Source organism: Lycorma delicatula, chromosome 1 (genome assembly GCF_047948215.1).
Source record: "Lycorma delicatula isolate Av1 chromosome 1, ASM4794821v1, whole genome shotgun sequence".
NCBI lineage: Eukaryota > Metazoa > Arthropoda > Insecta > Hemiptera > Fulgoridae > Lycorma > Lycorma delicatula.
The window spans coordinates 273,195,375-273,267,463 of record NC_134455.1 but is presented as its reverse complement, the minus strand read 5'-3'; the positions used below and the strand labels follow the sequence as shown (position 1 = coordinate 273,267,463).

Genomic DNA, 72,089 nt, shown 5'->3' with positions numbered 1-72,089 from the left:
TATTTGTTTAAATAAGACGCGATTGTTTGTTGTTTTAGAGACTGAAAACAAGTTCTTTTAATTGAACTTCGTAGTCTGCGTCGCATAACAATATTGGACCGTTAACTATCGTCCTATCATGTACACAATGAACTGTAGTACAACATTGTCATATTCAAAACAAACACACAATCAAGTAGCAAATTAATGAAGGACTTATCAGAGAACGATGAGAAAACTATAAATAAAAAAAGCTTGTTATTGTAAATAAAGTTTTTAAAACTTTATCTTTTCCGAGAGGCATCGCTGTTAAGCCGTAACGCCGCGCTTAAACTGCTCGCGCATATAATCAGGAGTTGATTGGATCCAATCTTGGTGAATCCCAAACATTTTGTTCGACCTCCCTAGTCAAAAGTGACAACTCTGAAACTATTCTCCAGTTTCATATATATATATATATATTAAATCGATTTTAGTCCTTTTTTATCACTTTTGTACCTAAGTTTTTAACTACAATGAATTACTCGTATAACCAGATTTATTTTGATAAATTTTTAAGTTAAATAGTTTTAATATTTAATTTGGTATTTAATATTTCCTGAAGTATTAAATTAACTAATTAATTAATTTTGTTAACTATTAAAAAACTAATTATTAATTTAAAACTTAAGAATATCATGAAGTAAAATTGTATAATTTTATTTTTGTTATAAAACTCATAATCGCATTACGCTACGATGCATGCAATACAAATTAAAATTTGTGAATATTTTTTTCATACCGTGTCATTTGTATTCTGATGTCAAGAACGGGTACAAATAACTTTCTACTTGGAAATATTAGTAGTGTAGAAATAGGAGTTCTGCATCAAAATCTAAGATGGCGGACAGTCCGCCATCTTGGAATGATGCTAGTAGCCCGTCAGTGTTGTAAACCTGGATATATATTTTAATAATTGATGTAATATTTCAAAGGTTGGTAGCACTATTGAACAGCTGTTTTGCTGTTGTGGTCATGACGGGACGCGACTGACTGACGCCTTAAAGCAATCGGCTGCTGTGGCTCCCTGATGTAATGGTAGAAAAATGTTCTACATAAGCTGTGAATTTTAACGTCATATCAGTCTGTACACAGACACACATACACACTCACCTAGATACACCTATAACTAACCCACACCCCCCACCATACCCCAACCATGCCCGCCAACCACAACAACCCACAACCCCCACCCTCTTACACCCACACACATACACAGCTTGTACTGCGTCACTAGTTCTCCTGCTGACCACTAGGAGCGTTAGTGTCACAGCCGCCATCTTGGATTTTCCCTTTTTTCCCCGTGGGAATTTTCCTTTTCCTTTTTTAGTATTGAGTGAAAAATGAAATATATTATATATGTGTGTATGAATAAAAATTTAGACGTACTTCGATGAATATCCTCATCGTCGTGACAGTTGCACCGGGAGGCGTCACCCGCTACTCCTAGCACCCGGACGTAGCTCGTTCACCAGGAGGCGGCTGCGGCTGCGTGTGTGTTCGCGTGCGTGCGTTGACGTAGCGACACCGAATTGTTGACAGTGAGAAGTGTGACGCGCGACTGAAGAACAGCTGACGAACATGACCAAAGGTTGAGCTGGCGGCTGCGACACTAGCGCTCCTAGCGACCACCAGTAGAAATAGTAACACAGTACCAGCTGTACGCGTGTGTGTGTGTGTGTGTGTGTGTGTGTGTGTGTGTCTGTGTGTCTCTCTCTCTGTGTGTGTGTGTGTGTGTGTGTGCGTGTGTGTGTCTTATAGACTTAATTTTAAATCTTCAGTGACACCACCACCGTTGTCGTCTTGGTCATTTTTTACACCGTAATAAGTTAGCTTCATCGAATGACGTCGGACAACAGTCATTTTGTCTTCGGTAAATTTGTTTGTATAGCTCCTTGGTAATGATAGCTGAAAACAATACGATCCGTTGTCAGAATCGGTGTCGTATAAGATGACACAAATGCGAACTTCACCGTATGATGTATATATCTTTATCATGTCCAATAATACATAGTCAATGCCGATATGAAGATCGATCAACCTCTTGAATGGTAGCCGTTTGAGAAAACAGTATTGATCTTTGAAAACGTTAATAAACGATAAAGCATCCATCATCACACTGGCAGAGCTCACGCACGAATGATCGACTGCAGTGTAGATACTTGTGTCATCTACCTTTCCCCCACCACTAGCACCCTTTTCGGTAAATGTTTTAGAAAATAACTGGTAGAGTTCGTTTTCATCGATAACTCGGCAAGCTAACGACGACGATGTTGGGGTTTCCCATAGTAATTCAAATTTATTTTTTCGTAACAGCGCTTTAAATTTCATCATGTGTCCAATAACCAATTCGCAGGAGCACAGGTATTCGGGTAACCCTCGACCGCAATATTCGAATTTATAACACTCGATTGCATGACCGACATATTTGTCATCATCATCACAGTGTTCGACAAGCATCTTAAAACAATGTTTACACATGTATCGTGTAACCGATTTCAATTCGTTAACCAATTTGGTAAACGTCTTCCCGATAATCATTACTATAAATCCGATAACCTTTTGCATAGAATCAATACATCTTTGTAACCGTTCAATGTGCGATTCGTCTTTGCGATTCTATCGTCTAATTTATTTACCTTTTTATCCAAAAACTTACGGATATCACACTCGCTCACAACAATCCAATCGATGATGCCCGGTACCTCGCATTCAATATCCTCCACGATAGTCCTGTATGGTAAACCTAATAGTAATGTATTTGTTAAAGTATCGATCACCATGATTATTGATGTCGGGAACCCTACGTCAAGAATATTCTCTATATGAGTTAGGTCCGCTATCGGTCCGCCTGGTAAGAAAGACACCAACCATGTGGACACTTCCGTCATCTCGTCTTGAATGAAGGGGTCTGTTGCATAACCATCTTTTAACATACCCTATCACCACCACAACCAATACGACGTCTACAGATACCATCAACAGTATTTATCTTCAAACTATCGAGATATTCCTGCAACCGACAGTGTGTGACAAAGTTTTTTTCTTAGAATTATACAATAGTAGTCGTTTCTTAGAATTACAGTTTGTGTAACATGATATGCCGTTTCCGGTTACTTACGCTATTAAAAGTGCTGCGTATGCATGATCGTTTCTTAGAATTACACGATTAACACTGTTCAAGGTTACTCATAAAATGACACGTGGCTTCAACGTCGGTTTGGGTGAGGCAATTTAGACGGTTGTGACGTTTGTGTGTGTGTGCACGTGTGATATCAAGGTCAAACTATAGATAGTCGTTTGTGTATGGAAGTTTTCCTGTTCAAACATGTTCGAAGTCGACCGGATGCGTAGGCATTGTAGGAGGGGTTACGAAGGCCTTGTATCTATGTTGCGCATGCGCGACCGCTTTGAATCCAACGTTGCGATTGGTCGGTAGGGTGTCAGTCTGTACACACACACACACACACACACACACACACAGCTGGTACTGCGTTACTATTTCTACTGGTGGCCGCCAGCTCAACCATAGGTGATGTTCATCAGCTGTTCGTCAGTCGTGCGTCACACTTCGTACTGTCTACAACTCGGTATCGCTACGTCAACGCACGTACGCAAACATACACACAGCCGCAGTCGCCTCCTGGTGAACGAACCACGTCCGGGTGCTGGAGTAGCGTGTGACGCCTCTCGATGCAACGACCACAACAACCAGGATCATCCTCAAGGTACATACATACTTACTTAATGGTGGTGGCTAAATTTAACTGTTCACTCATCATCCTTATTGTTAAACAACGGTCTGATCTCACATGAACCCTCACACGTTAAACATTTTCGTCAGATTTTGAAGCTGAAGGTCTCCCTGAGCGAGGTTGATCTTCAACGTGTTCTTGGCCTTCCAAAAATGATTTGCCAGCGGAAAACTTGTGCTCTTGATAAGCAGTGTTCCACATAGACCTGTTTCAACTTTTCAAAGGTCACACTCGCGGACTTCCCAAGTTTAACACAAAACTTGATTGCACAACGTTGCTCTAAATTCCGATGCTCCATTTTCTTAACATACAACAAAAACACAACTTCACTGATGGCGCTGTCAGAAATAAATCTTTTATTATTCTTTCCTGCCTCCGAATCATCCAAATGCAATAGAAAGGCACAGCTCTTAGCGCGCTCTCTCTCTCTCTCTCATCGCCGTTACTTTCTCACTGTTTTCCAATTCACAGAAAATATGTCACAGAAAAAATATAAGCATTCAAACTAAATAATATATCGTCTCTCGACAACAAACAAAATATCGTATACAGTCATACACTTTCCTTGGCATACCCGGACAATAAAAATTGCTTCGGTAATAATAACGCAACACACCTTTGTACTTGATTAGTGATACCAACTAGAAAATAATATGATAGAGGTTAGTAGGTAGTAAACAAGGTGGAATAGAAACATATGATGTAGCATGATGTTGGACGTCATGTATGGCAATCGGGAAGGAAAGCCTGTTGGCTCGCGACTTACAACATTTATAAATTTCCTGCCACCGGTTAAAAATATTTTGTTTCAGAGAACATTTTTCTGGATGTGAAAACTTTACACAAATGATTTGGGGAGAAACAAGGTTTGTGGGTTGTGCTGGAAGTTCCTGGTCAACAGAAAATGTTAGTAGCAAACTGCTGATCTGTAACTACGGTCCAAAAGGAAATATTGTAGGTAAACAGTTATACGCAATTGGTTTATTATGCAGTGAGTGTCCAAAAAACTTTAGATCATGCACAGAAGATAGGGATATAGATGGATTGTGCTCAGCAGAACGAGGATTGTCAGGTATAGTATTAATCATCTTAATTGAGAACTTATCGTAAAAATACATTTGTTAATGCAACGGAGGATTATAATTGTACAAGACGTAAATAGTACTCAACCCCTCAATTTTCCCTCATGACTTATGTTCATCCTCTTTTATTAAAATTTTAATAAGTTTTATTCAATTTCAAAAGTACAACAACTGGTGAAATAACATTTTAGTTATGGTGAAAATAAAGCATAACATTTTTTTTCCAGGGGTTTGCACAAAATATCTTCTTGCTATGCCAACAAGTATAATGATAAGCGGGCGGAAAATGCAATCAGTCATTTTATTCATGGCATTAGAATTTTTTATTATTTTGGAATTATCAAAAAACTTCTTCTAGCATCGATACAGACATGTTTGATTACTAAGGAGAGTAGGATCACATGTTCACTTCCTTCTCGAGATAATAACCAGCACGGATAAAGATAATCCTTAATCATTTCTGTTAAGGATTACATGCTGATAAAATGTCGACAGACAGCCAGAATATAGCACTTTCAATATGACACACTTATGCAGTTAAAAAATGACAACATTGAAATCGCCCTCTCAATGAACTAATGCTTTTATTGCCAAAAATGATTTCATTGCTTTTTAACTTACTGTATGTTATTGTATGCTAACTTTTAAAGACACGTTAAATGTTTCAAGACAATAATTAAGTTAATAAATTAAACTTAGAAGACGTAGATGGGTCGTTAACGGGAATATTTATTTTTTAAACTGAAAGTAGTTAATAAACTGTGTAATCTAAGATGAACGCTTGAAGAACTGTCTAAAATATAAAATTCCTTATTTGTTATTCATTAATACAATTCTTTCCCCAGCTACTATTTATTGAGCTGCAGAAATCAATGCAAACAACTCTATAAAGCTCATTTCCTTGACACAGTGAAGTTTTTGATATATTTAGGTATGCTTTATTTACATTAAGTGGTTATTTTTACATCTAATTTTCTGTAGCTTGTCATGCTGGATAATTTTTAGAAATGAAATTTTTTTAGTAACTTTCTTTTTTGTTTAGGTATGAGATTTAGTCTATAGATATTGACGTTAGACAAATAGGTAAATATCTACATGGATATTTACCTACATGTCTAACGTCAATAAGTGTATATTATTCTTGAAATAGTTTGGTTGGAAAATAAATCGGTGTAAGTAAAATTAAATTTCTGAGTTGATGGTGACATCATTATATATGTTATCAATACATGAAACAGATAGCACATTTACTTTGTGAATCAAACAAGAAAGGAACAAGAAAGGAAAACAATTTACGGAATTTCTAAACTTCTAAAAAAGTGGAAAACGTTATTTACTTAAAAACTTCTCAGGTTAGATAACTAGACTCAAGTTATACGTCCGGTGGAAGTTATTTGCAAGTATTAGGTTTTTAAGCTAGGAATTGTATTTTAAAGCGTAAAGTTTATGTTCACACATCATTATGTTACTTTTATACGCATCTTGTTTTATACAGTATTATCGTATTTTTTAACAGTTATGATGAATGAAATATTCTGTACCAGGTTAGGAGGAACGTTTTGCCGCAGTTTTTACGGGGGAAATTTTCTTAAAAAGAAAAATTTTTAATTTGCGGATTTTTTTAAAAATAATTTATACAGTTTTATTAATTTATTCTGTTTTCCTATTTTTTATTTTAATATTACTTAAAAATTTTTGAGTAATATAATTAAGTAATTTGTCATAATTAATCGTTTTTAGTACCACCAAAATTTGATACTACTATTATTGAGATAAATATATAATCCTGACGACGTAACGGGGATCGTGCCTTTGGTTTACATCCGAACAATCGTTGCCGGTCAATCAAGGGTGTAGGCCTACTAGTCAGTCAATTGTATCAGCCACAGTTCAATAACAAAAAAGATGCAATTTTTGTGCACCAACCTTTCACATTTATATACATTCCCTCTTTACATTTACATCCCCCTTCTTTACTACAGTGCCGGTAAAGTGTCACTAATTCCTAACCTTTAGTGAAACATCTGTTATATTCCTAAATATTAGTAACAAATAAACTTATTAAAAGAGTTATTATGTTTGTAGAAATATTTCTGGGATTGCATAAACTGACAATTAATTTATACATATAGATTTTGATAACATTTTTAATCTGTTATGCATTTGAAACTTAATTTTATGTTGTTTTTTTTAAAAACAGTCAAAAATATAAATTAAACAACAAAATGTGAAATAACAAATCTATGAAAAATAATATATCTGAAATTAAATAAGCTACATATTGATTACTAGTTGTTCCAATGTAGAAATTATCAAAATTCACATTCTAGGAAAGTTTGAAACAGATTGTAGAATTCACATTCCTAGTTGTTTGCTACTGAAGGGGTAAAAAAAAATCGTTTCCGTTAGTGTTTGGATAGTTGCTTTGTTTTTGCGTTTAATCGTTTCCGTTAGTGTTTCTCTCCTTTATTAACGCAATTTTTTGTTGCATAGCTTCTGAAATATTCTGTAACAAGATCTACTACTTTTATGAAAAACTAAACCGAAAATTCTGGAATAGAATTTCATAAGTTTTATAATATACCGGATAAGCAGTTAACAGAAATTGGAAATGAATGAAATAAGGAGAGTAACATCTTTTAGAATAATTTTCACTTGATATTTAATTATTTTAAAAATAGAATAATAATCTGATTTCTATTTCAGGTCAAACAGTAAAAGGACAATTCAAATTATTCTTTATTGGGCTAGATTTAATTTTAGTCTCAAGTATTCTTTCTCTATAGAAAGAGATGATATCTAAATGAATAAAATACTATTAAAATAAAAATAAATAAAACAATAGTAATGAAAGTATTATTTTATTGAGGACATTATCGCTATAATAAAGTTTACTCTCAATATATTTGATTCATTCCAGTTATTATTTTTTTTCATTTATATACAAACAATTTTGTGAAAACTTAAGTCTGTTTTCTTGTTTTCCATTACCACAAAATATCTACTTCACCATAATAGAGGTTTAATATTGTTGGTATACTCCTAACCAAGGGGATACATTAAATCCGACTAGAGGACTGGATTGGCTTTTGCTAATTCGAATCAGATTTTTAACAAATATTATTATAAAAGTAAAGAGAGTTCTTACTATTCATACATAAGCCTTTTTTTAGATCTTTCACTCTTGGTTGTACGACATTTAAAACCTTTGTTAAGGAAGGTGCTGAATTTGAATTAAAAATAAAATCCAGTTTCATAACTTGGAAGATTACAGCCAGAATGAAAATGTTGTCAAACAACCTGTTCAATAAATTTCCAATTTTTATGCAAGAAAAACTCATTCCCTCATAAATATAAAATAATCCATTTACTTTAACAGCTTGGTATAAATAACCTAAAAAGTTGATATGTCTGTTGGATCGTTTCAACATTCTTGGGAAGTAGCTGATATACAATTAAAGACGAACTGCTGAGTTATACATTCGGTTTACCTTTTATGCCCTGTCTATCTGACTGCAGAATATTTCCAGTAGCCTTAAAATCTTTCCTTTATCACCACTATTTATGCCATTATTCTCAATACAGATACAAAACTGAACAGGAACGATTGAATAGTAATAAGAAAACATAATTTTAGTATCAACAACCGATAGGATTTGCCGGATTTTCGTCACGTGCCACAGGCCCTCCCCCACTGTCATCTTGAATTTCTTTTTATCCTGTGGGAAATTCCCTTTTCCTTTCCAGTATTGCCAATATTAACCTAGCCTAAGTTTCCCCCTCTTTTTTAATAGTTTGTAGTCATCTGCGTGTAGTTCACGTGTTGTTTACGATAATCGGTGGGTGAAATACTAACGGCGTACAAATAACTAACCTCCATCTAAAAACGTTGATAGAGTAAAAATGTGTGCAATCCATCGTTTTATACCTTCCTAAGAAGAGGAAGAGAAAGAGAAATTTCCATGTGCGTATGACACCCGTTGTTGAATATACAATGAATTCTAAAGGATTTCCAGAAATCTGAAGAAGATCGATTTGTGCAGTTTCTTTTCGATATATCACGTATTATACGTGATACATTTTTTTTAGTTAAATTGTGTCTTTATTGATGAGTTTGAAGCTTCATAATGGTATAAAAATTGGGAAATTGTCTTAATAAACCTCAACCAATTTCTAATAATTTATGAAATTTTACTTCACTTTACTTTCATCTTTAAAAAAATATATAGGGAAATAAAAGAGAAGTCTTCTTTTGGATTTAATACATTGTTTAATTTTTTAGTCACATGAAATGGACAAAATTTCTAAAATTATTCTTTATTAATGCTTGCTAATCCATTCTATTTGATTTTGATTAATTCAACTTTTTTGGATTATCAAGTGTTTTTCAACTGTTATAATAATCTAGAATGGCTATTTTAAAAGTTTAAAAATGAGTTCTTTTTTTGAATTTATTAAAAATAGAATCAATTTCTGCAGGTATTCGTCATAAAAATCTGATATGAACAATTACTTCCTTGTACACCTGTTAAATTACATTTACACACATTAACCAATGAAAATAGTACCCCTTATGATATATCGTTAAAAAAACTCTCAATGAGGGCTTATTACTGCAGTTAAGAAGAAGTCCAAAATCCATTTTTTTTTTTTTTTGGATTTTGGGCTTTTTTAGTTCAGTCGATTAGTCAAAAACGGAGGCGTACACAAAAACAAGTTATGAAAGATGCATACGTACGTACAGACGTCACGCCGAAACTAGTCAAAATGGATTCAGGGATTGTCAAAATGTATATTTCCGTTGAAATGTGAAAACCGAAATTTTCTGTGATCACAGTACTTACTTTACTTCATACGAGGAAGTAAAGATTAAGGCCTATTTGATTCAGTTATTAAGCGATTAATTTTTAATTGAGTCAGCTTCCATGTAAACAAATAAACATACCATCATACTAAAAACTCTCCATCATTTACTTGCGTTGTGAAGAGTTTTGTTTAATTTAGATATATTTTGTATAATATAGATTTGGAATATCATGAATTTATTCTGCTAAGTAATTTTCTGTAGCTTATTAAAACATTTAGTCCAATTGATGATAGTGTTTTAGATATTAGACAAAAGAGAAAATTCATTGGTAGGAGAAATGGAAATCCAAAGTATTATGTCAATAAAAAAAGGATTTCATTACCATGGGATTGACATATGTTCACCAAGTTCATAAAAATACCTGAATAACTTACATACAGTATTTACAAATGCTATAATTCTGGCCAATCATATACTTGACCTTGTTTACAACATAAATAATGATTCTTCAGCTGTTTTTGATCAAAATTAAGCTAACCCTAAACTTGAAGTAATATCTTACAACAATTTTTGTAAGAATTGAATGTGTCATGCCATTCTTAAGTAAAATTAATTGAAAAAATTTAGAAAGGCATACTAATGGAAAGAATTGGCTGGCTAAATATTATTTTTTACACATTTGCAACAATTATTTTTGGACACAACCTCTGATTGGTGTATTTCACACTCTGCCAGTAAAGAAACTTTAATTCTGCCTCTGGAAATATCACTATGGTTGATAATTTCATGTTTGCATGCAAGAAATATTTATTCAAAACTAACTCAAGAACGGCTGTTATAATAATATATATTAAACTTTTCCCCTTCACTAAATTTGTAAAAACTTAAAAATCTAAGAAACTGTTCTGTGAATGTCTTTTTTTCCTTTGGTAAATAATAAATGTACACCAATAATCTGTGTATAAAATAAAACAGTACATACAATAATTAGTATATAAAAACTATTGAAAAACTACTTCAAATCATAATCAATACTTCTGAAAAAATAATGCCCATAAAACATGCATAAGGATATGTGCACATATAAAACTTTTATACATGCATATCCTTGCACAAGCGTTTTGATCCTTTAGTATAATTACATTATACCAAATCTAATATTATATAATTGAAATATTAAACATCTAATAATTATTTAAACTTCAATGTAATTTATGAATGGTGGAAGTATCTTTACGATTATTTCAGCAGCGGAGCAATTCGTTAGTGGTAATAACTGTATACACTAAGTATTGCCAGATAAAAGAACAAATGGATATTTTATACTTTCTTTGTTCACATTTACATTATTACACATTTATAAAACATTAAACTTTCTGGCTAGTACATAAACATCTGGGTTGACATTGTAAAATAAAGTAAGTATTCATATGTTAATAGTTCTAACAAAAATTAAGATCAGCTGGTTCATTAACAAATAAGAAAAAAGAAAAAAAATAAGAAAAAAGAAAAAGAAGAAAATGTCAGGAGATGTTTACATTGAGCAAGAGGACAAAGAAAACAGATGAATCTGAACATACTGCCTTCAAAAAAGTTCTTTTTTCTTATAGTAATGAGATAATAAGTTATAAGGTACATAAATGTTATACTAATATAAATATAAATTATATCATTAATATGATTCAGTAATACAAGATAAGTCAAGTATATTTATTTTACATTGTTTTTATCAATATAATATATAAATAGTGATCACAAATCAATGACAATGTATAAAAGTAGTAATACAATAAGAATAATAATAATCATCATGCTTATAGTTTCATTAAACTTGGTGTGATAATCATAAATATGTAACAGTAATAAGAATAATCAAAATGCTCATAATAAATTTAATAATATACATAAATATATATTCTAGGAAACTTGTATCTATAATCTTATAGTGACTAGGATTTCTTTAAATATGTTGTTTGTGATGTGGGAGAAGGTGTCCAATGACTCAAATTTCCATGATGTCATTGGCTAGAAAGTGTAAAAAATGTAGACTTATTGCACACTTAGTGGCTTATTGCATCTAACTTAATACAATAGCTATTACAATGGTTATACAATAGTGAGCTACTATATACAATAGCTATTATAATACTTATACAATAGCTTAATACAATAGTATGTGCACGTTTGTGTGTATGTAATGTAGTGTGATAACTAGTCTGTAGAGTAGAGTGTTAGAAGAGCATATGAGTAAGATATAAATATACAGAATATTACATTAATAACAATATGCAACATTACCATAATATAAATCATAATTTAAAGCACATTAATAAAATACAATAAATAAATTACAATGATAAAATATGGTATCAATTAACAAAATTATTATTTTAACAATATTCTCAATTAGTAACATGTGAAGATTTATTTTATTTTTATTTTAAATAAATAATATTCAATTAATTATCAGATACTGGCAGCAAACACATTTTATGCACAAGTCTTCGGAGTTGACCATTAGCTGACTTTAAATACTAATTGGTCAGGACCTGGATACACTTTAGTGAAATTCTGAATTTCCATGCATTGGTAAACAGTTCTTAGAGATTAATACTAAGTTTCCAATAGACAAATTACATGAAGGGAAATACCATTTATTTTCCTATTGGAGATAATGAAGATAGTCCTTACACCATTGTTTCCAGCTGGATTGGACAAATTTCTGGAGTAAATGCCAATGACTTAGGCAATTAATTTTAATTTCTTTGTGATTGGGTTCAGGTAAAGACATAAGTGAACAACCAATAAGAAAATATCCAGGCGATTGTGGTTCTGGGTCCCTATGATCTCTAGAAACAGTAAAATTGGGATGAGTATATAATTCTTCAAAGTTCAAGATTGTTTGTCCTTCTATATGACATTGATATGCTATGCTTTTAATTGCGTTCTCCCATAAGCCACCAAAATGACAGATTAAATATGAATAAAGAAAGTATAAAATATTCATTTGTTCTTTTATCTGGCAATACTTAGTGTATACAATTATCACAACCAACGATTTGCAACATGGCTGAAATTGTCGTACATTATTTTTGGTCCTCCGGGCCAGATATTTAAAAAATATGGATAAATCTGAATAATTAAAAAATTATATGAGCTATATGTGAAGTTCCAATAATGTTATGTACATACTCTGCAGCTTTGCAAATTCAATTTTCATTAGTGATCTACAATAATAATAATTAAATTTGAATGAATGAAAATATTATTTTGGAGTTTTCTTCACTACATTGAAACTGGGTTTGTAATTTGTGTTAATACCATTATCTATTTAATATTTGTGTAATTTAGTTTTACTTTGTTTTTTGGCCATATTAGACTGTAATAATTATGGATACAGAAAAATAATTAAGACAAAGAACGTCAATTAAAGCCTCTATTACAAGAATTGGAACATTCACGGATAAATTTGAAGCTGTCACTTTGTGACAGCTACACCTTGCAAGTCAGATTACGAAATCTGCCTGATTTGCACCGCAAATATGATTCCATTCAGTTTACAATTAGAAATGGATGTTGATGATAGTTTGGTTTTAAATTGAAAACAAGTCAAAGAAAATTTATACAGCACAGAATGCAAGCTATAACATTTATTAGATAGTCAACATAGAGTAAATAATCAAGAACATTCTCTGTTGTTTAAAGATGACATTCTTGAATGGCCACACTTTTTAATATATTTAATGACTTAATCCACACTCAAAAAGGTTTAAAAAATATTAAAAAATTATGTTATTTACATTTGTTGCTAATAGAAGAAGCCTTAGCCATTGTTAATTATCAAATAAGGGCTGTCCAAATTTTCAGCAGTTCCAAGAATTTCTTGAGACCAGATCTTTTATTACTTTAAATCGTAGTTTAAGTACTACAACCTCACAATTCAGTATTGGAAATGTTGATAACATTACAACAATGCATTTAAATCTCGTATCCTACTTCAAATGTTAACAATCATAAACAACAAAATGTTAGTTATTATTGTAGATCTAACTTTAAACACTGTTTATTTTGTAATTTCAGTCATCAGCTACAAAAATGCTATACATCTTTTAATTTATCCAGTGATGAACGAAAAGACTTTTTAGAACATAAAAATTGTTGTCTCATATGTTTTCCCAGAGGTCATAATAACAATCAATGTTACTCAAATAACTTATGTGATTTATGTCAACTAAGACACAACACACTCTCATTCACACTGATAAGATTAACAATTCTAAATTAAGTAATAATAGTGAATATTAAAAAAAAAATGTAATTCTGTCTATTAATATAGATGATGTTTTAGATCATTCTCATTTGTGTAGTCTTTTTAGATTCAGGTAGTCAATTAACTTTTGGACATATAAATTTGCTCGCAAATTGTGACTTTCAACTCAATAAAGAAGATTTGCCTATTTCAGGCATAAATAATGCATTAGTCAGATTTGATTATAGTGTAGTACTTACATTGCATTCACGATACTAAAACTTTTCATTCAAGATGTTATGTGCTGTTTTACCTTTCATAACTAATAACCTTCCATTACATACATTCTAGCTCACAATTTATTATTTGCAGAATCTAAATTTAAGATATCAAATAATACTGATATTTTAATCAGAGCCCAATTTAATTTAAATCTTATTTTACCTCTTAAATTTATTCGAGATCAAGATATTCTATTATTCAAGAGACTATATTCTTAGCGATTGTCTCTTACTATTACATCCCTTTTTACAAGCAACAACTTAGATCATTCAAATTTGAAAATTTTTGGAAAATTCATGAAACTGATTCTGATGTTTCAGTTAATGAAACTTCTACATGTGAAACACTTATACCACTAGGAACAATCAAGGCAGATTTATCACCTCATTACCATGTAAAGCTGATAAACTCCGGCTAAGTGACTCTTTCATTAACGCTATTAAGTTCTATATATTAAGTTCTTATATCTGGAAAGAAGACTATGCAACAATTCTAATCTTAAAAGGGAATATTCCACCTTTATGCAAGAATACTTAAGATTAGGTCAAATGTCATTACTTAATTCTGACAATAACTAATGAATCAGATGTACGTTACTTACCTCACCAATCAATATTTAATCTAAGCTCACAAGTCTAACTACTAAAATGCGAGTTGTCTTTGATGGCTCTGCTAAAACCTACAATGGTTTTATTTCTTAATGATACACAATTAGCTGGACCTGATGTCCAACAGGACTTATTCTCAATAATACTTAGATTCAGAATTCATAACTGTCATTACATCAGACATAGCAAAAACAAATACTAGGTTAATTAAACCTTATGATACTAATTTACAACACATCTTCTGGTGTGAATCTCCAGATCAACTATAGCATTTTGCACTTCCAACTATTTCTGAAAACACGTTATTCATTTAATAAATCTGTATGGTAAGAATGTTTCCTTTTATTGTTTACGTGAACTCATTAATTGACTAATATATTAATAAAAAGCCATGTTATTCATAATAAAAAAAATTATAATAAAAAGTTTTTATAAAATGGATTTTTTTTAATAAAACTAGTTGTAACATAATACAATATTTAATTGAAACAATATCAATAATGTAGGTTATCAATTGTTCAGAATATGTTTAGAACAGATATTTGATAAATACAGTATAAGTCTGTTAAAACCTAAATACTTTCTTTTAAATTTTAGGAATTTCTGAGAATTAAAGCTGTTAGTAAATCAACAAATGAATTTACAAGTTTGATTGTTTAAAACAAAAAGTAAATTACATGCCATTAATGTCCAAACAAAAAAAAATTTTAATTTCTAAAAACATTGTCTATAAGATGATGGCCATTCGAATGTATGCATTCCTGGAAGTGAATCTGAGATTTTACATGGCGCTTTGAAACACTATCATGGGAATTACAACAATTTCTTCTCATATCCTAGTTTTCAACTCAGTGATTGAAGTTGAAATGGTATACACTTTAATTTTGAGGTAGTCCGACAAGAAAAAATCACACACTGACAAATCTGGTGATCTTGGTGGACAATGAATGTGGTAACCAAGTAATTTCACAGTTTGTTGCCAAACTGTGAAATTACTTGGTTACCAAAGAGCTGTAGAATGGCTACCATTGATGCTCTGGCAGTATGGGCTGTGAATCCATTTTGCTGATATCAAGGATTATGTGAAGGATTGTGAAGGTTTTAAAGTTGTTCTGCTGCAAAAGTTTTGAGCATATCAACATATTGTTCAGATGTTACTATCATTGCATGTCCTCTCTCATCCTCAAAGAAGTAAGGCCCAATCACACCTCGCTTTGATACAACATACCAAATTGCGCTGTATTTCTTTATAGGCGATGGTAACACTTGAGAGTTTTTCCCCCAGGCAAAAACCAAACTGTAACCTTTTGGCTGTGTAATGGTCATTCATGCAATTGACGAGGGTTTACAGCTCCCCAATATCTGCAATTCTGCTTGTTTACATACCCGCTGATATGGAAATGAGCCTCATCAAACATGAAAATAAAATGTTCATGTGATCATTTTATCACATAATTGTTGTTGCACCATGCATTCTGATGGTTTCACTTTCAGTACAACTTGAATTTTGTAAGGATGAAACTGGGGTTTTGTAAGTTTTCTGGGGTTCGTTGACCTACTGGTGGTTTCTTTTTTATAGTTGAACCTGTCTCCTCAAAATTCTCAACCCATTCTTGATGACATGACAAGATGGAATGCGACCATAATATCCTAAACTTTAATTGTGTCAGAATTCCCCATTGAGCAGCACTCACTCTGTCACCATTCTCGTAAAATGTCTTCATGGCAAATGCATGTTGTGTATCAACCCACAGATCCATGATTACTAAATGGAAGGTAGTTGTGAACAGAAGGATGAAAATTTTCTTTACATTTTGAGATGAGTATGAAAATACCATTCCAGTGAAAATTAGATATACACTGCACTAGTGTTTGAAAATTTGATGAAGATTGAGTTGTTCTTGAATTACACTCAATTTAAAGTCAACAACAGACAACATCACTTCAATTTTAGGTACTTCAGTCACATGGCGGGATTGGGGAGCAAAAATGAATTTTCTTAACAATAAGGATTGCAAAAGTACCATTTATGTATAGAAGTTTGTGGCTCAAAAATGTCTATTTGAAGATATGCATGTGAAAATTTTATGGGTTGAGTTGTTCTTCAATTTTAAGCAAGTATTAAAAATACACAAAGTCATAACTTAATTTGAGGTTACATTGACTGTTGTCGATCTTAAATTGAGCCTAACTGAAAAACAACTCAACCAATCCTCATAACAACAAATAACATAACCTCAAATTGTGGTTATGACTTTGTGTATTTTTAATACTTGCTTATACAGTGAGCCACAGTAGTGCATGAATTTTATTTTAATATTAAATAAATAAAAACTTACATCTTTTAATTTTCTCACTTAATCTACGTTTTATATATTTCTTGCACAAAAATTTTACAAAATAAATTACACCAAAAGTATTTTAAATAACAAAAAGTCTTCTTGTATATAACTGTACAAGAATGTTTTTTTTTTATTGTACGTAGGTATGTAGATTGCGTATAAATTATACATAATATACTTGAAACTAAATAAAAATGGTTTGGTATTCAATTAAATAAAATTTGAGAATATCAAAATAAAATTTAATTTCAAAGATTTACACATTTACCCATTACTGTTTACTCATTTATTGTTTTTTAATTAATAGCAGAAGGTATTACTTCTTCTTAGCACCATTGCATTACTTTTTCAGAATTATCAGAATTAATTTCAACAAAATAAAGTCAATCTAAAAAAAACAAAGATTGAGTTACTTAGTTTTTCTTTTAAATCTTTCAACCAAATAATGGCTGAAACTCTAAAATTTTCATTATATATAATTATTTTTCATGCAAGTTTATACCTTGTTTGCAGATGAGACACGATTCTGTGGTTAAAAACACAGTTGTTATGATAAACATACGCACGTTACCAAGAAAACTTGATTTTTATTTTCTTTAATTACTGAGGAAAAATTATTTTTTCAGATGCTATTTATGTATAATAAATAATATCCAATTTACAAAAAAATTATTCAGACATTTATATGATTATCTTTTGCCCATCGTTTCATTGTTCTGATAATTTGTTCTACTTGAGAGTTTGCTGAATTTCTTAATAACTGTATAACATCAGACAGCTGACTCCTAAAAACAAAAACAAAAAATACTCACAAGCAAATCTTTTAACCTATTTGTTCTTTGGATAGGTACATATTTGCAATTATTAAAGTTCCATGGTTTACCAGAGGATTCTGCTAAGTTAAGAACTTTATTTAGCAGCTATTTCACAAAATAAATAAAATTTTACATAATTGTGAATGTGGTTCGGTTCACTAAGTGCAAGAAATTAAGATAATAGGCCTAATGAACAATAATCATTCAATAGCACATACAATTTTAAAAAGTTTCATAATCAAAAAATAAAAAATAATTTAACTCAAAATTAGTGAACATCTGAAACATTCCAAGGTAAATTATTATATCACCAAGAATCATTTGAACAAAAAAACATTGAAAAATACTATATACACAAAGTTTGTTATTGATTAATTAATAGGCAAATAAAATATTAAAAAAATCTAAAATAAAAAACTTAAGAATTAAAACACTTTACCAAAATAATCATAACATACAGTATACTCAAGTTACATAAAAACTACTTTTCAGTGTTATCTTTATCCAAGGAGTCCACTTTCTGTTGATTGTGTTTGAGAATTTTAATTTTTACTTTTGAAATTTTTCATTATTAGTGACTGCACTAATAGATGACAAATTTCGTTCAAGCACTGCTGGAGCACCTTAATTATTTTGCAAAATAAAATCAGAATGAAGTTCAGACTTAAGAGTAATTAAAAAATCTGATTCTTTTTTGGGCCATTATCTGCTCCTTTACAACTAGAAATATCTATTTCATCAAAGAACATTCCTGAATCTATATTTAAAAATGCCAACTTGTGATCAAGTAAAAATCATCTGTATAGAACAGAATCGGGAAATGAATGGTGTAAACTGCAACACTGTGGTTCGTCAGAAATGTCACTCTTCGCTACGATGCGGGACTACACACCGTATCCAAAGTGGGAGTGACCCAGGCAAGCAGACTGTTCGGGAGAGCAGATCAAAATATCAATTCTGATATGAAAATCTTACAAAACATAAAAAACTGATAGAAGAGAAGCTAAACTTCAAAATCTATGTTACATGTTTATTTCCTATGTTGATATGAGAAACAGATTTTGAAACAATGAATGACCTTTGATAAACAAGTTTATTCACTGCTAGTATGAAATAATATAAATAATAACAAACTTACTTGGGTTGTTTCCCAGCAATAATAAGCTGAAATACACCAGCACATGCACCACGTTTGCCCTCCCAATATTCTGGATTTGGATCAAGACGTTCTAACATATCGAAAGCTTTAGCTGCATGCCAGAAGTGTCCCATGCGATAGCAATCATTTGCAATCAACTGCAGCAATGAGAATGATTCTGAACATGTTTCCATTTTTAAATACAATTCCCATGCTGACTGTGGTTTGCTGTTCATTATATCTGAAATCATTCAGTGCATCATGTATGAATATATTTTTTAAAACTATTTTTACAATACAGCTATTTAATATATGGAAATATTCACATAATAGTGTCACCAAACACTTATGTGAATCATAAGGTAGAAAGCTGAATCACCATTTGCTTGTAATATTGCTAGAAACCTTTGTTTACATCAGCTGCTTTGTTTTAAATATAGTTTTATTCATTATGGTATATGGATTGTCTTTATCACATTCTCAAATCTTACTAACTGTTACTCATTTTTAAATCCTCAAATTAGTAAATATTTTGTATTATTTTCTCTCTTCACCTTTACTAATTTTCCAATGTCATCTCTGCAATTCTGATCATAGTAAACATTGTTTAATTTCAATAACATAGACTAATTAAAAGTTGTTTTTTTGTACTTTTATTACTGTGATTGTTCATGTTCTTGTAACTTGAACAGTTAAGGTATCTATCTAAGGCTTTTGTGAAACCGTACCATACCATAGAAGGATTAGACACCACACCTTAGATAAAGCAGATAACTAAAGTATTGCAATTCTTGCTCCCTACCTGAATTAATGTTAATAAGAAAGAAGTAATGTGCAAGAATTATTAATATAATGTATACAAATTGCAATTTTTAACAGTTTTTATGTGTTAATGAATAAATCAGTAATAAAAATTACAAAATTTGGTGTTCTCCAAATTAAAGTTATTAAAAATTATCAAGGTTATAAGTGCTATTATAATGTTGTTTGCAAGTTAATAACTATTAATTGTAAAATTAATGTATTTGATATGCATGATTGTTATGGTGTACTGTTCATTCCCAGTATTCTGAGTCTGCTAATTTAAGTGATAAAATAGTTATACTGAAATTTAAAAAATAAATTAGAAGTCTCAATAATACACTAATTAAATTAAAAGACACAAGCTCCAAAATGCAAATTTTTCACTATCATAATATTTCAGACAACAAATTGTAAAGGATATTTACAGAGTAAACTTTATTCAGTAATTTTAAAAAATTACTGAATCATTGCAGAATTAATAGATTTAAATTTTTTTAGAAAAGGTATACTTCTCATTCTGGTAGTGGATAAATTAAGTAGAATACTTTATGATATTTTTTACTAACTAAATAATTAATTCTCCATTTTCATTTTTATTTTCTCAGTACTTCCACTTCCACTCCCACTGAAGAACTTGTTCTGCATATACTTGGGGATACCCAACAAAACTAGAACTACTATTTAATTTTTTGTTTGTTTAAGATAATATCTTGAAAATATCAATCCCCTTCAAAATACTGTCCAAAAACTGGTTGATTTTCAACACTGTGTGGGTATGTGCATTGTCAGCCAGTCCCCCGATCACCATAATTCAGGCTGTTTTTTCTCACACCCTCATGGAATCGCTTTAGTACTTACAAATAGTAATGATGGTTCATTGTGGTCAGAGGAACAAATTCAACACGAACAACTCCTTTGATGTCAAAAAAATAAACCATCAGACTTCACATTTAATTTCACTTGCCATGCTTTTTTTGATCTGGGCGATGAACCTGTCTCCACTGGCTGGACTGTGCTGTTTTGTTTCAGGGTCACAACTGTAACAAGATTAATCCCATGCTATGACTTTTGGCAAAAAAAAAACAGGTCAGTTTGTGCCTGTTCTATCAATTCCTGGCCCAATCTCATTGGTTCTCTATCTCATCATAGGAAAGCAGTTGTGAAACAAATTTGACATGGCACGTCTAATGTATTTTCAGTTATAGTTCTTTAGTATGAACTCCAGGATATTCCATTTATTTCCTCCAATTTTTAGATTGTTCTGCAATGATCAAATGCCTAGTAATACGTGTCTAATAATCATCTCATCTAAACAGATAAAAAAACTTTGAAGGAAAGAGTTTTACACCTGAAAACAATATGCTGTTAGTACAGCTACTGATAGGAATCCAAGGACAAACTGCTACAATCCTTGCAATAGCAGTGAATATATCTAGCAAATAACTAGCAAATAGTTTTGCATAAAGATTCAAGTTTACACCCATATAAAATTCAAATTGTTGAAAAGTTAAAATAATGACATTCAAAATCAAGTAAAAATTACTCAAGAGTTTCTATCAGTTATGATAAAGATGAAGTCTACAATAACTTATGGATGTCTGATGAAGCACATTTTCAATTATGTGATTTTGTATCTAAACAAAACTATTGACCCTGGTTGAATGAAAATCCTCAACAGCTGCATGAATAACTGCTTCATAATGAAAGAGTGACTCTATGGTGCACTGTGTTTTCAGCTGAAATAACATGCCTTACTGTTCCAGAACAAACATTATAAACACATGATTTAAACATTTCTTCCAAATCAGATAACTTAATCCTCATGTGAATTGGTTTCAACAAGATTGTGCAAACTTCTAGAGAATCAATGAAAACCTACAGTTACGTTTCCCAACACACTCATTTCTTGTGGTGTAACACACTATGGGTAAGAAGTCTTCCATCTGTCTGTTGTGATTTTTTTCTATGTGGGGTATTTGAAAAATAAAACATCATTCAAGTTGTCAGTTAACCATCACTTCTGTAATTTCCCAGTTCCTGTGGGAACTGGAAAATTACTTTTTCGATTCTTTCGGTCAGTTTCGTGTCTTGGATAGGGGTCTGGAATGACAACTTAAAACAAAAAAAAAAAAATTAAGGAAGAAATCTTGAAAACACTATAATATATTTAGAAAATAAATATATTTTACTTATTACAGGCTCTTTCCCTGTTAACTATTTGCATAAAATTACTGAGAAGATCTGTGGAGATTTCTTTTATATTCCTAAAAGAGAAGTACACAAGCATAGAAAATGAGTTTCTTATTGAAATTTTAAAACTATCATGATTTTGAGAAAAAAGTCAATAAGACATACTTAAAAGCTAATTTTTTATAATAAAACTGCTGAAGTAACACTAACTGAGAGTGGAAAAATAATGAATATTTCTGATGTACTTACGACAACGTGCCAGGTGGGTAATATAAACAAAGTCACTATGTATTTTTTCATTCTGTATCAGTAAAAATGTCTCCTCAGCTTCACCATAACTTCCTAAAGCTGTCTTAGCCTACAATAAATGAAATATATATATATATTTATTTACAGTTCATGTACTCATGTATTCCACATATATAAATTGTTTTATTTAAAGTGCCCTACTACTATAAATAACAGTTTACAGTAGTTGTCTATTATAAGTAATTTAAATAAGACCACCAACATTAATTCCAAAAGGATGAAAAAGCTGTAGCAAAAGGAATATTCAAAACACAAGTTATTCAATTCAATTTTATAAGAAAGCTACCTATTGTAATGGGTACCATGGTTTGACTTCCAGAAAAATTTTGATATATCTTTGCGTTTCACATCCCCAGATCCCAAAACCACTGTCAGTTCAAAAGTTTATGTATACATTTATATATATTTCACTTTCTTGTGGACACGATAACTGCCATAATTTTGCACCTATCACTTTCAAATTGATACATAAAATATAACGACCCAAAATCTCGGTCGAGTTTGTTAATGGGCAAAATTGAACCATGTGGATGGAAATGGGGGGGGCCTTTTTTGAAAAACAAAATATCACTATGATTTCTTATTAAGTAAAATATCAAATTCATTTAAAGTTCCTACTATTCTTTGGATAAGAGTATAAAACTTATCTAAGTAAGTTGAATCAGTTTAAAGTGGTCATTAGTAATCCTCTAAACATTACCTAAAACTTTGGTCTGAAACAATTTTCGATATGACCAACTCTTACGGCAAGGGATGACCAAAATATTAAATATTGCTGCAATTGTAAGAAGATGGGGCTTGTCAGATGCTAAACATGTGAAACTTTTTTCATATGCAACCATTGTCGTATTGAGTAAATTTGAAGTTTTTCTTAACTTTAAGGTGGAAATCTTTTTTATTCCCTACTTAATACCAATGAAATCTACCTCTGCCTTCCAGCGTGCCAAAAAGGGTTTTTTAAATTTAAAAAAAAAAAATTTAATTAAAGTTCTTTCTTGTTCATATTTAAAATAAAAATAAAAATGTTTAATTAAATTAAATGTAAAATGCAGATACTGAAATTGGCTAAAAAAGAAAAAAAAATTCAGATTTTTAGAACCAACTAGTGAAAATAGTCTCCGACTATTTTACAGATTTTTTGTCCTGTTAATGAATTTAATAAATATTCAAGTACAAGAATAGATTATTAAATTCATCTAATAATTAAAGTAAGATTACATCTTACTGTACAATTACTGAACCAGCAATTTTGAATACTATTATAAAAAAATTTAGAAAGCTATCCAAGCAATTCTTGAAGAACAAAAAATTATTTTATCTTTGTACCTCACCTTTAAGCCAGGCTATATAATCAACAATTTTATTAAAATGGAATTATTTTCTAGAAGAATAAAACTTGCTAAGATAACTTCTTTATTTAAAAAAAGAGTGAGGAAGGGGAATTGTAGCTTAACACCTTTCACGGGCTTTTAGCAGTACTTTCAAAATATTATTGGTGATTTTATTTAACCTTTACTATCATTTTTTGTCTATCTGTCATTTCAAAATGAATCATATTACTTATCATTGATTTAATTTGTAGACTATCAGTCATTTAACTGGTTTGATGCTACTTGATTCTGTGCTATGCTTGATATTAACTGAATATTTCACGTGTGATATATTCATTTTGACATCCTCAGTAATTTGTTTCAAAACTTAACTAACAAATTTGTCGGTCTTAACTAACAAATGCAAACACCCTTTACAAAAATAATAAAAGACGATATAAATGTGTGATACCAGGAGATTGGTTCTTTTCACAAAAAACCAATTCAACAACAAATCTTAACATCTTTATTTTTTCTCCTTGTTTCTAGCAGTAATTGAAATATGAAGTTTTTAAAGATAATTTTATTACTTTCTTATAAAAAAAAATAAATAATAGGTTATAATAAGCAATAATTAATAGGTTTATTGTGAATTCTGGATTCTCAATCAACTGGTTTTGGGTTTCATTTCCAGCAAGGACAACATATTTTCTCCACTATCTATTTAGCATATCCAAGATCAAAATACTACAAAAAATAAGAAAATAAACAACCGCATAAAATACAGTTCATATTTCCGTTTGTTTCTTTTCTTTTTATCTTAGAATGGATTCATTCAAAGAATTTTTCATTTTTAATACTACAGCTATCTTCTTCTTTAAACTTATGTCAGTTTATCACACTTCATATATTCTTTTGTATTCCTTCATTTTTTCCTTATATCTTTGTATTTCTTGGTGCAAATATGCATAGCAGTATAATATTTGTAGTATTAGTGTACTAAAGCAAGATATTAGAAAGCCCTAAAATTTAAGTAAAGGTAGTCTTTATTCAAGTTAGTTTATTATCACTCTCAAGACTCATCAAAAAAGATGAGTTCTGATAATACAAGACTCGTCATGTAATATAAAACTTTATTATATATAACTATATAGAGAAAGACATTTATATTACCTGAGCATAATTGAAGTTGAAGCTATCATCATTAAAATAATAACTTTTTATGGAACTCAAATACAACTGTACATCCTCAAACTGGCGTTGTAAGAAAAAAGATGAAGCCATACACTGTCTACCAGGGATTGTATCACATTCACTGGCACTGCTACCAACTAAATGGAAAAATTGTTGAGCTACTTTTACATGTTCTCTCTAAAAAATGAAGAGCAAAGATTATCAGCTAAATTATTATGTAAATAAAATATTTGTAATGGTCAGTAGTTCTATTACAACTCAAAAAATAAGTGAACAGTTGATGGAACTGATTATTACTTTTCAATTTAAATTAAATGAAACTAAAAAATAAACTGACGACTTACATCTGTGTGGCATTTAGTACAAAAATAATAAGTTATTTTCGACATCTAAAACCAATGAACCTTGGTTCAGAGCAGTAATTCAGTTGATCACAGCTATGTCCTACAGTAATATCCTCACAGTAATTTTGTAATGAGTTAACTAAATTCTTAATCCTTTTTATAAATAATCACTGCTTAAGGTTGAGAATTGCTTGTTTGTATCAGACATTCTGGATTCTTTATTATTAGATTTAACTTTTTAATAGATTTACTTTATTAATAAATTTTAGTAAATTAGTTTGTATTTATGGAGAAAAGATTTCTCTTTAGTAGATGGCTACTTACTGTTTTGCTAGGTATTTGAGGAGGGTGTCAAGCAATGAGAATAGGTTTAGATTTACTAAAATAAGAAATATCTGTTGGCTGTAAGGTTGAAATTAACAAAGAACCCCATACAATAACAATCCATCTTAATTAATAAATGGAAGATGTTTTTTTTACTTTATATGCATTTTACCTAATTACGAAGTACAAAAGAGGATGGTAATATTAGAGAGAAATAAAATAAATGAATTGGGGAAAAAACTTCTTCTGGGAAAAAATTTAGGTGGTAATAAAATTGTCTGGGCAAAAAACAAATCTCAAAGGACAAAATTGTTAATGAGAATATCCTAAGATACTTGGATATGTGTAAGGAACTAGGGTATACACAGGGAATGTGTAAAGGGTACTGGTGTTCAGGAAGAATGAGAATTTCAGTGAACAATGTTTTTGCTGTGCCCTAGTGCCTTAATTAATACAGAGTAAAGAGTTCAGTAATGTGTGGAAGATCTGAACAGGTATTAGAACTCATTCACTGGTCAGTGAACTTAGGTCAAGGTCTCTCCCCCACAGACTTTTAAGCAGTTATCGTATGATAATATTTGCAACTTGGTGGTAATGTTAAAGATTGTATAGAAAAATTCATTCTGGTATTACTCAGGAAATATATTTAAATGTGAATAAAAATTGTAACAGTTTGGAGTAACCAAATGTAAACAATATCAGACTAAGATTTTTAGAACAATAACATCTAATTGGAATATAGAAAGTTTTTGGAGTGTATTAAATAAGTTTAGAAATAAACATTAATAATGTAACTGATTTTCAGCAAAATCTAATAAGCCTTCTGGTGTGGACAGAATACCAACTGAATTTTATTCTCTGTCACCTTGTTGGAGAATATATTACGTACCTTAGTGGAATATGTAGTAGGGTCAGGGTCCAGATGACTAAAACATCTACTGCCTTTGCTCTTCACAAAAAAGACTCAACTGACTTTATAGCAATTCACTGAGAAATTTCATTTATAAATGTAATAGTTAAATTGTTTACAAGCTGAATAAGTTAGATATATAATAAAAGAAATTTGTTAGGAATTCTAATCAGGAATCCACAAAAGTTATTCAGTAACTGATAAACATGTGTTTTCTATCCTCAATTGTTAATATAAAATTGACACAGAAACAACAAGAAAAAGATTTACTCATCCTTCATGGCAACATTTGATACAATAAACAGGCAAGTTTTATTTTATATATTCTCCTGCTTGGGTGTATCAACTAAGATGCTGAACATTCTGAAAAGTTTAAATGAGGGCAATTCCACATGTGTATGGAGTAAAGGATTAAGCAGTAATTTTGATACTGAAATCAGGCTTGCTACTTGATACTTGCTTCAGGCAGGTATACTTATTGAGTCTTCCGTTTCTTTGTACTCTTTTGAACAATTAATATGATGAGTTTGCGAAGGAAAATTTTAATAGGGGAAATAAGATTAAAGTACTTTTGTTTGCTGTTATCTTTTTGTTGATATTGTGTTGTTGCCTTACTTTCCTGGCGATATACAATGTACGATCAATTGATTAGAAAAATATTGTGATAAGGGGAATTTAAGAATAAATTCAGAAAAATCTAACTAGTGGTTTTAAGAAATGGTAGGATGGGCAAAAATGAAAAATGACCTTTCACAATTAGAAACTATTAATAAATATGAACATGTGGGTGTTTTTCTGACTCCAACCTTAAATATAGAGAATCATTTAAAGGAGAAATTATCTCTTGCCAAACTGGCAGTTAAGAGAAGTTGGGCTAACACTGGAGTGGGTAGAGATATTACTTGATCTGCCAAGGTGCAGACCAAGGTTATTATTTAAAGCATGTAGCATGATTTAAATAATAATTTAAATTATTTTATTTGCTATAATCATTTAAAGCAGATAGCTAGGTGATTTTATATAATGTGGCTCAAGTATAGGATTATTTATCTTATGACAGTGAGGAAGGGCTACAACATTGTTTTAAAAAAAGGGTCTTTTCACTTCCAAATATACTAAAGTATACACTCTTCATTGAGACAAGATTAATTCCACTATAACAGAAATACTTCTACCATGTATATATGAAAATTACATTTTGATTATATCTTTGAAATATTAAAAACGGATGGCAAAAATTTGCCCACAATTTAACTGTGGAAATAATAAGAAGTAAAACTGTTTGGTATACGTAATGGAAAAATATTGAATTGCAAATGGGAGTTTGATAAAGATTTCGAATTGACTGACTTAAAAGAGTGTAAATATGGTGAGGGACTGTTGGAGAGGTAGGAAAAGAATTCAGGAAGAGATGCTAGTAGAGGTGGAATGGGTCTGGTACTACTAATTGTGTAAAACACTAAAGCTAAATCTAGATTTCCTAGAGTAAAAATTTCATTAATACTGTAGAGAATTTTTCATCAATAAAATGAGTAATCAAGGATAGATTCCAACTTGTAAATCTTATTTACAGTGTAAAGACTGTTACAAATAATTTAAACTCTTCGTGGTGTAATTTAGGAGAGAAAGATGTATTCCATTTTGTAACAAGGTATCCAGTTAGAGAATGCCAAAGATGTTGGTTAGGTAGGGATGAATTTTAGTAAAATTTCTTTGTTAGATCTATTTTTTGAGATCTTGAATGGTAAAAATTGGTATGGCTTCATCTCTCATTTAAACAGTGTTAGTTAGTTTAACTACTGAAATAGTGATAAAGATATCATTACTTGAATTTGAAATCTTAACTAGTTACATACATATGGTATTTATATACTATTATAACAATTTATACCTTAATTTAGTATAATTTTAAAGTTTTTTCAGGTTTTTATGATATTATTTAATGATATTAATGAATGTTAATTTACTGATATTCTATTAAATTATTTTTTAATTTTAGCTGAAATTGTTTGTTTATATTATTCTTAAAAATTTAGTGTAATTATTTAATATTTCTATCAATCTGATTGCTGAGATAAAATAATTATGATGAGAAATTTCAAATTAAACTTAGATTATTGTTTTAGAGAGTGATTGTCACGTAGAATATAAAGTACTTTGTAGTTATAGCCTAGAAAAAGGAGAAGGAAAGGAGAACCAATTTCATTTAATTTATATTTTAAATATTATAAGAGATATTTTTCATAAGGAAGTGAAGAAATGGGAAGAAGTGAAGAAATGTTTGTTTTAATAAAGTTGCTGGTTAAAATGTTCTACATATAAGATTATGAAAATAAATTCTATATTTTACTCCAGCAGCAATCTTGTTAGTTTTAAAAATTTAATTTAATTATTTTTTAAAACTAACAAGAAGAGTATACTTTTCTATTATTATTATTGGGGGTCATTATAATTATTATTATTTTATTATTTTTAATGGTTTATTTAATACCTTCTAAAGAATTTGGTTATAAGAGATTATCATGGTTGTCTGGATATATTTCAATTCATAAAATGGAAGTAAAAAATTGGTGTACTTGGCAGAAAATATAAGGTGTTATTCAACTCTCACTCATGCACCTGCCCACTATCTGTCTGTCTGTCTGCCTGCCTGCCCGCCAACCCATCTATGCATGCGTGCGTTAAGTATGTATTTGAGCACTATGTTATAGGTGTTACACAAATGTATATATTTTTATATTATATTTTTGTTTGTTATAATGTTACCAGCAGATTGTAAGAACTACTTATTGACAACTTAATTAAAATTATCACAGAATGTTATAGAATGCTCTAATTTTCCAGCTAGCCTCATAGCCATAGATGTGTTAATTATTGTTTTTCTGGGAAAAACAAAACATTATTTAGAGAACAATTTGGGCTGATTATAATACTGATTATTACTCCTCTAACCAGGCTTGATCTCTACCTACAACCCTAAATGGTGATGAAAAAATAGAGATCAAAGAAAAAGGGAAGCAACAAAACTGGAAGATAAGACAAAAAATAATTAACCCACAGAGATTCACTGGAGAAGACAAAATCCTTACTCTGAGAATAATAAAATAACTTTTCATATACAATCCCTCAGGTAATTGAGACATTTTATACATGATAAGAGTAGCAGATTATTACTGATCAACAAAATTGCTTATATTTCAGAAAGGAAATTACCTTAAAACAAGATTGAGCTTCTTAAAAGAACACAATCATCCATCCATATATATATGGGTTGAAGAATAATCCAACTATACTACACACCTTTCATTTCAAAGAATAATAAACAGTTATTATATTATTTCCTTCTTTTAGTGAGAAGAAAACAACATTCTTCAAACCTTCTCATAAACATCCTCGACAGACTTAATGACAGTGGAATTATAAAAAACAAATCTCTTCAGTATTTATATTACCAGAAACTCAGTAATGCCCATTATTGAATTTTATTACAAAAATATTATGAATTTTGTCTGATGAGAAATCATTTTAGTTTTGAGTCAATATAATATTATATTATATTTATTCTAACTATAATATTTTAAATATATTATTCCCTCTATATATTTAAAATAAATTAGTACTCTTATAACCTAGATGAAACATTAATTTTTCATTCAAGATCAAAACATAGTACACAATTTATAGCATTTTAGAATACAAATTTCTAAATTAGAATAGTTGGGAATGACAGGAAAAGTGAAGTTTCAAGGAAACCTACAACCACATTATAGGAATGATACTTTTCATTCTCTTAAAAGTTGTCATCCCTGGATACTACATTAAGAAGTACTATCATCACATTGGGCAAATTCAGAAGGGGGTAGAGCATAGAAATTTTTATCAACCAGCAGCTTACACTATGTTTGAGTCAGTTTGAATATCTTAAGAGCAGTTCAATTCATACTTTTAACAGAAAATAACTCACTAACTATACACACACCACAATGAGAAATTAATATTATAGAGATACAAACCGATGAATTCTCCTGTCCAATAGCAACATTGACAACTCCTTTTAATATGTATTCTTGAGGTACAGATGGTTCCAGATCTTTGATTAATAGAAATGCTTCTTGAAATTCATCCTGCCATGATTATAAAAATTAGTTAACATATGTTGTCTTTCATATTACGAAAAAGAATAGTAATACTAAATAATTCTCATGCATAGTTACAGTTACAATACATACAATCACATTAAATATAGTTAATTAGTAAAATATACAAAATTAATGAAACTGTAGAATTCATCGACATAACCTGCTTTAGCTCCAAAAATTCATTTTACAAGAAAAATGAAACAGACACTTATTTACTAAGACTAACAATTCAGGCATGCTGATGCCTTAATTTCAGTTGTTGCAGTTTTTTTTATATCTAATACATTTACACACACCAAATACTTTTAACATCTTCAAAATGTATGGCTGAATGGATTTAAAGCCAGAACCTTTTTATTAGAGAACAGTAGTTGAAATTATCCAGTGAAAATTGTTCTACAAAAATAGAATAAAAACTATGTTTATTAAGTAATAATTGATGAATACAAGTGTTGGAACTGTGGAAAAATAATAATTATTTTAATATTGAACTGATCACCCTGAATTGGAATCGGACATTTGAGTCAGAGAAAGAGTATGAGAAGGAAAAAAGAAGAGAAGGTAAGAGAAGAAACAAGATAATGTTTTGAAGAAGAAAACTAGTCACATCTATTCTTATTACTACACAGACACATTCATCATATATATATATATATATATATATATATATATATATATATATATATATGTATGTATGCATGTAACAGATATAGTACTTGTATAACATTTAAATATTCACTCCCTTATAACATTACAAAAAAAAAAAAATTATTATATGAAATTCAAAATTTAAGTGTTGAACATTAAATTAAACAGAAAGTGGTATAGAATTGTATAGACATTTTGTTAATACTTATTAAAGACATTAATTTATTTCTTTCTCTTACATATGTGGAAAGTAAAGGTAAATAATCGAGCGGCCTATTACTGCCTGAGAAATTTGAGAATAGAATAACCTATATCAAACTATAAAAACAAATAGAATTTTGAGGAAAGGCTATAAAACAAATATATAACACAACAAATTATAAAATATGGTAGCACAACTTTCATTAGCAAATACATAAAGAAGCACTTTTATATAATATAATGTGTGCACTAAACTCCAAGTAAATAGTGCGGGAGCTGTAACAGGTACCACTAAGAAGAAAAGTACGGGAATCTAAATGGACATGAAAATCATCCATCAGAAGTAAGGTGCATAGAATAGTCATAAAAATAATAAATGAAGTATGAGTTACTCAAGTGGCAAGACTAAGGTGCAATTTCTTGAAAAGGGAACTGTCTCAGCTCAAATTGCTGAAGGCAATTGATACAAGTTGAATAATAGAAACTGAATGTAACATATTTTAGGCTTTGAGTAGTCATGGCTGAAAGAAATGACCAAAACAGCTGTAGTTTCTGAGGAAATATTATATCTATTCTTCATCTTTTTTATTTCAATATAATGGTGTCTTAATGAGTAAAATATTCTCCAAGAAGGTTATCATACAATAAAAACAAAAGTAACATCTTTAAATCAATTATAGAATCTTAGAAAGTTAAATAAAAGCAGTAGCATAGATAATTTAACAAATGCTAATTATGGAAATTTAACATATATTAAATTTTCAATTTATTTCAAATATACCCAGATAACATTGTTCATAACTATGATTGTTGGTTCTGGCATGAAACGGTACGCCCAAGCATGTACATGTCCATCCTTTTAACTTTAATAACCTCGAAAAACTTTGAAAATATATTTCCAAAAAGGCCCCTATTATTTCTGATGTTATCAATGATATAATAAGTGGCACTCTTCCCAACAGACTGAAAGAACTGATTATTCAACAGTTTCATAAAAGTGACTTCGCAGCCAAATCACTAATTATCATTTGATTACAATCTTTATTATTACTGAAAAAAATCTGAATGGCATGTTTCAGATTACCTTAATAAAAACATACTAACATCCCTCCCAGTAAGGGAGGGATGTTTCGCTGTGGTCTTTGTTCCAATGAACTATACCACAATCAATGATAATTTGAATAAATGTAATCATGCTATTCACATATTTTTAGATATTTCTAAAGTCTTTGATTGATGTTATTAATTATGATAAATTATTAGCTGTCATTTCTAATTATGGTTTAATTTGATCTTTCAAAAGATTATTTAACTAAGTAATAGAAACATTTCCATTAAGACTCATGACACTTTTAGTGTAGAGTTTTTATATCCTCTATGGTGTACCATAGTTGGTTTTGTGTCTAACTTTAACTTAATCATCAAAGATATGTGCCATATGTGTAATATGCCTTAATTGTCTCTACTTTAAAATTATTTTTAAACATTATTGTGCATTGGCTTGAATGCTATAGATTATAATTATTTTGTTGTTCATTTTAATTACTTTCACAAGTAGGATAAACCTATTTTTTATAATTGTAGATGGTTACAAGTTATATCAATGAAATTTTACACATTCTAGTTTCCCTTATGACATAGAAATCTAGTGTCATTGAATTACTGTTGTGTTGTGGGGATTACAAAAACTGGTTTTGCATCTAATTATTTGCTAGAATGGATAAATGCTATTTAAAAGAAAACTAATTTTTTACTGAAAGATGTGTACATTATTCTTCTAATATTGTCTAAGGGACAATTGAATCTTGAACACATAATAAATATTTTTTATGATAAAATATATTGTGTACACGTTCCCACTGGGTATGAGTTAAGACGTATTTTAAACTAGTATTTAACTAGTACAAGTATTTTAAACTATTTAATGCTAAAAACAGGCAATTAATTTCCTAATGAGAGGCGATTAATTTCCTAATTTCTATACTGATTAACTATATGACAAGCGAGTTTTCAGTTGTAGGCAATTATCAAGATTTAAATGGTAATTTTTATCATGGATTCTAGAAATAACATGATGAATGCTTTGTTTTCTATTTTCTGGCTTATTCTTCTTTTTTTTAAGCACTTTGCACCTCTAAATAACACTGTTTTTTTGGTGTGCAGGAATTTAAGAAATAATTATCAATCTGTATATTAATTTTAGGTATATTATACAATATTAGTGTGCCTTAGTTATAATTTAGTTGTAACTCATAAATACAGTTTGTAAATATTAATGTATATCAGTATATATTTTTCTGTACTGCTTTGTTTTATTATAATTTTTTGTTGACAGACCTGGGACTGATAGAAATAAATTTGATCATGAATAAATAAATAAAAATAAGTTGTTATTTTTATAATAATTATTATTTTTGTCTTCTTTATAGTACACTAAATTCAATTAGGATCAGCCCTGCTACACCATCAACATTGGACCGAGACTGTAAGGAAGTTGGAAGCAACTCTCAGTGTTCTTATTCTCAGTGTGAAAGCCATACCTTTCCTATACAAGAACTTCCATCTATTTTGGGTTGATCGCCCCTACATTTACCATTAACCTATTCAAGGATACTGTCATTCTCCCTGTTTTGTTTGATGCATATCTTATTTGGCCCCAAAACATCAGCTTGGTATCAAGCCTCACTCCTAAGTATTTCACAGTTTTTTGTGAGCACCTTTTTCTCATCATGTGCAACTGCTCATCATCGGAATTAATTTTCTAGTTAATAACACTAGTTTTTTTTTTCTGTAGCCAATTTCAGGACATGCTCTCTCATCAGTCTGTCAGCTTTCTCATCTCTGGCTAAGCTTTCCATGAACCTCTTCTGTGTCACAGAGTTAATTACCACAGCAATAACATATGTAAACCTTATTAAAAAGGTATTATTGATGGTTGAAATAAAAGGTGTTATTCCACTTGGCAAGATCACATTATGTTTCTTGGCCCTAGCAAGCTAAGCGATTGTCTTGTAAAGACAGGCTGTAAGATTTATTACAGCAGATAATGCTGTAATAAATCTACAATCTAATTACTGTTCGAGTCGAATAAGAGGTAGGACACACCTGATTTGATGATAAATGGTATAAAGAAATTAAAAATTGTGCTTTTGGAGAGAGTATAAAAAAAAGTTAGTTGAAAAAGAAAGCCTACAGTAAAATAACCTAAATATGGTATATATGAACTTCTCAACCAATTAACAAGAACAGGAAAGAATGTAGTCAATGTCAGGGTCCAGAGGTTGATAAGGGATGATAATAACATTAGTTATATTTCAAGAAAGGGCCTTTCTTAAAAAGCTGTGAAGGTGGAAGTTAGAGTACAGATCAAGTGAGCATGCCTGAATCAGTGAAGAGGGAGAAGACAGATAGAGAGAGCTGAAAACTGATTAAAAAGTGAAGATATACAAAAGCTAAGTATATAATACCAAATAATATTGTGAAAAATGTTATTTACAGCAATTTCACATGGGAGAAAGGTAGTGGCATTTATTGAGGAGATAATGTAACAAAAACATTGGCATATGTTATTGGGAATGGAATATTGTGAATCTCAGGGCAGAAGGAGACACAAGTAGGCAAAAGTATAAAGCAATATAAGGGATACCAACAACCCACATAATGTAGTAAGCATATTTGAGTTTCTATCTGTTGTGAAGGTAAACGTATCTGTTGTGAGTTAAAAGTAGGTAGGCTGAGAATTTGAGAGTCCCACACATCAGAAGTCAAATCTGTTTCCTAATGGTCCATAATATATTTTCCCTACTTTATTACAAGAAATTATTATTATTATTATTATTTTTAGTAGTAGTAGTAGTACTAACACAGTAAAAGAATATTCTATGTCAGAATAAATTCAAACCCAAAGTCTACAGTAATAGTGCACCTCAACATAACAAACATATCATAACTCTTCAGTAGAAATTGAAAAGATAGGAAAGATATATATAAAGAAATAGATAATTTGATATGATAAAGCATGTAAAAAGAGTTGAACATTTTGTAGTAAAGATAGGTTTACATGCTAAGAGTAAGAGAAGAATAAGGAAAAATAGTTGGGAGGAGTACGATTAGATTAATAATTAAAAAAAAAACAAAGATATATACTTTCAGAATTCTATACTAATTATAATGCAGTGAAAAAACTAAATTGACAAATACCCTTTTTAAAGATCACAAAAGAGGATTCACACAGATACAATGAGAAAGTACAAAAATGCATCAGACTACTCATTGGTTAGTCAGGCATCCAAAATAAAACTGCAGTCTGTAAAACCTGTCCAAGAGCTAAATCGACAGCAATAATGATTTAGTAAAATTTAGTTTGCAGTTCAAGGGCCTGGAAAAAATTAATATGCAACGGAGAGATGCAAGAAACCAACAAACACCTGGAAATGATTTGTGAAGCAGAAGGTAGAAAGTTGAAGCAGATGGTGAAGTTTATTGTTCATAGTACCATTCCATTCACTTTGCGATCATCATGAACCACCCTCTTCAGTTGCTCACCACTGTCCACCACCAGACTTACCATGGATCTTGAGCAAAATTCACCCTAGCAAGGTGGATGAATGAATGAAGACTGAATGTATGTTGGGGTGATTGGGCTTCATACAGAAATGAAAGAAGATGTAAGCTTTTGAAATTCTTATGGCTTATTGCACATGACAGTTAAAAATTGGTAACGTCATAACAGTTTATAAACAAAGCATTCTTAATTAAGTTTCTTTTAACAGTAAAATATAAAACTTACCTGTTTTAAATGATAAATAACAAGATTTAATCTAGCTTCTGGTATTACATCAACCAATGGTGGCAAAATTTGTAATGCGCCAATACCTCCACGAAAAACAACTAAGTTGTGACGAATCAAATCATGTCCAAAATTGAATGAACTTGAACTCTGATCCTACCAAAGATTTAAAGGAAAAATAGACATCATTATATTAACACACATCACTAATTTAACATCAGTTAATTTAATAATATTAGTTATTTATGAACAAGTTATATTTCACTAAACATACATTCCTATTCACTTAATTGGGTTAAAAGAACCCAACAGAACCATATATTTGTGGTTGCTAGAAGTGAAATTGTATTATGTTATTATACGGGGTGATCTTGCAAATCACTTAATAAAAATTATTTCACTAAAGGTGATTTCAACCTCTAAAATTCTTTTAGGTTATTTCTCTCATGTTATCATTTTACGTTGTTGAACTATACTTTATAAAATAAGTACTTTTTTTTATTAAATTCACTGAAATGATTCTTTCACTTGTTTCATGTCAGCTCCCATTTAATAGTTGACAGGAAGTCTACTATTCTCTTAAGTTATCTACATAATGAAAAATGTGTTAAACATTTTTTTTTTTATTTTACCTTAGCATCTACTACTTAAGTCACTAGCATAAAAATTCTGATGATTAGTAGAACCTCTAATTGATTCTTAATTCAGATCTAGTTAACACTGATCATTATTTTAATCCATGAGCTTTTTGTACTAGGAATTATCACTATTTAACATTTCTTTTTTATTATAACATTGTATATTTCCATATACTGCAGAAACATTCTACAATAAACTTTGGAAATAGCTTTCAACCTGATCCTGGACTTCAACTTATTTATTCAGTATATCATCATTATAGATGATGTATACAAAATATATGCAATGAAGAGTCAATTTTTTAATTTTGACAAAATTTGAAAATTTTTGCTGATGTACATTATTCTAACAATGAGACTATTTTTACATAAAAATAGATCTTAAAAATATGCAATTCATTATTTTTATTAATTCTTTTCATTCCAGCAAAACAGCCTAATCAGTTTCTGCTAACCTGCTAATCTTTAAATCTATCACTGCTTTCCACTTATATTCTAAGCCCTAAACAAGCCATAATAATTTTATTTTTCATTAATTCAAAGATTGTAAATGTACCTATAACTGAATATAAGTATATAACAACAGACATAAACTACATGCCATAATATTATTCATAAATCATTTTTGTAATCTATTTATCTTGTGATATAGCAGAAATCAGATAATACAATACAGACATTTTGATAAAAAAAAAAAATATATAAAAAGTAAAACTTAATTGCAAAAACATATTTTGAGTACAAAAGAAAATATAATTTAATATATATAAAAATACTTGCCATCAGCGTTTTTATTTCAGCTTCAGCTGCTTTACCATTATACAATCTGAAATGGTTGCATGCCTTTAAATTAATAGCAATGGCAGAGTCAGGATACCTTTGAAGATAAACTGCAAGTACTTCCTGGGAAACATCATAGTAGTCCAGTTTATAATAGCATAGAGCAACGTAAACATTCAATGCAAGAAACTCCCTGTCAAAAAAAAAATATTCATAATAAATAAAAAATGTATAATCTCTAATAGTTTCAAAACTGTAAACACATAAACAGAACTATCAGTAGTATTTGTATTTTACACAAAATTAATGGGAAATAAGCACCACAAAATGTTTGTGCAATAATATATCAACAAGCACAAATAAAATAATATATACTTAATTATTTAAATATAAATAATGCGTAAAGCTATGGCAACATGTTTTTCTTACATTACTATGATCAGATTGTGTTTATAGAGTTTTGCAACTCACAATTAACAACAAAACATTTTCAACAAAGCAATAAATAGTGCATTCATCAATAAAAGCCTCTAAATCATAAAAGTTCAAGCTTTCCTTCATTTAAGTTACAAATTTAAAAAAAAAGTTATTCTACTTTAATTAAAATTAAAAGTAAATTACGATATAAATACTTTTTTCTAATATTTTGATTTAGTTCATAAAATACTTTAATATTTGACACAAAAGAAAAAGTAGAATTATTATTAGACTGAAAACATTAAGTTATTTACTGCATTAAAAGTATTTTTTTTTTTAGAAAGTCTATAATTAATTACAGAAAATTAACTAAATAAACAGTTCACATGGCTAATTAATTAACAACTTTAACTTAGATTAAAAAGTAATCCATTTATCATGTTAGATTTTGAGTTTGTTTTATTGCTTCATTGTTTACCTATTTTTATTATTACAACTTCCAAATTGACTATAATTCAAATCAGTTGGAAAAAAAAACAGTGCAAATTATTGAGGAAATATTGGTGATAAGATTCCTAATCAGGGAGGGATAATATCGGATTTTAGGGGATTTCTGAACCCACCGGGTTGGTCTAGTGGTGAACACGTCTTCCCAAATCAGCTGATTTGTAAGCCGAGAGTTCCAGCGTTCAAGTCCTAGTAAAGCCAGCTATTTTTACACGGACTTGAATACTAAATTGTGGATACCAGTGTTCTTTGGTGGTTGGGTTTCAATTAACCACACATCTCAGATATGGTCGAATTGAGAATGTACAAGACTACACTTCATTCACACTCATACATATCATCCTCATTCATCCTCTGAACTATTATCTAAACAGTAGTTACCGGAGGCTAAACAGGAAAAGAAAGAAAGGGGATTTCTGAACGTCTGATAAAAAATGTTGATAAATTTGAATGAAAACATAATTTCTAAAATTTACTCTTTAATTGCTCACTGGAAAGAGTAAAATATATAAGTTCCAAAAATACTATTTTACAGTAAGATAAAAAATATAATTTTATGGGTTTAGATGAGTAAAAAAGATTAAATACCGTTTGTTATACATCACTATTTTTTCATTTTGCTTTGAGGGTACTAAGTGTGGATTTTGAATATATCAGTAATATGCTGAATAAAAGATTGTCATAGATATTCTTTTTGTATAGTAAGTACTCAAAAAAAGTAAAATGATGTACAAAAATGAAATGTATATCATATGACTAACCAATTTTACTCATTACCATGTAGCTCTACAACTTGGATGGTGTTTTAAATATTCAGGTACAGCATAAAAACTTACTTTCACAATAATTAATCGTAAATTTATTTTTGCTAAATAACAGCTTTAATGTTATAAAAAATAAAACCATTTTCAATCTCTTTCCAAATATTTATAATCACAAAAAGGATTAAATGTAAAAAAAAACTGAAAATTAAATCATCACCTACAGCATTTTTCTTTTAATTCATTAGTACCTAAAAAAAAAAAATTAAAATATTGGTTTTATTAATTATGACTATTTTGAAAAATTGTTTGACTGTGCATTCAATTGTATCTTGAGCTCTATTCCTTTTTTTTCATTCTATAAAATCAAAATATTTTTTGAAATAAAGTATACCATTGCCTTAAAAATCATATATTCTGATATGCCTCAAATAGACCAACATCAGGTAACAACTAGATATTATTTACTCCAAACAGATATAAAATGGAAGCCTCCAGCACAGACAAAATTTATCAGATTGTAGTTGTAGGGACACAAACTTTACCAACAGAGTCTTTTTTTTCACAGATCTACAATCTAAATAGATTTTTCTAGTATATACTATCATGTTAGGCTATTGATAAATGCAGATACCATCAAAAGTGGAAAAAAATTCAGAAAAGAATTTTGTACCACTTATGTTCTTGATTGTATCCTTCTACAATTAAGATTCAGATTCTTTTTAGAACTTTTGCAATCTGGACAGAATAAGTTCATTTTACAGTTTTCCCCCCATAAAAAATGTTACTCATTATTCAAGAAGAAATTAACTTAACAAAAATTAAAAGTGATTTCTGTTAGATAACTGATTACATATTATAAGTAATCATTTCCTAATTGTGTTAATCTGTTCTGTGTAATGAAAGCCAATCTGAGAATGTGTTTTTAAGTTATCACAGTAAAGCAGGGATATGTTATTCTATTCATTGGTTTTATTATTATTTACTAACAATCTGATGGATAACTTTAGAGGAAGGTAAAAAACACATGACATTGTATCAAATTATTCTGATATCATACAGCAAAAGTGCTTGCTTACTTAGGTATTGATTCCTCTAACTGACCCACCAAACTGATGCAGAGTAGTGGGAATGGAACTTCCTCCTTGATCTCTATTACCTGGCAGACATTTAGCAAGCAGCAATAATATTACTTGTATGTTCTATTTTTTATTTTTGTTTCAGGTACTCAAAAGTACAAACCTACTTTCATCATCCAGGGCAAACAGCCCACCCAGTTACATATACTACCTCAGTAGTTAATTTTTTTTATTATGCAGATTTACATTTCAATAACCTTAATACTTTATGCTATTCACCTCAGGGCATCAAATGAAAAAAAGGCATCTAAAGAAATCTAAGACGCAAATAGGAAGACTGAACTTTTTACTATAACCACGTTATTTCAGAAGTCATGTTATTTATAAAATTGTATAAAGTTAATTATGCACAGAGAGACTGGCTGAAATAAAGAAGATCTCAAGAAGATGGGAGGAGGAAACCTGAAAACAGATGACAAACAAGAAAGCTGGCATGAAGAAGGCACAAATAGATAAAGAAAAACACCTTTACCTCAGTTCCACTTCCTTCCTCCTTAACAAATCACCTTATAACATGACTGGCAAGCAGTATCTGCTATCACTGATCAATACATATATTTCCTACTGCAGAGATTCTATTCAACCAGAACAACTGAAGTCTGCATTCCACAATCATGCTTTCAGTGAGTGGACTGAAAATTATTGGCAGTTTTGTAATTGTGAAGAAAACCCCAAACTCCTCAGCCTACATCAGCTGTCCTGCTATACGCTGCGGCCAATACTCATGTTGCTCCTATATCTGGTTCAGCAACACTCTACCAGTACAGCTATAGTAATGCTAGCAGAGAGGTTCTCTAGCAGAAAGGTAGTCAAAAAAGAATGTCTTGGGTGCAAGCAGCACCCGTGATATTCTTTCCATTGCACCAAAGGAGAATGAGGTAGTATTACACTGATAAAGACTTTGTTCCACAACAACCAACAGCCGACACTCCGGCTCATTAAGAATGAAGCCAGACATGACATCTGATAAGCCACCATCACAATCTACATCAATCAATCATACCTGAACAATCTTAACACATCAACAACTAATTAAAAAATCTCACCCATTCCCACTGTCTTCTCTCTCTACTTCTCTTAATTTCATTCCCAAAAATTACACCCCATTTTATCTGAATCTAAAACAAGAACATATTAAACTGCAATGATTCTGTTGACACATAAATGTGAATTTCACCATTACTTGTGAACATTAGTATTTGAAAACATTCAGATTATGAATGCAATAATAAAGGCAACTATTCACACATAGAAGTAGTTAATATGTAATATAACACTAACTTTTAAAAATTAATAGCTTGAATACCAGGAAATGTCTTTGGACCTGCTTCTACTCATATTTTAATGAGGAAGATGAGGTGGATGAAGATTCTAAGTGATGAATGTTACTTTATGGCAAGAGCATCAATTAAGTCAATATCATAAGGTAACATGAACACCTTTCTACAGATGAAATTTGGACTTCCCTAAATACTGTTAACTCCAGTTTCTACAATTTATTTGAATTACAGTTTTACAAAATTAATAAGAAAATTTCATATTATATAAAAAATATAATAACATTTTTCAACAGAAACTCAAAAAACTGTATATACTGAACAGTTACAAAACTTAAACTATGTTTTACAAACAGTAAAAAATAAAATTTATTCCTGAAGTAAATAGGTAATTACCCAAAAATCCACTTTAGTATTCAGTGGAATCAATTTTATATCATTTAATTATCATTAAAAATGATTAAACTGATTAATTTTTCATGGCAAAATTAGTTCAGTTAATTTAAAATAATAATAATTGTAATAATAATGTCTTACTTTACATTAAAAAACTGACCCATTTTCTAACATATATTTAACAAAACATGCCTTCTTCTGAGGTTCAGACATTCCAGTTTCATTATAAGTCTCAATATCAGTTCTTATGTATTGGACAACCAGCAGCAAGTTGAATTCAGGGCAGGAGTCACATTTGAATCCCATCATTTAAGTAATAAGACAAAAAGGTGATTACAAGAAATCAAAATTGGAAATTAAATTTATTATTTCACATTCACACCATTAAACATGTAAAAGAAAGAAATTAAAATAGATAAAATAAAAAAGAATTAAATATTTAAGCCAGAAAATTATCTACAAGAATAATTAAAGTGAATAAAATTAATATTAAATGAGAAAACAATGTTTTATCATTATTATTATCATCCATAATCTAACTGGTATATTTAGCTGCAACTTATATCTGCACTCGCTTCATCACAATAACTCTTTCATTGATAGTACAGTGAAAAATATTACTCTTAGTAAACTGGTGGGTTTTTTTTACCTCAGTATCTTTATATATATATCAGTCTCTTTATATATCTAAATAAACTGGGTGAGATGGTATAAAGCAAAAAATAGGTGTATCATTTCTACCGGTACTGCACATTTTTTCTATTGATACTTGCTGCTAAGGTCAACTATAATTTAAAATGAGAAAATGATAGGTTAGAGATATATTAATACTTCTCGGATTGACTGATTAATGAAGGATAGAATTTATTCCACTATACATGATGACAAGAAATATAAATTATACTTGTATATAGTCTACTGATATTAAGAAAAATATAAGATAAGATGATTAATTTACTTATTACATTTACTGCATTGTACTGCAAGAACTTTTCCAAAAAAAAGGTTTTAGTCATTTTTTAGTTATAGAGGGACAAAGCATCTAAGTAATGATAAACAGAATATAATAAAACTATGAAATAAATAATATTTTTATTAACAATTTTACAAACATGTATTCACATTAGCCTCTGGCAATTATAATCGATTATTAACTATTTAAATTCAATGGTTTTGATTGATACTAGAACTTGAGAAAAGATGGAAGATGCATAAATATTATAAAAGTAAAGCTTGTCTCAATATTGTCACTGATCTCTTACTTTATTTGCTTATTAATAAATTTCCCCAGCTTTTGAAATTTAAAATATTTTTTAAGACTTGAATATAAAAAAATAAAGATTAATTTTAGTTACTTAAGGCCAAATAGTCTTGATCAAAGGTAATTCTTAGGCGAATTGAGATATTTATATAGATGGAGGTTACTCAAATAAATAAATACAAATTTTAATCTTTTAGTGCCTTAATCTCACTTATAATACATTATTTTATTGTATACAAATCTCATAAGAAATGAATGAAAGAAAGTACACAGCTTCTTAGCTGTATACTTTTTCACAGCTAAGAAGGAAATGCTCCAGAATTTTCCTGGAGGGATTAAGGGATAATTTGGGTAAACTGTGGAGAACAGTTTTACAAAATTAATTGTTAAAAAATAGAAGTAATTACACAGAGTGACTAAGAGAATTACTATTCATAGAAAAAGCTCATGTAACCTAAATAACTGTTTTCATTCTGCTATATAACTGTTGCATTTAACTATAGTGTATGTAATGTCTGAAGGCGGGTCTGTAGTATGCTAAGGCATCCCCTCCACTGCTCTTAACATCACTCAGTGACTTCTGCTCACACCAGCAGCAAAAGAAGTATATTCCAAAAGTCACATCAATTAATTTGTAATGACTTGCACTGTATCTAATTATGATATCACTATTATAGAAATAAAATATGCTCTAGTAATTTGTTATTACAAATAAAATTATTTATGCCTAATATTTTGTTAAATAAACAGTGACAATGACACAATACAAAAGTATATGAAATGAATTGTTTATTCATTAAAGACTATAATGTACATAATGATTATTATTTTCTTTGATGTGGTGTAGTTATTTACAAAAAATATTTACAAGTAGCACTTAGCACCAATAAATAATTCTTTTGAACTCTCTGTATACCTATAAAATTATAAAATAAAAATATTACATTATACAAAAAGATACATACATTAATGAAGTTTTAGAGAAACATGAGTAAAAATAATATAATTGTAGTAATTATTAAATCTATTATTAAAAATTTATGAATTCTACAGAGGTATTATGTTGGTACTATAATAAACATAAAATTAGTTTAATTAATTAAATGTTCATTCATTATACATTTGATAAATGTAAAACATAAAATGATTTCATACAAAATAATTTATATAGTAACTCAAATAAATAAATAACAGATGAAATAAATAACACTGGGGAACAAAAAATAATTTTTTTTTGTCTCGGAAAGAAAAATATGTGATATTCTGCTAGTATTTTTTTCCTTGAATTCAAATATGATATTGGTTTTTCCCCATCATGCAAGGTTTCTGAGAGACAGGCATTTATAATTTCAAACATTTTAATACTGTCTACATTCTTAACTACACAATATTCAAACATCTGACTCACCTAAAAAGTAAGAAATGGTGATTTTCTGCTACATTTCACCTGTGGAGCATCCCTCTTGATGGTCCGACAATAATTGGCCAGTATATTAGGATTCCATTTGCCTTGATACCTCTTTTCCATAGCTGAAATCTCCTGATGAAAGTGTTCCCCATGCTCATCATTCACTGCACCAAGATTTTCCGGGAAGAAATCTAGGTGCAAGTGCAGGAAGCGTACTTTTAAGGATATATTACAACCCAAATTTTTATAAGATGTTATAAGATCGTAGACAATGTCGCAGTAATTTTCCGCCTTCCGATTTCCCAAAACACTGAGTAACATTTTTGAATGCTTGCCAAGTTGCTTTCTTCAGTGGATTCAATAGTGCCTCAAACTTATCATCATGCATTAGCGATTGTATTTGTGGATCCACAAATATTCCTTCTTTAATTTTTACATCACCAATTTTAGGAAACTTCTCTTTAAGTACATGAAACCAGGAGTATTGTCCATGGCCTTGATCAAATTTTTCATTAATCCTAGTTTGATATGTAACAGAGGTAGATAGACATTTTTAGGATTACATAGTGGGTCAGGTTTCACACTTTTCTGTTCAGAAATGAGTGATTCGCCATTCTTTTCTAATGAAATGGTTGTTTCTGTCCCTACCATTCCATTTACACAAAAAATCAACAGTGCTTTGTGTAACCAAGATGCAAATTAAAAATAAATGCAATTATCTTCAAATATTCCATTCATACATTGCATATTGAAACATTTCCAATATAGATTTAATGTTTTCATGTGTTTCTTTCATACTAGCAGAGTGAAGCACACGTACTGATGGGAATTAATTGCCATGATGTAGAAGCACAGCTTTTAAACTAATTTTAGAGGAATCAATGAACAAGCACCATTCTGTTAGGTTATGTACATTACAAAGTGTTTCCATAAGAGGAGTAATGTCATTACAAAACATTAAGTCATTTTCCTCAGAAAGACAGTCTTTAAATTCAGAATGATTACGATAAGTACATATAACTTTGTATTCTTTTGAAGGAGATTCCATCCTTTTAGCCAGGAAGCAACCATTTCCAGACTGTTTTTTGAATAACTTTAAATCTTGTAAGAGATCGTTAAGACTTTCTTGAGTCAGTAAATGAGGCTCAGATCAACTGTTTTGTTCAAAAGTTGTATCACCAGAATCTGTTTCTTTTTCTTCCTTACTTCCATCAGATTCTAAGCTCTCTTCATCTAATGTCACACGTGCTGGAGGCTTTGGTGTGGGCAATTCTTCATAGTGTGGAACTGGTCTCATTGCAGATTGCAAGTTTGGGTACACCACTGTATGTTTTGATTTTGACAAAATCCCTTTAATGTTTATTAAGGAGACATAACAATCAGAAGAGTGATCTTTGGGTTACCTCTAATCATAGGGATAAGAAATGGCATATGGTGTGTGCCATTTTTCCATGGAGTAAGAAGCCACAATAAACAACAGATATGTGGAGCCCAGGCCCTTGTTTGGTCCCCGATGTTACACCCAAAATAAAGTTCATAACACTTTTTTACTAATGGAGTAAGGTTTCGCATTTGGGACTTGAGCATCACTTCACCACAAACATAAAAAAAATTGTTAGGATGATTTAAACAAACCCTAGGCATTTTGTAACTAACAATTAATTAAAAGAAATAAAGTTGTAAATATGTAATATACAATAATTCAGATACACAAAGCACTCACAATGACATGTTCTGGTTCCCTACTACCTCATAACTGGCATTGTTCTGATGAATATGCACTACACTGGATCACGTTTGTACATGTCTATACACATCTGAACCTGCACAACAATAGCAATGCTTTCCTTTGAGTTAGTTCATTTGGTTCCATCATATTTACAATGCTCTAGAAGATTTTACTTGAGAATGGACAAATGGACGAAAAAACGTTTAAAAAAAATTAAAACAGCAAAAAACTGTGGGTGATGGAGAAATTCTGAATACATATTTGAAAACAGGATAAAAAACTGCATTAAGTACACCTATTGGTACTAGTGAGACAGAAATCATGTTGATCAGTGTAATTAATAATTAAACTGACAAATTTAAATAAATAAATAATAGCATAAATAAATGAATGTGGTAAAATAAACAACAATAGAAAAAAATAATAATAATAAATACAAGTCTGTATCATTGGAGGTGTTTCTTTTATCGCAACCAGTAGCATGTGTTCCACATGCCGGGTTACAGAAGTAGTGTAGAGGGGGCAAGTAGAGCCAACTTGTAGGGAGGACACACCTTTAGATTTTATATATACTATATCATAGAACAGTGAATGGGAGATGTATGGAAAGCATTTTTAAACCAAAGTATTTTAAAAAAGTAATCATTTTTAAAAAAATTAAAACCAGCTTCAAAAAAAAACATTAAAAATTAAAAAGTTGAAATGCAAAGAAAAACTGTATAAGCCTTAATGAATTTTTCAAGCTCAATTGTATTATTTTTTCTTTGTATATTTTATTTTGCATTTTACTGATATTATTATAATAAAACAGGGACTGCTTTTTTCTAACTCTTAAATTGATCAAAAAAAAATTTTTCAGTCAAACCTTCAAAAGGACTTTCAAGTTTTTTGTTCTTAAAATCAAGAAATGGGATGCTTCAAAACAGAGCATCTAAGACTCTCCAGAATGAAGACATAGCATAATCTTTTTATCATATATATTCCAACTCACATTTTTTAAGTGAAACTATTATGAATACTAGAATGAAATCGGGCTGGCTAAACATGTAAATATATCATTAAACTATATTATAGTACATCATTACACTACATTATCCTCATTGTAGTATATCATTGTACTGCAATACTCCAATACTAAGCCATAATGACAAATTACTTCAAACAGTACAATTTTTCATTGAAAACATTTCACACTGTAGTAAACCAGAAAAAATTCAAGGAAGCTAATAGAGGAACCTTTCAAGATACTTTTTTTTTAAATCATGAAGTTTGTCCATTTGGTGAAAAGTAGGGGCTTAAACATGCTTTGAGGCCTTCTCCTTTTTTTAAATCTGTTAATCATGACCATGCTTAGAGAATTTTGTGAATTTAATTAATTTTCTTTCATTTTGTTAACATGTTTGTCCAGAATTTTGCAACAACTGATTTGGCTCTGAAAAAGAAACATGCAGATGGTATTAAAAGCTACAGCACTAGGTATTACTGATGCTATTACAACTGCTTTTTCATAAGTAGTCCATAACAATCACTTTACATTTGGGCAATGCATTAAAATTTTCATTATTTTCAGTCTTCAAAGGATACTGTCAAATGAGGATGAATACTTATTGATACATAAGCTTACTAATACTCTAATACTGTAAATAATTCTATGAAAAGATAAAACTAGGAAATATAAAAACTCTATCACATCACTTTTAAATATTTCTGTGACCAAATGATGTTGAAAACCAACTAGGATTATGATTTCATTCATATAATGTGGGTTTTCAATAAAACCCATTTTCATCTCAGTGGTTTTGTTAATAGTCAGATTTTCAGTGTTGGACCAAGCTATATTTTAACAAGATTAAACGCATCTCCACAGAATAAAGATAATGTTTGTTATCAAATGAAAAACTTACATCCTAGAGCAATCATCAAAATTCCTGTTAAAACATTACAGTGACCAGGAAAAACAGTTCATCAGAGAATCCAAGATGTCCACCCAGTAACAGAAATTACCTGCAGCAAGGTGTTATTTCAGAACATAAGTTTCAGCACATAATTCTTAAATAGTATATTTTCATTTCTAAATATCATGAATAAATTGATAATATTTTTTTTACAAAACAATATTTTATTGCTGAATTTTTTCCATTTTTAGGAAACCAAATGAAAGTTTTTAAAAAATAATGATAATTCTATTTATTTTAATAGTGTTGCAAGGTAGTAAATAAGATCAGTACAACAGTACAATACAGTACAAGTACAATAAGATTCGAGTTACAACCCCTGGGCTACCCCCAAGAAGGGGTTGAGAATTTCTATTTCTTGTATAAAAGTAAAGCAGTTGACAGATACCTTATCCTGAAAGTTACAGTATTCTATCTGGAATTGTTTTAAAGTTTTTGAGGGGGTCCTATACTTCTAACTCACTCTGTATAATATAATAAAAAGAGCAATATCATAAAATACATATTTTAACTTTATAAAATACATATTTTGACTTTACCTATTATCGAGTAGAATTCTTTTGTATATATCTATAGCTTCTTGATAATGTGATCTCAAGTAATGTATAGAAGCAAGACTTAACTGATCCTGAATTATATCTTGTAATTGCTGATGATGTTCCATGAGTCTTTTTTCATCATTTAGCTTATGTGCTAAATGGAACAACAACCTTGTTTTTAACTGATGCTGAGTAGAATTTTCTGGGAATTCAGCTTTTTCAAGTGCCTATTTAAAAATCAATTTTTAATATAAATTGAAACGAGCTATGTTTTAGTTTACTTCTACAATTTATCAAATTATGGTTAAATTATAAATTTCATTTCAGTTAAAAAAATGAATGCAACAGATCTTTTCTTTTTTTGTACACAATCTTTCTGTTTTCTACTTATGTATTTGCTCAATTGATTCTGTGAGCTTCTACTACAGCAGCTTAGCTACTGGTAGGGCCTCTCATTCAGAACAGGTCAAAGGCTAGGAGCTGTGATAAGAATTCTAGAGAAATCCCTGTTTTCAATAACACACAGTTTCAGTACAACATCTTTGCTCTATCTTAAGAGCAGCTGCAACAATCTCTTTTCTTTTTTGTTTAGCCTCTGGAACCACTGTAAGGTATTACTTTAGAGAATGAATGAGTCTGGTATTTACAAATGTAACTGAAGTGTACTTGGACAGTCTCAGGTTGACCATTCCCACCCACTGGGTTGGTCTAGTGGTGACACGTCTTCCCAAATCAGCAGATTTGGAAGTCGAGAGTTCCAGCGTTCAAGTCCTAGTAAAGCCAGCTATTTTTACACAGACTTGAATACTAGATCGTGGATACCGGTGTTCTTTGGTGGTTGGGTTTCAATTAACCACACATCTCAGGTATGGTCGAACTGAGAATGTACACTGAGAATGAAGACTACACTTCATTCACACTCATACATATCATCCTCATTCATCCTCTGAAGAATTATCTAAATGGTAGTTACTGGAGGCTAAACAGGAAAAAGAAAGAAAAAGGTTGACCATTCCCGAGATGTGTGATTAATTGAAACCCAACCAAAGAACTTTCGACTTCAAAATCAGCTGATTTACAATGACGAGTTCACCATTAGACCAACCCATTGGGTTTGCAACAGTTTCTGATGATTCTCCAGATTATATTATCATGGCACAATATTTTTCTCTTAACTCCTTTTCAGGTAAAATACCATTTGAATCTCTAGGAGCAACATAATATGAAACTGAAGTCTGTAGGAAATGAGCCAACAAGAGAAGAAAAGAAGATACAGATATATACATAGAATGAAGCAAATAAGCTACAGAATCTAAGGGTAAAAAAAAAAAGGATTAAATTAACTGTGTTACATGAGATGAAACCAAATTTGACATTGATGATGTTACACTGTATACTAATTATAAAATAAAAAAAAGGATTCTTGTTAACTATATGGGCCCTACTTCACTTTTTTCAGTTAGGTCTGCAATGATTTCAACTAGTACTGAGGTAACAATCACATGTTGACTTCAAGAAGCCAATACATCTTTGTAGTGAACAAAAAAGATACGGAGTTGAACAGATTGTCATTTCTAATAAGATGTTGCCATATAACCTACTTACGTAATTATTAAGACATCTGGGATCACAAAGGGTTCAAATATCTTGGAATATGTACGTCAAGAATTAAGAATGAGTAATTTTTAATATTCCTTTGTACGATCACCGATTTTAAAAGGTTGAGACAGAACCATTGGGCTATTGTACAAAGAAATATTTGTCAATTTCTAGACAAATGATTCTACAAATCTGTTGTGGATACACACAGCTGGCATTGTTTTAAGTTTGTTAAAATTTGTTACTCTCTAGAATTTTTGATGGGTTGAATCTAGATAAAGTCTCACTATAGGTTTCAAGGCACAACCGTGGCATAAATCCTTGTTGCCAACTAGTAGTACACTGCAGGAGGCAATCCTATTTTTCTGTTAAACAAACAAATGAGGGACCTAGTTCACCCTGCAAAGGAAAAGCTACCTTAATCAAGATAACTCATCCAAAGCAGATCTTACTTTGGATTTGAAAGATAGTGACCTCTGTCTTTGGTTTCCATATTATGTAGTAAGTGAGCTCAGGTTTTGTCAGGTCAGTGAATTTGAGTTTGTTAGCTCAATAGTACAGTGATTCTACCTCATATGTCTGGATCCAGGTAATTGCACCAATGTAGGATTAGTTTTTTACCTGAAGCCAATAGTGAGGCCAGAACAAAGTGTTATTGGGTTTAATTTTTAAGATTTTAAGAAAAGATTGACCAACTAAACTGCAGTTATTTGATTATTAGCGAAAACTGTTCTTACTTCATTGCAGTATGGTTTCATTCTTGCAGATGTGTTTTTCTGACCCACCAGGTTGGTCTAGTGGTGAATGTGTCTTTCCAAATCAGCTGATTTGGAAGTCGGGGGGGTTTCAGCATTCAAGTCCTAGTAAAGCAGTTACTTTTATACGGATTTGAATACTAGATCGTGAATAACTGTGTTCTTTGGTGGTTTAGTTTTAATTAACCATAAATCTCAGGAATAGTCGAACTGAGACTGTACAAAAAACTACACTTCATTTACACCCGTACATGTCATCCTCATTCATCCTCTTAAGTAATACATGAACGGTAATTCCCGGAGGCTAAACAGGAAAAGAGAAGCATGTTTTTCTAAAATGCCTTAGAAAACACTGCTATAGTGGAAGCTTTTGTGCATTCTTGATCCTTTCAAGAAACTAATCAAATATTCACAGAAATATTTCCAAATTCAGTATTCCAGCAAAAAGTTAAAAAAATGGTGTACAATGAAGTTGATTTCAAAAGCAAAATGAAATAGGTGACTACCATCTCCAGTGTTCATAGCCAATATTCAAAGAATTTCTGCTCCAAAAAAATCTGTACATAAGTTAACACAGCAAAATGATATAAAATTATTTTCGCATATTAATTCACAATACAAGGAACTGAATACCTAAAAATCATTACTACATGTTTGAGAGTCCACTTCATGATGAGAAAATTAGTGTATGGTGTGCTGCTTCTGATAATTGTTCTCCAGATTTGTCTAGTTGCAATTTTTTTCCTTTGGGGCTGTTTGAAGGATAGAATTTTTGAATTAAATTCCTACAATATCTATGAACTGGAGGTGAACATTCAACAAGAAATCAAGTGCATTGACAACATTTTACATCAGGTGACTCTCAATATGATCACATAAGATTAAAAATGCATCACTGTGTAGGGCACTCACTTCAAACATCTTGTGTAAAAATATGTAAACCTTTGCTAATGTAAATACAGAATTTAATTTAATTAGCTTTTTCATTCATAAAATGTTACTTATCATAACTGTTTTTAATTTGCAACAGTTCAGTTTTAAGTAGCTCACCTGATAGTGTGTTTTTATCTGGCTGTGCTACCTTGCATCATTACGTATAAATTAAGCTCAATGGTGAAGCTGACATTTCACTGCCTCCAAGCTTGCAGATTGTATGATAAAGGACTACTTCTTTTGTTTTTCAGTCCTCTCTGCTATTGAAAATTATTTACTCTATTGCTTTTAAGAATTTATTTTTTATTTTCGACAAATAATAGAAACAAGGTACCCCTACAATATAATTCTAATAATTCTATCATCTGGAGCTGGATGAAATTTTTTTTGCATTGCCATGGTGACTAAATACTGAGTATAGATGAGTCAGAAGTAAAACTTAAGTCTATTTATAAAATTAGATTATACTAAATAAGTTATGTGACTGACTGCACAGAAATCTTGTATTATCTTCATAAAGGTCAATCTTGTATTATCTCTAACAGAAGATTACTGTATATACATAATAAAATAAAGGTGGACATATTAATGAACTTTACTCCATCCAGTACTTAGACTAGTTGGAATAAATGATTTCCAAACTGTACCTATCTTTCTTGCTTTAGCTCGACAAGTTATTTTCTACTATAAGATGTGATCTAAACCAGTCATTGACTACCAGCCTATTATATACCACCTATTATATATATTTCAAATTTTTAAAGTAACTCAATTCAGATAATTGAAGACTTTACTTAAAAAAATTGATACAGATTTTTCTCTTGAAATCTACTGCATCTGCCCCCACATTAACAACACCAATGTAAATATGTAATTTATTAATATACACAGTATAGGGATGTTTATATGTTCGTATACTCAATTGTGTTATGTTATTTACAGATTTTTTTCATTCAGATGAAACATACTGAAAAATACTTTATAAACATGTAACTTTATTAGTAATCTTAATTTTGCAATTTAAAAAAAGTACACGCTTTAATTTTTTGACATACTTTTGTAACTGGTTTTATGTAAACATATAAATTCGTATCTTTTTTTAATTGTTCAGCAATTGCTTTTGCTTTAATTAAGATATTCATTAGAACTAGTTAGGAAACTACTACATTTTCCTGCAGTATTTTAGTACCATACATAATATTAAATCTGTAAGATGGGATTTATTGCAATAATTACACCATTTTATCAAATTACAACAGAAAATTAAAACATGCATTCATGTTTTTTTTTTGAGAAATATATATAACATTGGTCAAATGTACCTGTAGCAATGGATTTTAACTAGTAATTGATACACTTGTTGATAAATAAAAATTAAAACACATCTGTCTAACAGACAAGACTATAAGAAGGTGGATGAAGGGCACCTGCTTCTACATGTCTCCTTGGTTTTTATAGCTCAAAAAGCCATACAACCAAGTACCTAGCCATATAATGCTGTAGCAGGTATGCAGTGGTATCCAAAGCTACATCCTTCATGATGGATACAAGATTTAGTGAATGCTTAGAAAAAATATCTAAAATGGAAATCTAAGGCCCTGATAAAACTAATTAAAAACATAAAATAGTGCAATACTACAGTAGGAAAAATGACATGTAAATTTACCTTTTCTGCCTCAGGGTACATTCCCAAGTAAAAGTAGCAGCATGCTAAATTAACGTTTGTATCTGTTGGTGGTTGAGGGAAATGCAATAATGTTTGATAAACAGAGAGCGCCCGCTTGTAATCACCTAAATGAAATGAACTATAACCAAGCCACAAATCAGTCATTTCTGTTCCTTTACCACTGCTTTGGTCAAACTGAAAAAGAAATAAATAAAAGTTAGAATCTTTAAATTACTTTGTATAATTAATGCAGGTACACAGATATTTTAAAATTAAATAATTCACAAATATTTTACTTCCTCTTTAGCTTTGATAATATATTTGCTCATTATCAACTAGTTTTTTACATACTGTTACCACATATATGCCTAGCATAATATCGGCAGACACAAAGCTAACAGCTCAGATGTCAGCGGGAGTACAGTATACGTACAAGCTTGCACAAACGTCACTCCCACCATATAGATGATCGTACAGATCTCCCACCATATCAGCGCAGCGGCCCCACTACTTGCAGGGACCTGTAAAAGAGCATATACGAGAGTAAATTTTCAATTCAACGTCAACCACCGCCTGGAGAAGCTCTTTTAGGGCCACACCCCAGAAACTTCAAACAGCCCTTCTCAGCACTACCATAAGATTTTAAGGTGCCATATGCTGTCAAAGCCATTCGGCAACAATATAAATGTTTTCTGCGACCTATCAAACATTTCTGATCATGTAAATTACACTGAGTTGCTAACTGAAAAACGCAAAATTTTGTTATGTAAAGGATGAAGATCCTAGCTGATTGTATCTCATTTATCTATCAATATCATAGTGTTGTTGAGGATAAAATTTTTAACATAGTTGTGCAAGACTAATTATGGAATACCATGCAAGGAACAACATAACCCTATTGCACTTATTATGCATAAATTACCTCTGTGGTCGTCTAATGAAAAAACTGATGATGTTCAATGACGACACCATCACTGCAAGTACTCAGTCTTCCAATTCTTTTTTATGAGATACACTCTTTTTAGAGTGTATCACTCACTCAATAATTAATTAATTAATTGGTACACGATAAAAAGTTATAGTGTACCAATTATCTAGTTTCAAGCTAATAGATTGAATCTAAATTTAGAAAAGACAGCCCAAGTAATTAAATTCCATTCTAATTAAAGCTGGGTAACAAGAGATAATATTAAAAAACACGACTGCCAAAAAAATCTTTGCTGACAATTATTACTCTTTAATATAGCATAATTACTAATATATGATAATTAAAGTGTGTGCGGATAACAATTTTGTACATAGTATAATTTTGTTTTTAAATTTTTTTAATTTATTTAAATATGTAATATATATACACATACATACATATTATATAGCCTGTGACACTGCCAGTAACATAAGGATTGCAATGAGAGGTCATACATTAAAATCAGTTCAGCGATTGAGCTGCTATACTGGAACAAACATGCATACAAACATTCTGGCATATATGCATAGATTCATTACACTCGTTTTTGGGCTGTTCTATAAATAGGGGTGATGATATTGAGTATTTAAGCTGATCACCCGATAAAAGTGATCATGTTTTTGGATATCATGATTAAAACATACATTGACTCATTTCTATGATCTACAAAGTTGTTGATTAGAAAACTTTATTATGTTTATTATGCTTTGACCTGGGATGTAATACTCTGTGGCAGTTTGGCTAGAAATATCATAATTTTCACATGCATCAGAAAATCATAGTGCCATGATAAATATGCTCTGATGGACCTCTTGAATTTTTAAGGATTTAGATTTGCCACTTTTCTTACATATGTTATAAGCTATTATCTAATTTTATAAAATAAGTCCTCCAACATTTTGGTCATGTAAATTACAAGCGAGTTGCTAACTGAAAAACGTTTTGTTAGTTGTTTGTTAGCTGAAAAAAGTTTTATTATACAGTTCTTCCAGAAAGTTGTTGTGCTCTGGAATTAAGGAATATAATAGCAAAACTTTCTTAATCGTTACTTTGTATTTTTATTTCATTATTTTATAGAAACAGATATTACAATAACTGGAGTAGTTGATAAAAGGTGTTGGAAATGACCTCCTCAAACATCAATACAGCAGTGCACACATTTTAATTGGTTTTCAAACACTTTAACCAGCTAATGTACTGCAATGTCTCATATGCATGCTGTTATTGCAATTTTTAGTTTGTCAAAAGTAATCTGGGAGCGTCAGATCAGGCAATTGTGCAGACCATAAATCCCTTGAAATGATTCTTTCACCAAAGACATTTCGTAAAAAAGTCATTGACCTGTTAGCTATATGAAGTGTGGTGCCATCTTATTTGAACCAACCATGATTGATTTCCAGTTCTGTTAACTGACTAATGAAGTTTGTTAAAACGGTACAATAACCATCACTATTAACTGTATTTTTGAAAAAGATTGCAACCACAACGCACATTCTACTCACACTGACCAAGACTCCAATTTTCACTTTGTGTGAAGATTGTTTGTGTAATTCATGGGGATTAGTTGTTGACCACATTCATGTATTTTGTGAATTAATATACACTCCCAGATGAAACCACGCTTTATCTGTAAAAAACATAATATCGAAGATACCTTTGGAATTCTGGTTAATAAAACATTTAAACCATTGACAATAATTTAGTCTTTTGGCATGATCTGTAAGTTTCAATTCTTGAACAGTCATTACTTTGTAGGGGAAAAGTTGAACTTAAACTCTTCTTATAGCTTTATGTGTGGTAAAAAGTCTGATATCTTGCTGTTGTGCTAACTTGGGCATTGACTTTGATGGACTTTTGGCCACAGCATCTGAAATAACAAACAGCTTCTGTTCATATTCAATTGTATCTCATTTATCAATCAATATCAAGAGTGTTGTGGAGGGGTTACAGACACAACGTAGAACCCAACAGAAAATCAATAATTTATAAAAAAAGCTTCTATTGAAGTAATAGAAGCTTATTTCAATCATAAGTAAGTGTTCTAATATAATACATGGGGTTATCTATTAACTGTAATTATATTCTCTTTAAATGTATTTACTTTTTTTTTTTTTTTTTTTTTTTTGTATTCTTTAGACTGACATGTCATCTAACCATAGCAAAGACCTTAAGTGATAACTAAATCATTATCATGCGATTCTAAATAACAATGATTTAGGTCAAAACAATGAAATAAATTAATAAAGAGTACTGAAACTTGTAATATTAAGGCCCTCAGAATTACCAATTTTTTGAATTTGCTTCATGAAAATTAAATTTTTCTAAAACAGCTACAAAAACATTATGTAAATTGAGCAACCACTTTGCACATAATATTTTAAATTCAACTGAAGTAACATTAAATTAAAGATTTATTCTTAAAAACAGTCATATACTGATATACTGAATGTTTTGTGTTTCCTATCAAGGATTGAAATTGTTAGGATTGATATTTGTAATCCTAACAAGGGCTTGCCCCTTTTTTTTATTTTGCATGTGCAGAAAAACCCAGTTCTGTGTTCGATCAACTTCTCATTCTACAAACATTATATTTTTTGAGGTATTCATTTTAGTTTAAGTTTTATTAAGGTGAAAAAAAAATAAATTATAATAGTGTAGCAACCTATTATTGTTTGAATTTAAAAGAAATGTCTTTCTGTTCTACAAGGTAATGAAATAAATAAAATTTGAACTTTGTCATTTTTTTTTTGGTCAAGAATTAAACAAGCATATTCGTTCCAGTGTGTTTGTTTTCCAGGACAACTGTACTCTAGTTCCACAGATACTCAATAAAAAGGAATATGTTCTTTCATTTTCACCTGCACATGATAATTATATTAACTCTGAAACTAAAAAATTTCAAATGATTACTGACAACAATTATATTTTATTGTAATAAATCTAAATAAAGTCTAATCCAAAACACAAGATTTATCAGTTACATAGACTGTGGCAGCATTTAATCTCATTCTTTCATCTTGAAAATCATTGGTTCGAAACCCAGTCAGGCTTGGCATTTTTCATATACTACAGAACTGTTCACAATGTATTCATAAGTTAAGCTTTGAGCTTATATGAGGAATTAACCATCTTTAAAAGAGTGGAGTTGATGTACATAACATATACAGTACTAACTAGTATATTGTAAGGAACTCAAGACACCGCCTATGGCTATTTTCTATGCTATCAACACTGCTGTTTTCAGTAGTCACAATGTTATTGACAGAATGATTCGGTGAAAATTATTGCTTTCAGAAAGCTTCTCTCCAAAATTGTAATTAATTAAGAGACATTTATCAATGCAAACAACAACCAAAACACAAAAAGAATTCATTAATAGAGAAAAAATTGCAGAAGCTTGTAAAGCTGGAAATTTCCCATCCAGATATTATCAGAATCTGCAATCACCAGTGTGATTTATGGATAGATTTGTAGGAAGTTCTTCTTGGAGATATGTACAACAATGAAAAAATAACTGTATATGATGTGTGAGTTAAACACATCACAGATTCAAACTTGCAATTAATTTTTTTTTAATATGAAACCATATCAAAATTAAAAAATTATTCAGATACTGCAAGCATTCTGTTTTTAAAAACCTAAACATTAGAAAATGTAAATAAATTCAGAAATATAAGAAACTTTATGAGGATATAATAGTTTTTAAAATCTATCTTGGACACTCAAACCATTCTTCTGCTGCAAATTTCATCAAACTGTTAAGCAATATTAAAAGTGTTGTAAAGGGGATCTACAGTAAAATAACTGCCTTAAATATGGTTGTACTATGCAATCATTTGCAATATATACTAGGTTGTAAGAAAAATTTGTTTGATAGTGTTTGATGGGATAGATTTAATTTTAATAACTTAATCACCATACACAGTAACAGAAAAACCTAAAAGTACTGATACTAATAGCCGACCTTGGAGGATCCCACATCATCAATTGGTGCACAATTCTATAATTACTTCAACAAATAACAAGATATTTCATGGAAAAATTTAATAAATAACCTTTCTGTTCTCTAATAATTGATGTTTTTTTATAGTTGAGTTTATTTCTTATTTTTTTTTAATTGATAAGTTGCATATTTTTTATTGTTTAAGAATTTTAATTTGGGTTGTTTACATTTCTGTTTATTCTTTTTATTATTCTGATTTTTTATCTAATTTTTTTATTTTTTTTTGGTTTTTTTTTTAATTTTAAATTTTGTTGTTTTAAATTTACATCATTACAATAGTAGCAGTGGAGTTGTGTTGTTGCAAATTTTGCAGTTTTAATGTTTATGTTTTTATTTGTCAATATAATTACTGAATTGTGTACCCCAGGATCTCTCCATTAACAACAATCACTCTGGCCATAAAGGCTTGCTCCTTTGTATAGCTGTAGGTCTATAATGATGGAAAATTTGTGGCTGGTTACATTGATCAGAATAACTATCTTAATAGTTGATTTCTATGTTACAATCCATTTCTATGAGTTATATTGTATATAACTATTAGTTAATTGTATAATTATTAATTATACAATTATATTATTGTATATGTTAATTGTATTGAGTTAATTGTATATTTCATATTTTTTATTGTTTAAGAATTTGAATTTGGGTTGTTTACATTTCTGTTTATTCTTTTTATTATTCTGATTTTTTATCTAATTTTTTAATTTTTTTTTGGTTTTTTTTTAATTTTGCATTTTTTTTTTTGTTGTGTTGTTGCAAATTTTGGAGTTTTAATGTTTATGTTTTCTAAATTTTTAAGTTTTTTTTATTTTTTTATTTGTCAATATAATTACTGAATTGTGTACCACAGGATCTCTCCATTAACAACAATCACTCTGGCCATAAAGGCTTGCTCCTTTGTATAGCTGTAGGTCTATAATGATGGAAAATTTGTGGCTGGTTACATTGATCAGAATAACTATCTTAATAGTTGATTTCTATGTTACAATCCATTTCTATGAGTTTTCCAAATGGCTACTTCATATTGAATAGTAGAATAATGGTGGCATTGGTGCTAAAATTAATATAACTTCACAAATTGGGACAGCAACCAGTGTTGTTCAGCTTATACAGATTTCTTATGTGCATAACTCTGTATATTCATTGTATTTTAGAGCCTTCAGTTTCCTTGATGCAATTAACATTACTTCTGATATTGCAGTGCTACGAAATTGTTTGAGATGCAGATTATCTTACCCAAGAACCAAAATTTTATGTTAAAAAACTTGTTTTCTGAGATGATTTTGTGCTGTTTCCAAAATATCAAATTTTATTTTGATTAGGGTAGTGATAGATAAACAAACACTATACCTCTAGTAGAGTAATGGCCCCAGTGTAATCTCTCTTGGCCAGGAAATCATCTAAATTTGGTAACTGCTTATAAGGCTGCTGTTCTGAAGCAGTCTGTGTAGGTCCTACAGCAGGTTTTGTCCTGGACAGTATCTGAAAAAATTATTCTTTTGGTATTAAAAATTTGAAAAGCAAATAATTCATACAAATAACTAATCACTCAAAATGTTTCTTTATCAAACTAAATTATTTATAATATTTTATCAGATAAGATATTAATATAGATTCTTTATGACTTGTATAAGTAGGATGCTACAAGAAGTGAGTATGAAATAAAAAAAGCAAAAAAGAAATAATGTAATTGTTTATACAAAAGTAGGAATTAATATTAAAACAGTGTTGGCAAGAATGTGAATCAGCTTGTTTTACATTTTTACCACATTCTATTTACCTCAAGTATTATTTTTTTCATAAAAAGAATGATAAGGCTTTTAAGAAAACAGTTACAAACTGATGCCTCTTCTTCAATATTTTCTTCATTGTTAGAATGCTTTATGTACACCAGCTTACCATTTCATCTCAAGATTCATTTTTATTAACAGTAATCTTTTTGCCTTTTGAAAAATAATTTTCTATGAATATGCTTCAGTTTCTTTTGGAAAAGAACTGTTGTCTACAGCTAATAATCTAAATACCAGAACAGCAGTATTTCCACATTTGTCTAATGCAGTTGATTTTGTTAAGCATTGTTTTTAAAATGGATATGTAACATAAAATAGCATTAGTATTGGTTTCTGTCTCACCTCAACTGATCAAAAAGTAATGCGTAAAATTAAATTAAGTCAGAGGAAGATTTTGTATCCTGTGATATTACTTATTATAGTGCAAAATATAATGAAGATATATTCTTTCATATATGAAAATAAACATACATTAACTATCTCCACCAGTTGGTTTCCCAATTACAAGCATTCTGGCTTAAATATTTTACTGTATTTTGAAAATGCAAATTTATTATGTAATGTATTAATGTAAAACACACATGAAATCTAATTCTAATACTTTCATGAAAAACATCCACAAAAATTAAATACATAAAGTTTCATTAGATAGTTATGGTATTCCTAATACTAATATTATATATATATATATATATATATATATATATATATGTGTGTGTGTGTGTGTGTGTGTGTGTGTATCAGAGGTAAAAGGCACTATGTTTATTTTTTTATGAAATTAAGGTTTTAACAATTTTGCAATTTATGCAATTTTTTTTTCAGAGGTACAAAGCATTATGTCCTAAGCCTAAAAATAACAGATTTAGCCAGTTGCAAAAGGCACTGTACCAACATGCTTGCGAGGTAAAGTGCACTATCTATATGGCCATGTTTACCTCCAGAAAAATGAGAATAAACTAGCACTACGTCAAGATAGTGCCCTTTACCCCCACCACTGTAGTGCGACTACTTTTCAGTTAGAAAAGTAGTCGAAAAGTTTCAGCATGAAACTGAAAAGTTTCATGCTGCAACTTGTCTGTGAACATTACAAATACATTTGTGTGTGGATTTTGTTTGCTTCCCTTTTTTATTAAAATGGGTTTATCATTAAAATGAATTAAAAAAATAATTTATGTAAAAGTATCATAACCTCTCATGGAGTGATGATGGTAAACCTGGCTTTGGAGTTAACAAAAAAAGATAACACAGAAAATAAACATAAGAGTACAAAATAATACTACATCTAAAAATACTAAGAATAAAATACCTTTGTATTTTTGCTTTAAATTAACTTATAATATTAAGTGAAACAATATGTATTATTAAATACATAACCTAAAATAAATAAGGCTTTCTAGACCAGAGCAATAAAAAAAATACAAGGCAAGTTAACTACTTAAAAGGAATTTTATTTTCAGTACTCTGAGTAGCATTTTTATTATGAAATGCGTAATAATTTTGCTCAGAATGACCAAGAGACATAAATAATCTATAACTACTATAGTTTTACAAACTTGTCAATCTTGTTTACATCTTTGTTAAGATTTACAAACTTGTAAAGATTGTTTTAAATTATAACATAATATAAAATTATTATTTTAATCATTTCAGATGAAATGGATGCTAATTTTATGGATGGTCCCTCCTTTAAACCAAATGAATATGTTAATTTTGGATAACATAAACCTTCCTGTTCAGAAGATGGAACTTTAGATATTGATGACCCACCCTTATCCATGATAAAATACCATATCTTGAATGAGGATTTATATTTGAGTGAAAGTGAAATCGACGACACAGATGAAGATGCAAACTACTGCGCAGATGAAGAAAGTACAGATTCAGCTGTTGAAACTTCAACAAATACTTTTTAAAGAAGAATGGTTGTAAATAACTCAAAGATTGTAAAAGAAGGTAGAAAACATTAGCGTCAGCCACTACAGTGGATGTGTAACAAGCGCAAGTCAGGACATGCAGCAGGGCAGCAGTACATTAAAAAAAGAGGGAAGAACATTGCTGCAAGAAAAATGAAGCCTCCATGTACCTGTAAATTTAAATGTGGGGAAAAAATTCCACAAAATAAAAGAATATTTAAGGAATACTGGCATGAAGGGAAAGATGTTAATATTAAAAGACAATATATTAGTTCTTGTATTGAGGTGAAGGAAATATACCAATCACAGCCAAGAGAAGGTGGAAACAAAAAAAAAAACAAAGCTTGGTGTACAGCTTTGTAGTGAATAAACAGAAGGTTAGGATCTTCCAAACAATATTTCAAAACACACTCTGTATATCAAATAAAGCTGTTATTGATGCAATCAAGAAAAGACAAGATGGAGAAATAGTTGAACTAGATAGATGGGGAACTAACACCCCAACAAGCAAAAGTCAACAGGAAGTTATTGAAAGTGTTATCATATAGCAGCGTTTCCTTCATATCTCAGTCACTACTCACTCAAGAGAGAGGCCGGGGAAAAATCTTTTAGAGCCAGGTCTCAGCATTTCAAGAATGCATGAGTTATATTATATTTACAATTCTGTACTGAAAATAATACCAGCATGTATTGCAAAAAAATGGCTATACTCTGATATTTTTAATAAAAAGTTCAATTTGTCTTTTAAAGCTGTTGAAAGTGACCTGTGATGTATGTGATTCGTATGTTGAAATGTAATTTATCTGAAGAACAAAAAGAGAAAATCACATCAAATTATAATGTTTATTTGCAGGAAGCAAAAACCAATATGAAGAAAAATCTAGTGATACTGTTGATTCAAAGAAAAACTCTAGCCGTAAAGTAATAACTACTGATCTTCAGAAGTGACTTACAACACCAATGTTATCAAACAGTGAAAGTTTCTACTGAAGAAAGTTGTGGACATTCAACTTTACGTTGTAAGATTCATCTGATGGCTCAGCACACTGTGTTATGTGAGATGAGTTGAAGGCTCATCCATGGAGGATATGAGATAGCCTTAACTATACTTAAATGGGCAAATAGTGTTATACCAAATTCAATGATGAACAAAATAACTATTTGGACAGAAAACTGTTTCGGGCAGAATAAAAATATATTGGTTATCATGTGTTATTTTTGGATTCTAAATAAATACAGTCAGGTTAAAGTAATTAATCATAAATTTCTATTGTGAGGAAAAACACACATCGAAGTAACAGTCCATGTTCTGGTTGAACGCAAAACAAACATCTTCCACAGTTAACCATACCAACAACCTCGCGATTGGCAAAATGTTATTAGCCAAATGTTCAAAAAATTCAATGAACACAACATGGAATTACTGGACTTCAAAAACTTTAAGTCTTTTTACAATGAAGGAGATTCTCCTATGGTGTATAGAAAAACAGATGTGGATAAGGAAAAATTTAAACTTTAAGGAAGTAGATTTAAAGAGAAATACTCAAAATTTTTTGAATTTCCACCAACTCTGAAAATAAATGCTAAAGAATCTAGGCCTATTTCTTCAGAAAAAACAGTGACATTTTATCTCTGCTTAAGTTTTTATCCACGGAATGTCATCTCTTCTACAAAAGTTTGAGACACACGAAGAATGCTACAGACTACCCAAGACATGAAGAAGACTGAAATTTTAGTTTTACTACTTTGTATTATATTATAACATCTTTAAAATCTGATATTATGTTAAATATTTTTTCTCTTCAAAAATTTTGTAGTGCAATAAAATGACGGGAACACAAATCTTACATACTATATAGATGAAGAAGAAGTAGATCATACGTAGATGAAGAAGACTAAAATTTTACTTTTAGTACTTTGTATTACGTTTTTACATTTTTTTAAACCTTATATTATAATGTTATATTTTTCAACTTTTTTCTGCAAAAGTTTTGTAGTGTAATAAAACAACAGGAACAGAAATGAAACTATTTTATATTATTATAAACTGAATTTTAATTTCCTAATAGGAAATAATGCTTTCATAATAATGTTCTATACAGTTGTTATCACAGAGGTAAAAGGCACTAAATCCAGTAAATAAACAATATTTTTAAAGATTACCAAAATCTAAAATATGTATGTTAGATATGTGTAAACTGCAATCACACATGCAGCAAAGCAAATAATAATAATTTATAATGGTTTTGAGCAACAATAAAATTATGGCAACTGATAAGTACACAAATTTAAACTATAGTGACTGCAAGAAATGCTAAATTGGGTAAACCAAGTGCACATTGTCTGAATGGAATGCACACTGGGAGAAAGAAACACTTATAAGCACTACAGACACCAAAAAAACTTTGTAAATCATTTCATAGAAACTGAATGTACAAATTATTTTAAACACAAGAAAATTTTAGAAATATCTCATTGAAGTCCAAACAACAAAATTAAATCTGTGAACAAAGTTTTATTTTGTTAAAACATAAAATTTGACAAAAATAGTGTACAAAAGCAGAGATCAATTATTAATGTTTGGCCACAAACTAAACTGATTCCTAAATGATGATAATATGATAGATGATCATTGACCACAAACAACAGTGTCACAGGTTCCAAACAACCTGGTGGAATTGCATCATAATAGTTCTTTCTTTTTCCTGTTTAGCCTCCAGTAACTACCATTCAGATAATACTTCAGAGGATGAATGAGGATGATATGTATGAGTGTGTAAATGAAGCGTAGTCTTGTACATTCTCAGTTCGACCATTCCTGAGATGTGTGGTTAATTAATACCCAACCACCAAAGAACATTGGTATCCACAATCTAGTATTCAAATCCATGTAAAAATAACTGGCTTTACTAGGACTTGAATGCTGGAAGTCTCGACTTCCAAATTAAGAGATTTCGGAAGACGCGAACTGATTTCACCACTAGACCAACCCGGTGGATTATCATAATAGTTCTAGAAAGATCTTCTGAAATAAAATCTCTAGATAAGTCATAAATAATTTGACTGTATACTACTAGAATACATGATAAAAAGCATAAGAGTAAGATGCATTTTTTTAAAATTATATATTATAACTACAAAAATTAATTAATATTTCTCAATATATAATATTTTTTATTTTTTAATGAAATTTTAATTTTGGGAATCAAAATTGAAAATATTATTATGGCTGAAATTGCTAGTTCTGTTTTATTACTAAGTCAAATTTATAATGTACAGATTTAAAAGACCCCTCATAATCTGTATATTTTTATATTTATTTTAAGAAAAAAAATTTTAAAACAATGTGTAACAGTTATATGTAGGTATACATTCGTATGCATCGGAATTTTACTATTTTCAGAACTATAAATTTCAGCATTAATTCTAATAACAAAATATATAGAGTAATATAATTAATTTGAGGGACTGCAATGTAATATCTATTAAAATATATAAAAAGTTTTGACTATAATGTGATAAAGCGTTAAATGCTGAATAACTAAAACATTTCAGTCTAACTTTCTGAATGCACAACTCACCAGAAAACATTAATTCAATCTTTGTGGAAAAATTAAGATTTATATAGATCTCATTAACAGAACTTCAGAACCACAGTTTCAAAGGAAAAAAATTTGATTAAGCCATTTCCACAGATAACTCTTGATGGTAGAAGCAAATGAATGTTTCAGATTCAGGAATTAGTAATAGAACCTGAATTTTCAAGATAAACCAAAGTCAATTAACAATGGGAATCTACAATCCTAGGGATCATAACCTTGCCCTAAATCAATATCATCTCTGACACTTCATAGAATCTTAGTTGATAATTGATGTCAAACTTGGAATATGTAAGTTCAGTAACTTAAACATCAGGAAAATATTAAGTGATATAACTTACTAAAGAAGTAACATGCTAATATAATAAATATTACTAAAATATATAATCAAACATTTATGTCAGATGCCCCTTAAGCAGAAAATTTTCTTTGTAATTGGAAAATTTGGATTGTCCTTCATAATAACAATCATAGCATACATATAACGGGAATTTATCTCCCTTTACTGTGAAAAACGACATTGTTAGCATTCAGATACCGGATACACCTTTTTATTTTTTGAAATAATTACACAGAACAATACCGGTTGTAGGCAGCTTAAAGTTGTACTACAAAAAGGCATAACATAACCTGCTCGGGATGTCAACAAAAAAAAATGATTTGATAAGAATATCTATCAAGCAATAATAATTAGGCTTTTTTCACTTTCACATTATTAAAAAATTTTTATCCACTTTAATTTGTGACTGAAATAACAGATTTTATAAAAAACTAATACAGACTATTATAACTGACCATAAAATGCCAATAAATTGAAACAGTAAAGCGGCTGGCAACTGCTTATTCATTAGTAATTGGGCTGATTAGTTTAATATTACTACTCATAAACATGAAAAAAAAGATAAAGAAATAATTAATTCCACATTTGTTATTCATGAACAAAATAAACTATAAATATCACTGTTTCTTACCATTCTGTGAGAGCGGTCAAAACTGTTTATTATGTACGGGTAGCTCTGACGTAGTCACGGCAACAGTACACAAAACAACGGTCGTACACACCACCCAGAAAAAAGGCCTTTACATAAATTCTGTTAAGTCATACTAAGAAACCGATCGCATACGCATACTTTGTGTACTATGTATAGTATACACTTACACATACAAAAAAAAGATAATTTTTAATTCGGATGGTATAATTAATGTTCTTTTAAATTTAAGAATATTGTCTTACCTAATTGCTTCAATTTTTTAATTCATTATTTATTTGCAATATTTAAAAATTATTTTTAATATTAACTATCCGGCGTATACGTTTAATAATTATAGCGTTTATGTAAGATGACCAGGAACATGAAAAATTTAGATTTACTTGATTTATCTGAAAAATTTACTTTATCTACTTTTACTTTTTAAAGATTTATTTGAAAAATTATACGTAATTATTATTATTATTATTATTAATTAATTTTTTAATTATGTAAATCGTGTTATTATTTTCCTTCACGATAATAATAATTTATTTTACATACACCACTACAATTGAGATTATTCTTCACACCTTTGTTGTAATTCAAACGTTTTATTATATTTTCTGTCGTAATGACGTACATCTAGTTACTATGCTTATTTGTGGGTTACATTAAATTAGCGTCTAATAACTTCTAACAGAATTCTTCTAAGAAAGCCCATAAAACAAATTTTATCACAATTTTTTACCACAGAATATTAATTTATTTATTTCCTAATGTGTACATTGCAATCTCTTCAAATAATGAACAATAAGCAACCCCCCCCCCCCCACAACGGACAATGAGTTGAGGATGATGTAACAAGCAAATAAGGTGTAGTATTGTACAGATTCAGGCCGACCATTCCTGAGACGTGTGGTTAATTGAATCCCAACCTCCAAAGTACACCGTATCCACTCTCCAGTATTCAAAAATGTATAAAAGCAAATACCTTAACCTAGGATTCAAACCTCACATCTTCAATTTTGAAAATCAGCTGTTTTGCAAAAAGTTAACTAGTAGACGGTGGGCGTTGATTGTGTGACATTAGTAGTGGTGGAAATGGGTGAAAATAAGTAAAATCTCTACACCTTGCATGATTTTGAGGTTAATTTTAAAATACTTGAGCACAGAGCACATATTTGCATTAATACCCACAAATTAAAGTTTTATTCTTAATTTTAGCAGGGTAATATTGGAGATCAAAGCCTGGTAAAAGGCTCTAGCGGGAGACTGATTACGAACAGGTTTCACCATTATTTAACAGTTATGTCTATTGATACTGTCAAGTAGGACAAAGCCTATGCAGTTGGTCACTTTCCTACTTTTGATCCGTCTTCCATAAGACTTTGTTCATGGAAGAAAAATTTAATCAACACAACTTCATAACTACAAAGATCCAAAGTAAAAACAAATTTGAATAATTCATTTCCATGGATAGCTCTTGATGGTAGAAGTAATCAAAAGTTCTGAGTATGTAGCAGTGGTGTACGCAGAATTTTGCTAAGAGGGGTCATTATTAAAATTGTGTACAATTGACATCGGTATTTTAAATTATGTGTATTATTTTACTATCATTATTATTATATCATGTTAGGATATATTTATTTTACAATGTTCGAATATAACTTATTCATAAATACCCTAATAAAATCTTCTATAACGTATTTTTTCACACCCTTGGGCTACAATTTTTTTTATCAGCTTTTAACATCTATTTCATTTTGTATAATAAAAATGCTTGTGCCAGTGCCGAATGCTATTATTACACTTAGGCTACACAATAATCATATATTTTAGTCATCAGTTATTTGTGTACGATAGGTAAGACACTTTACATAATATATAAAATCCATGGAAGCAATCAAATATAATGAAATAAATTTAATTAAGCACATGTCAATAATGGAACCCACCGTGGTTGAAGAATGAAACTGGCACTGATGAATCCACATTCTATGAAGGAATTTGAATAAAGAATTGAATGTAGTACTCTCAAATGTTCAAATCAGTACTGTAGTACTGTAGTGTATTATTGTTTTGAAAAATCATTGTTCAAAAGGTACTGGTGGTTAAATTAATATAGTATTAATACCGTAGCCTACAGTATATTATGTTACTACAGTCAGAAATTTCAGCATTCACAACACAATGTCCAAATGACGTTTCTTTTTCATTAGTTCATTTAACACATCTTCTGCAGTTGGAGTGCAGTTTCTATGTATGGAAAACTAATCCATTCAGACATGTATTTACAGTAGAATTACGCAAATATGTTTTTAGAAAGTGTAATCTTGACAAACATCATTCAATTGTACATGAGGACACTGGGAGTGCAGCTAGTATTTCTAACAAAGTGAATATAATTGGCATTATGTTGGGATCGCACATAGTTAACTCATCAACGGCCGTTTTCGGTTGGTCTCCCATATCACTACGTGCAATTTTTCTGTACCATAATTTTAATTCATATTCAGATCTTCCTGGCAACCGATTTTTGTCACTGGCGTAGAATTCTGTGAGCGAAGTGAAAACTTAAACTTGAGACGGCAGGGGCAGAAGGTCTGAGTTCGTAGGTAAAAGGTACTGAAAGCCTTTCAATATTTCCTTGTGTTTCAAGAAATGCGAATTTAGTCGGGACATGAAGGTATCCAGAAATGAAATAAAAGTAAAGACATGGAAGTAAAGTCTGGCGTCCCTGATGATAAGCCCAAGTTTACACGGTTTTTTGCTCGCGCTGCCATGCGAGGGATTTGAATGGGAGACCCTAATCTATCTAAGACTTTAGAAGCACAAATGAAAATTTTTGAAAATTCATCATCAACATTTTTGCGTATACCTTTCATTTCACTGTTAATATCTTCAGCAAGGTTTACTGCTTCCACGAGATTAATAGTTGAATTCTGCAGGAATTTGCACAATGGGAGACTTAAAGAAAAGAGTCTCTGAATACAAAATACAATATCACAAATTGACAGTCATTCAAAGCGCATAAAAGTGGATTTGCTTGTGAGGACGAATCTTTGTCATTCCAGAATGGAATGACAAAGATTCCAGAATGATGCAATAATAGGTTGCTTTGAAGGTTTGCAATAATAGGGTCATACAATTCCACCACCGCGGCCATGGAATTGTACCTTTCCAACCAACGTGTTGCTACAAGTTGAACGAGTTTTTCACGGCGTGAAATTGTAATTTCCATTTCACGTAACGCAGATTTTAAAACATGTTGCCTTTTACGAGTATTAAGAAATTCTACAGACTCGATATTGTACCCATACAGTTTCTAATGGCAGTTACTTCACAAGCACTGGATACAGCTAAGTTGAGGCAGTGTGCTTACCAGTGGACATATAAAACTGACGGAATTATTTCCTTTACATGTACCTGGACACCATTTACTTTTTTCGACATGAAAAAAGCTCCATGACGGAGCAATATCCGAAGCACATAAAAACGAAAAAATATTTCATTTTTCATACAAAAAATATTTTACGAGTATAATTAAATCTATTTTATGAATAAAATTTAAGTTAATAAAATTATAACTTGAAATTATGCTAAAGTAAAATCTACTATTAACTTGAATTTTAATAAATTTACATAAAAATCCTTAAAATAATGAAAGATGCAAACACCTTAAAAAATAAAAAAAATAATTTAGAACAAGAGGTCTTTCAACATAGATAAAGTTATCATAACGATAACGAGGAAAAGAGCCATTTTTGTCACCACCAAAAAAAATTAAATAAGATAAAAATCTTATGAACATTATATTACTATACTCAAGACAAAAAAAAAATAAAGAAAGAAAGAAAGAAAACTAAAAGATCTATAGTAAACATTAAATCCAGAAACCAGTTCAGATTCATCCTCAGAAGAGTCGAAAGAGGAACAATGATTAGTTTCAGCTAAAGTACAAGAAAGGGAAATAAAAAATAAAGGAAAAGAAAAAATCAAGTATCAAACTTAAAATAATAAAAATCAATTAAATTAAAAGACTCCCAGTATAAAATAAAACAAAAAATAAAAAAAACTTCATAACAAATTGTTTGAGAAATTCTACGTATACGACCCAACAAAGAATGAACAGAATTAGATCACCAACCAAAAATCATAATAAAATAAATCCCAAATTCAGAACAACATAAATAAACCCAATATAATCTAAACTAAAAGGAAATAATAATCAAAATAATAGAGAAATAACTAAACCCAAAAGAGGAACAAAATAATAAATTAGATAATTACCAAAAGAAAGGAAATAAAATTCCTTTCTAAATAATTTTAAAGCATCACTAAAAGGTTGAAATAAACCAAACATACCAACTTTATTAGGACCTTTAGGAAACTGAATATAACCTAATACTTTACTCTCAAATAAAGTAAAAAAAGCAACACCTAAAGAATAAAAAATTGAAAAAAAAGTACTAAAAAAATTTACTAACTAAAAAATATACATCATTAAATTCTAAATTTAAAGCACTTAAATCTGCCAAATTAGTAAATAAAGCTATTGGAAGTATTGGAATAAAAATTTTTGGAAATACGATTTTCAATGATTATTTTTTTTTTTAGTTTTTTTTTGTATTTTACTTTGTTTTTTGATTTTTTTTGGCTTTTTATATTTTAGCAATTTTTTGCAATCTAAAATATGAGATAAAATCTAAAAATCTAAAATGATTTTTTCAAGGGTATGACACCTTTGACCATGAATCTTATTTGTGTTTACATTTAATGAACGCAACTTGTCCAATATTGCCGTTGCAATTCCTTTTCTGGTCACATC

The 72,089-nt window shown here is 30.0% G+C and overlaps 1 protein-coding gene across 1 annotated transcript; it reads right to left on the bottom strand.

Annotated features, from left to right (window-relative positions):
- Nucleotides 1-17,292: 17,292 nt before the first annotated feature.
- On the bottom strand, nt 17,293-67,384 carry Ttc26 (tetratricopeptide repeat domain 26). Its single transcript, XM_075354883.1, has 11 exons — nt 67,262-67,384; nt 60,339-60,470; nt 54,019-54,213; nt 49,066-49,292; nt 37,677-37,869; nt 36,259-36,414; nt 30,495-30,605; nt 24,883-25,080; nt 22,340-22,448; nt 19,097-19,337; nt 17,293-17,928 (listed from the first exon to the last, which is right to left on the bottom strand). The coding sequence occupies exons 1-11, from the start codon at nt 67,262-67,264 to the stop codon at nt 17,817-17,819; spliced, it is 1,677 nt and encodes a 558-aa protein (XP_075210998.1). The 5' UTR covers nt 67,265-67,384; the 3' UTR covers nt 17,293-17,816.
- Nucleotides 67,385-72,089: the final 4,705 nt, after the last annotated feature.

Excerpts from the sequence above, each read along its gene's own strand:
- Ttc26 (XM_075354883.1), bottom strand. Across the intron at positions 54,214-60,338 it reads GGGCCATTACTCTACTAGAG|TTTGACCAAAGCAGTGGTAA; the intron begins GTATAGTGTTTG and ends TTTCTTTTTCAG. Across the intron at positions 49,293-54,018 it reads TGTACCCTGAGGCAGAAAAG|GCACTTGAAAAAGCTGAATT; the intron begins GTAAATTTACAT and ends ATTTTTAAATAG.